This window comes from Oreochromis aureus, linkage group 23 (genome assembly GCF_013358895.1).
Source record: "Oreochromis aureus strain Israel breed Guangdong linkage group 23, ZZ_aureus, whole genome shotgun sequence".
NCBI lineage: Eukaryota > Metazoa > Chordata > Actinopteri > Cichliformes > Cichlidae > Oreochromis > Oreochromis aureus.
This window is the reverse complement of record NC_052963.1, coordinates 38,104,287-38,167,330: the sequence shown is the minus strand read 5'-3', so window position 1 is coordinate 38,167,330 and position 63,044 is coordinate 38,104,287. Positions and strand designations below refer to the sequence as shown.

Here is a 63,044-nt window from a genome sequence, read left to right as displayed (position 1 = left end):
CTTCTTGACTGTGGTCCCAACTGCTTTCAGATCATTAACAAGCTCCCGTAATGTACTTTTGGGCTGATCCACCACCTTCCTCATGATCATCCTCATCCCATGAGGCAAGATCTTGCATGGAGCTCCAGACTGATCTATAATTGGTTGATTAAGTGACCAATTGTAATGTAATGTATTTTTTTCTGGATTTTTGCATATATTCTGTCTCTTTTCATTAAAATTAATAGTTATTGTTAATGTAGTTATTATTGGGAAATGTGTTTGCATTCTTAAAAGTAGCACAACAGTGTGTTGGATAACTAGCACCAGCACTAAATAATCCATGCTACAATATCATATTACATTAGAGCTTACCACTGATTATTAGAGTGGGTCTCAAGCGTGAAATAACATTTTCCATCTCACAGGTGAGGTGATGTTTTGCTGATGACCACATAAAATGAAACCAGAACCAATTTCAAGCTTTAGGAACAAGGTGAAAAGTCATAAACAGTAACTGGGATATAGCTCTGCTTATGTGTTCCCAGTAAACCTATGGTCTACACCAACTCTCAGTCCTTTCAGCTTTTTGTTTTGATTTTTCCTGAGTGTCTTTAAAATCTCTCTTTTATAATTTACCATCTTTCTTGTTTTTTACTGGCACCTGTATTCAAACACATGATGAATAGCATAGCATAAAAATATGATTAAAAATAACTACAATCATGTGAAAAACAAAGTTTTCATACAACTGAATGGGGTACAGCCCATGTTTCGGTAGTTTATAGAACAATTTTTAACAGTTAAAATTTTTACCTAAAACATTGCTTCAGTTCATTGACCTCTCTTATGCACCTACCACATAGGTTGAGGTCTGGACACTGAGCGATGACATGCTTATTCTTGTATTTTTCAACCATTCTGTTGCAGATTTTCTGTTGTGCTTGGGATCATTGTCCTGTTGCATGATTCAATTTTAGCCAAGTATTGGCCACCTGGTGTTAGCTGTTTAACAATAGTTAGTTTAGAGGTTATAAACTGTGAGCTGAGTGCACAGGTCTGTGTCAAAATGGTTTTTAGAATTTTCCTTTAAGAACATTTTACTGGTGTAAGAAATAAAAATAAGTGTTTTGATGCACATTCATACATGCACTGCGGATATATAGATAACTAAAACAAAAACATGTTTGCTGTAAATATAAGGATTTTGTTTGCTGGGTTTGACCTTATTGGGTTTGATTTATTTTGGTTTCTTTGTGTTTTCTACTGCCTTCAGCCTCCCCTGCCTCCTTCATGGTGTTATGTTTAACTAATACTTTACTTTTTCATAACATAGCCTTTGCCATAAGGGGATGGGCACCTTACTATTAATGTAACTACACAATGTGGCGGCATAGACGTCAGCAACCTTGATAAGTCTGTTTGGTGGCAATATGTAGTGTAAACATCATATATTAAACAGCACAAAGACACTACCTCAGTGAAACAAAATGTAAAAGACTGCAGTTAACATGCTCATTATGCTAATAAAATAGATTGTGTTTTGCCAGTGTGAACATATGCAGTTTTTGTTGCTTGCGTAACTCTGCTCTGAAGTCAAATGATGACATTGCCCACTATGGATTCAACGCCCTTTAGTCTTTATGTGTAAGTGTTAATGTTGTGTGTTTCTTGTGCTTTAGGTGTATTGTATTGTTTCATTTATTTATTTATTTATTTATTGCCAAGGAAGGCTCAAATCTGTTGTTTACTTTAGCTGAACCTGAATCTTGTGCCCTCTCTCCAAGACCACACCTGAAAAAGTTTGCATAGCATCAGTGATTTTAAAACGCTAACCCTGCTAATATTAGATTTCTGAGAAAGTGTGCTCATCTAACGCAATAACAACAAGAGTGCAAATTGATTATAATTAATCTAAAGAGCGAATATTAACTTATTTGGGGAAAATAATTTATTAATGATATTAATGCCAAAAAATAAATAAATAAATAAAATCCACAACTAGTGGAGGAAATTTCTCAAGATGTTCAGGGTTACACGTTTAGTTGATAATAATATTGTAGTTTGTTATGATATAAATGCTTTACAATGTGTATACTTTACAATAATTAATGTGGGAATTTTTACAATTCTAAAAGAAGATAGGCACCGATCTGAATCTAGATATCGATTCAAATAGATGAGTAATGCTGTAGCCTACTTTATCATGTTCGTATTTTTCAGGTTCGAATTAAAGAAAAAAACATGTTCATCTTATTAATTAATAATTTTCTGATGGACGTGATACAACTTTACTCCTGCTTTACATCCATCCTCCATCAGCCTGCCTGAAGCACCTCGTTCCGCCAACCTGTTGCGGCAATCAAACAACTTTTACGCGCGCCGAGCTCCAGTGACGCAGTCAAGTGTCAGCACGAGAGGCGGGTGTTTGACACGAGCCTTCATATTTCTCTGACGTGAGATACGAGCTGTCAGAAGAGCAAGAAGTCAAAAGACAAAAGACACCAAAGGCCAGCCAAAGAGAGAGATGAGAACCTTTCAGAGCCAAAGTCAGCGCGGAGCCTTCAGCACCCTGCACAGCCTCAGCAGCAGCGCCATGAGTCCACTCAGCACGGCCAGCATCACCTTCGCAGCCCTCCTCATCCTCACCATACCAGTCTGCCAAAGTAAGTCAGCTTATTCCTAATTAAAGAAGCTAAAGAAAACGTCTAAATCTATCTATCTATCTATCTATCTATCTATCTATCTATCTATCTATCTATCTATCTATCTATCTATCTATCTATCTATCTATCTATCTATCTATCTATCTATCTATCTATCTATCATTTCTGTATTTCTGCAAGGATGAAGAAAATCATTAATCATAAATAATACTTTGCTAATCCACTAAGAACAACATAAAAATGATTTGTAATAAAGAAAGTTAAATATTAACATTAACATGAGCTTCTTATTTATGTTCTGTATTAATATTACCTGGATTTGGTTTATAAGATAAGATAAGATAAGATAAGATAACCTTTATTAGTCCCACACGTGGGAAATTTGTTATCTTATTATAAATGCTTTAATCCAATAAAGTGTTGGGGTAAATGTAAAGATAAAATAAATAGTTCAATATCTAAACTGCATTTTCAGTCAATCCCTTCATCAGTCTGTCCATCATTGTCATTTATAACTGATATGATATCAAACTGTACAAGACAGTTTGGTGAAAGGAAAAAAATCTTGTCGTTAAACCCCTGACTCTTTGCGTTTACTACCTTACAGAACGTAACAAATAACTGAAATGTACTTAGATGTAGATTGACAGTCAGTTCTCCAGCTGTCAGAGTGATCTGTGAGTTTGCTCGTAATCTTTTGGAGTGAGTGTCAGTGCTGGAAACTGTTGACTTATTGTCTTCTTCAAAAGTCATTCTCCAACGTGAGGGAGTTTACAAAAGATTTTATTTTGTAGAACATAAATAGACTTACATTTATATGTGTTGTGAGGAGTTTTTTTTTTTTTTTTTTTTTTTTTTTTATTGTAAGGGTAACATAAGAGGTAAAAATAAATACATAAATAATAAGCAAGAGCTGCTTCATACAAGCTCTGTAAATGTATTTTCCGCTACTCATGAATTACACCGCGGAGACTGTAAGATTATGTGAGCATGATTCTATGTGACCACTTAAGCAGTAAAATAATGCTGAGATAGTAATGAGAATAAAATTAGTCAAGTGAGAAAAAGTCAAATTGATTTTCATCATAAAAACATTTTCAATTAATTTATAATTTCTTCAGAATATAGAAAAGTGTCCTCAGTTATTTGCCTAATGTGGTAAAACATTTTAAATGTCAGTTTTTTAATTAAAATTTTATTATATGGGGATAATACAGTTTAACATACTTTAGACACTGACTTGCTATACAGAGAGTTTATTATTACTCCTAGCTGAACATTTATATACATGTATTTGATTACATTTAAATATTTTAGTCTCATAAATACAGTCTAAAGGACTAACACATACATAATACATATTATTATTATTATTGTTATTGTTATTGTTATGATGATGATGATGATGATGATGATGATGATTATTATTATTATAACAGTTCTTGTTCTTCTTTGGTTTTAGCTGACCCCTGAATCATAGAAATGACAAATTGGGCGAGGGAGAAAAACTGTAAATCGGTGGTGTCAGTTTCTGTATTAACTGTATATTGTATGTATTTCTGTATGAAACAAAAAGGTGCTCCAGCAGATCTTCAGCAGGCAACAGCAGATCAGGGGCAGCTACTCAGAGAGGTAAAGCACACTGAATTATTCTTTATAATCATTTCTGTTGCTGCACTCCTCCACCATTCTCTGTGTTGCTTTGCAGATTGATGCCATGTGCTCATCCTACCTCTCTGAAGACCTGAGGTTTTTGGTGAGTTTAATCCTAAACAAGTCAAACGATATAGTTTATTTAGACATATATATTTATTATTTTTGTTAGAATAACTTGAAACATTTAAACAACTCTCTGGTCTCTTTCCAGGCATCTGATGTCTTAGGAGAACTCTGTGTCTTGATGCTGGTTCAGAAATCAAAGGTACCTCGGAGTTGTTTACTTGAAAAGTAACATGAAACACTTTTGTTTTGCAGAATTTGGTACACAACATTAAAACATTAATTATGGCATTATCCCAGAATTCACAAAGAAAGACCAAACCACAACTTATAGAATTCACAGTATGAACACTTTGGACTAAGATACCCTCCTTTCCCTATCCAATGCAAAACCTTATGAAAACTAAACGTAGAACTATAAAGACACAAATACTGTGCAACAGTTATAATTTAAAGGGGACCTATTATGCTTAATTAATTCATAATTTAAAAGGCTCTTATACTGGGATTTGGTACTGCCTCACAAGCAGTTTCATATTCCTCTGCCTTCCTGTTAATCGAGATCTTTCTGATTGGCTGCTCCTTGTAAGCAACAGCTTTGAACAGCATGTGGGCGGAGCTTCTGTGCTCACAGCTACAAATGCATGAGATGACCATTTAAGGATATCCTCTCTCACTAACACCATACAATGTCAACGGTAAAAAAAGACAAGCAAAAGACCAAAGACTAATTTAGTTGTCAATATTTCATTGTGTGTTCAGGAGCTGAATGTGAGAGAAAATAGTAAAAGGGTAAGTAAATGTTTTCTTACACTTTAATGCTTTGCCTTATATGGCTATCATTATAGATTAAACATGGCGTGTGTTGTGTAGGTTTTTGAGTGGGTTTGGTTGTTATTGTTGTTGTTATTTTTTTTTATATATTCCTGCCCTCTATGTGCAGTTTTTGTTTCATTACTCTAGACCACAAGGTTCTGTCTTGTCAAAGGGAGGGGTAAGTTTAAAGATTGAACTGGATTGCTGCAGAATGCTGCTTGAGCTAAAAAAAAGCACCTCTTCTGTTTTACAACTGAATCTGCACTTCTTGTTGTGAAGCCTCTTAATTGACTGAATTCAGGCCTATCAGAGCTATTAACTCCAGCAATTAAAAGCACCTGCACGTCATTCCCCTAACCACAAATGCATGCCAGACCAACACTTGGAAATGTAAACATGCACGGTCCTAATATATCTAAATATATATATATGTGTATGATAAAATATTGCCCTGTGTTTGCTCTGCATGTGAAATACCTATAGGTCATAGATTAGTTGGAGGATCTACTTCATGATCGCACAAGAACCTGGATGTATTAGGGTTAGCGATCCTTCCTGTCTGCCCTTCATATCTGACACCTCACACAAATGTTGTATCAAAAGCAAAGGGGATTGTGTCTGAAGTTGCAGATGATATTTTAGGGCACAATTTTATACTTAACTATGAGGAAAATATGTCATTATTTATTTGTTTGTATGTTTGTTTTTGATGAAGATGAATCCTTGTTCATATTCTTTCTGTATGCAAAAGATTTTCTGGCCATTCACCACATAACAGTACTCAAGCTAGATGATGCAGGGAGCCTTTTTCTACAGCTAATATAAAATAGAATGACACATTTGCATTGTCAAATATTATACTCAGTGTGAAAAACAGATGTCATTATTTACAAACATCATATTTATTTCCCTTGGCGTGCATTTATGGTTACTGAAGCCAGCACGGACACGAAACATCCTTTAATGCACATGCAGCAACTTTTACTGAAATAACACAGCATTTTCCTTCGGTGACATATGATGTTGTTCACTTTCTCGCTCCACCATCTCTGTGATACAGAATGCGATCTGTTTGTACAGGCAACACACTTTGCTGCAGTGAGGAAGCATTTGTATTTCTGTGTAGCATGCATTTATGTGTTGAGGAGAAAAAAAACATGTTTTTCTCTTTGCCTTTGCACATTCCATAGTCTGTACTTTCTTTTTTGCTGTTATTCATGTGTGTGTATCTGCCTGTATCTATCTATGTGTCTGTATATGTGTATGTTTGTCAGTCCCCTCAGTTGCACCCTCTTCTGCGTCTAGTTTCCCAACTAAATACTAGAAGAGAGAGAGGACTCACAATGCACGTATGTACCACTCACATCTATTCTCCACAACCACTGACTGATAAAACAAAGAGAAATACTTTGTTTTTTGAATGCAAAATGCAATCAGTGGCTCAAACTGTCATTAAATCCTGTGTTGTTTAATATCCCCCTACACTATGTGACAGCAATTATGCAAAGTTACTTCTTAAATGTATATATTTGGATATCTCAAGAGCAACAGGATGGTATAGAAAGAGCTGATGAATAGACGATGATAATTGCAGCAGGCACGATGAAAGCACCTCCACTTTTGTGCGTTTGCTGCAAATGTTTATAGTGAAATGTGTGTGCTCCATTCTCTAATTGATTTCAGTGTGTTTATCCACATCCTGAGCGTCCATGTCAATCATGCTGTTGCATATCTGAGAGCTCTCCTCACTCTGTGCAAACTCACTCTACATTAGCTGTTCTTTCCCAAGCTGAGAGTTATTATGGTCTATAATTGGTGTGGCAGGCCAGGTGAATTCATCCCCCACTTACTATCAAGCACTGACAAACACAAAGTGGACGCCGATTAAACGTGAGCAAGAAACGTGGAGAGTGTTTGTTTCCAAATCCAGATGTGAGTCTTTGAGTGGGTGCATGTTGGTGGCTTTGCTGGTGAAGAGGCACTGTAGACAACACTAAGAGGAAAAACTCAGAAACTCTTTTTTGTAGGAGGCTAAATTGTGTTTTGTTTTTTGTTTTTTTATGTTTTTACAGGCCGACCTCCAGGGACCTGGAGGAATCCAGAGCAGAGGCTACTTTCTCTATCGGGTATGTTTACGTTTGTGCCACTAAAAATGGAATTAAAAAGACTACAAAATAGGCAGAATGTAAAATTAAATTAAAAATTAAAAATTGTGTTTACACTTACAGCCACGGAATGGGAGAAGATCCTTAGAGTATGAATGAACTAAAGGTAATAATTCGGTTATACTTTTTTTCCTGCCTTTATGTTATGTTTGAAAGATTAAGTAATTGTACATGAAATTTAGAGTAGAAGAAAAAGCTCTAGGAATTTATTAATGATTATGTGACTGTGCTAAAATAAGCAAAAATATCAAAAACCCAAAGGCACTTTCATGTACTGCGCGTTTTGGCATAAACGTCTTCAACAATTAAAAAACGATAATAGAGGCATTTTAATTTTACATGAAAAGAGAGTGCTTTGGAGTTTTTGTGATATTTATCCTCTTGACTTTTGTACTTTTAGGACCATGTTCATATGCAGTTTATATGGAAACTGTCAAATGCATGTGTCTGTATCTTCTAATCATACACATCCTGCATGTGTTTTAGAGTCTCCACCTCTGAAGCTTAGTGTACAGAGACAAAACAGACCCTGAGACCCGGGCTGCTGCACCGCCACTGAGTGATCCAGACATCAAACACATCCCTCTGCCTCTGCTTTATAGTGATGTTTGAATGTACACAATGGATATTAATTAAAACACTATTAATTTATCCATATTTTGTTTTGTGTTATTAAAACTGCTATCTGTGACTGGGTGTAGTTGTGTAATTTTGTTTCACTGTGATTAGTCCTATTTCAATACATTTGAAAACAGTGTAAAATAGAGTGAAGGATTGAATCAGTGAATTGAGCTTTTACATAAAATAGTAGGAGTAATTTAAACATGATAAAGGCTTTGTTTGATGTATGGTTGTATAATGTGTAATTTTAGTAATAATAAAGTTACAGATGGTAAAGTAGTTCCTCCTGCTGCAGAAGCCTCAGGTGTTGAGGCTCTGATACTAAACCAGCACTATATCTGCTTGGTTATCTGGGGGGTTGACTGGGATATTTTCTTTGGTGTTCTCCACCTTTTGTGGTGGTTTTTCATGTGTGTGACATCAGACAATTTATTAGGTACATCTTGAACTCCACCACCAGCCTGAACCACTGATAACAACGCAGATTGGAACCATGCTTTCATGTTATTTACACCAAATTCTGACTCTACTCTCTGGATGTTACAGCAGAAATCGAGACTCATCAGACCAGACGATGGCTTTCCAATTTTTATTGTCCAGTTTTTGGCCACCCTGTGTAATTGTAGATGACCGCAGTGACACCTGGTGTGGTCTTCTGCCGATATCATATGCTTCAATATTCAATGTGTGCATTAAGAGACCTTCTTCTGCATTCCTTGATTGGAATGAGTAGCCATTTGACTTAGTATTGCCTTCCTATCATCTGAAGGCGGCCTGGTCATTCTCCTCTAATCTCTGACATCAACAAGGCATTTCAACCCAGAGAGTTGCTGATCATTCGATATTTTCTCTTTTACAGACAATCCTTGGTTTACAGAGGAAGGTGTGGTTAAAATCCCAGTGGATCAGCTGTCCATTTCCATTTGGAAATAACAACCGTGCCACATTTAAAGTAACTTGAATTCCCCTTTATTGCCATTCTGATGCTCAACATAAACGAATAACACGACCATGTCTACGTTCCTAAATACATTGAGTTGCAATTGACTGATTAGATATTTGGATATAAGATATTAGATAATTATTGGCAGGATTTTATTTTATTACTTATTTGATCAGTTAAAAGTGCAAATTACCAACCAGGGAACATGAATGTGTAATTACTACTATCAACAGTAGATGTCGCTATCATCAGCCAGTTAAAGCCTCTTTCTTTGTATTCTGTTGTCGATGCTGTTGTGTCGCTTTAAAGAGGATGGAAATGTATATTTTCACGCACTGTATAGATCTGTAAATAAGTACATTCCGATTATTTCGCAGAGAGTTACTCACCTTTACCGGTGAGATAAATGAATGAATCTAAAGGTTTCTTTAGTTCATTGTGAAATATGACGTTATTGTTATGGCCTATCTTTATCCAGGCAAGTCTCACTGAGATTAAAAAAAAACAAAACTCTTTTTCATGAGTGACCTCACTATAATGCTCGAGGGCAAACACTGCAATCAGTCTTTTGGGTATAAACAGTGACAGCACCATAAACAAGAATGTTTTTCACCTTTAAGCCTTAATTAGTGTGAGAACCTAAAAAACAGAAGGAGCAGTTGTGTAAAATACCACAGGACCTCTGGCCAAGTCAATAAAATAAAATCCAACTGCAGCATTTCACACAGGACACCAATCAATAGCCTCCAGAAAGCCTATTTCTTCTGTGTACTCAGTGGCCAGACTGAAGACTATCATCTTATAATTGGAAAAACGAAAAACGTTTTTTGACCAAATTGCCCATCTGCCATCCTTCCTTAGAGATGAGTACATGTGAGTAAGAAATCATAAAATAGCCTTTTTAATTGTTTTTTGTAGCTTTTAAATTGTAAATAAAGCTCTGTGGTGCTGCCTCTGTATGTTTGCTTAAATTTAAGACACTTGCAGGGGAGACTTGAAGAAGACGCAGACTTTGATAAAGTGAGTGATTACAGTGGAGTTATGAAACACCTGAACTTAGGGGTTATAAATTACAGCATTATTCTTTGTCCCTGGCTTTTCATAATTCATCTTAAAACCGTTTTAAAGATGATTTACTATGTAAAATCTGTTTGTTTTATCCTGAATAGTTAAATTTCTAAACCATTAATACTTGTGGTCCACGCCAAACTGAACGCTCTGCTATAGATTGAGTTTTAAATTGTATAATTTGTTGGGGTTTGCAGTAGCTTAGGTATGACAAACTTAGGCGAAGTGTCAACTCTTTATATTAAGTTTTACAATTATTCTTTTTTTCCCCAATTTAAGTTAGAATCGTTTGGTGTCCTATTTCATGTTTATTGTGTACACTTTCGGAAAGATTGGTTGTAGTTTCTAATTCCTAAAGATCAGAAAAAAATGTAATATCTCCCTCAAAGTATCGGAAAAGCGCCACACATCCTTAACGTGGCCAAAAGTGGCATTGCAGGGTTTGCTACTTGCTGTTGCCATGGAGATGAGTACCCCGAAGTTGGCCGATAAACATAAGACACACGTCCAATGGGGAAGAAAGAGATCATTTATCGACAAATAATCCTGTCTTCAAACAAACTTGACACAAAGAACAACAAAAATAAATAAGATATAAAAGAATGAGATGTAAAATTACAACAATAGCTTTTATTTTGTCCCCTGGCTGTGAATTACCGTAAAAGTAACACGTGAGTCCGCTTGAGAAAACTTAGAAAGCGTAGGCCAAATGCAAGCGGAATTTATATTCTTTAAACAAACAAACAAAAAACACTCCTATGCATGCAGATCTTCTTTGGACATCAAACTAAAGAAGGAAAATTATTCAAATGACTAGTTTTGAAGTATGCACAATCTGAGTTATTACTTTTATTAGTTTAGTCACAGTTTCTTTCCAAGTGTGGTCATTTTAGTTTAGGTTTCATTGTTCCATAATGTGCTTTTTTGAGTTTCAGTTTCAATTTTAGGCTATAGTCTTACAATGAGGGGTATTTGTCAAGTGCAAGATGTAATAAATTCAGTACTAACATTTTAAGGCCTTTGACTCATAGTAATATAAAGACCTCAGTCTCAGTAAACACACACACACACTCACATATATATATAATACCTTCCTTTTACAACCTATTTAAACTGATTATGTTTGGTTAACTTGAACTGATTTGCATATTAAGTAAGCTTCACTTAAAAGTGTAGTTTCACAGTACTCATTTCTATTGTTTCAGGTTGAGTGTGAGGCCAGCATTGTGATGTGAGTGATGGGAATGCATCAGTGTGAGAAAAGCTGCTAGTTGTTAGCTGAATATTGTGCATTTCTTTCTGTTTCTGTTAAACTGTGTTCACAGGTTTTGTTTTAATACCATCAGCCACGTCATGAATGTTGGCTGGTTGGTGGCTATCACTGTGTTGGTGCAGAGAGGAGTGACAAGTTATTACATGCTTGATGTAAAAATAATGCCAGACAGACGTCAAGCTCTTGACAGTCAAATTTTGCAAGCAAACGTAATGCAGAGACCTGCTTTCGATTTTGTAATAGGGTCACTTCATCTCAGCTCATCAAAAAAAAAAGAAAAAAAGAAAATGTCCTACAAGTTTTCCTGAAAAATGACAAAAAGAATGCAGGGGAAAGATTTTAGGGATAGAGGAGGTGTTTTAGATGTCTTTCTAGCTCTGTGTAATATGGGCTTATGCTATGTGTAATAAAGGTATATGAATATTTCATAATGGGAAAATGAGAAGGATCATCAAATGGCAATTAACAGAAATTTGCTCTTCTTTCTAAAAAAGATGATTTGGAAGTGACAGGGTGTCATACCTGGGGAATAACACTGAAGACAGATGATTTTTTTTTCATCCTTAAGCTTGAATATCTGGGTAATATCATACTATTTTTATATTCAAGCTTCAATGTCTGTAAAACTAATCACCTGTTTTGGATTGGTTTAAAGAATACTACGCGTCTTCCATATGAGAAGCTGTAAATCAAATAACAATTGTCTACCTGCAGAATTACGATTGTCACAGACTTTCAAGTCTGCTGTCAGAGGCTGGACATCTTAGGGACTGTGTTAGCTACTCATAAAATCATAGTAACAGATATTTACCCTAAAGCAGTGGACCTATAACTTCATGTTTACTAGATAATGGAATTTAAAAGTGGCCCTACCTTGAAAACTTTGCAATATTCCAAAGAAGTGTCGCTTACTCCTGGAATTTCTTTCCGGTAAGTCTTAAAAGTTCAAGGTGGGAGGAATTTGATGGACTGACAGGGAATAATTGCATAATGATCTTATTTCTTTAATCACATTCCTATTTACATTCATATTTATTTATTTACTTACTTATTAGATGTCAAAAAATCCACTAAAACATTTTTTTCTTTATAAAGGTTTAACAAATCCAGTATTTTACCTATTTTATGGCCAGTCTATCAAATATGCCATAATCAAGTAGACTTATCAAAGTTAAAGACGCATTAAAATAGTATTGTCAATTCATTATTTATAAGTTATTTAAGTTTAAAGCTATTGGGGAATGGCGACTGGAAAATAAATCAAAGCAAAACATTTGACTTGTGCTCAAAGGCACTTTGAATACACAGTAATCAAAATACAGAGACGTTAATCAAAAATATTTAAAGCATGAAAAAAATTTCAATCAGCTGAGCTGGAGGATATGGTTTCATTTTTGGGACTTCTCTAGTAACTTTTTACGGGTAATGTAATGTAGGTAAATCTGGATTTGGATCAGGCTTCTCTAACCAGGTGTAATTTGTGTGTAAAGAGTGGATCTGTAGGGAGGTAGGCCCTCTTGGCTCCGGTTCCAGCTCCAGTGAGTCTGCCTGAGCGCTGCGCAGTCAACCGTCTGCAGCGCCACTGGCTGCAGGGATATCCCGATGAAAGAGGAGACTACTCGGGGTAAGTGTCACCTCGCAACCGTTTGGTTCCGCTCCGTATTTGTGTCGCTTTTATCCGCAGCTTCTGTGTATACTGTCGACAGACGTAAAGGTGTAAACGGAACAGTTTTGCTTCGGCTTCTTTGGTGACAGAGACTGGCCAAAGGCCCGGTGACCCACATTCTTATCTAATGCTGCACGTTAGCTAGCTAGCTTCAGCTGAAAGTGGGTTGACACACATACAGTACATTGTTGCCGACGAGTCAAACGCTCGCTACCTTCTATTATAAAGTCGCGAGTCAGCGACGTACGATACAGGTATGTTGTTTTATCGTCTTCGTCTTCTTCTTCTGTTTTTTTTTTTAAATCGGGTGTACATATATTCCCAGTGTGTGTCACACGTCTCGGGAAGTGTGTTAAAGTATATAGCTGTTGGTTTGTTGCTGTAATTGGCGTTAGCAAAGCAAGCTAGGTGGCGTTAGCCTCCCGGCAATCAGTGCCCGGTGTGCCGGCCGGCATCACAGGCAGGAGGAGACGGACGGATACATGAGCTGTACCTGTGTTTGTCGCGTCAAGGTTCAAGTTCAGCTGATTTTTACAAACGCTACCACCGTGACTACCTCATCGGCACATATTTCTACATTTACGCGTCTTTTTTTTTTTTTTAATTCAGGGGTATGTCTTTATTCCCCCCCTCGATGTTAATCTTTGTGACTGTGTCATTTCTCTCAGATTTCGAGCCCTATATCCGCCCCGGGTGCTCTTATTCACCTGTTCTAAAATCGATCGCGTCTCCTCTTCTGTCAGTCTTGTCCAGAAGTGTCTGGACACAGCTGGATCACAGCTGGATCATAGCTTGTAGTTGCTAATGAGAAACTGTGTAGTCTCATACGGGTGTCAGCAACGCTTTACTTGTGAACCTGCTGGCTGCAAACTGAACACAGTGGAGAGCTGTGGCAGCCCTATGATATAAAAATAAAGCAACATTTGTTTTTCTGTATTTAGAAATTGATTTTTACAGTAATTTATTCCGGGCAAGACACCAGTAACCACGCTGTATTTCTGAAATGGTCACTTCAAAGCTAAGGTGCTATCTCAGACTTTTTGTTTTTCTTCCTTTTTTGTTGTCCCAGGTTAAAGAGTATTTCTCCTTTTGACACTAATTGGATACACAGAAGACTTTCACTAATCAAAGTTATTTGATTCTGTTTAGTTAAGTTCAGATTTAATAAAACATGACAGATCTGTTTTGATACAGTACATAAACTGGTGACTAACATGGCGTCTTTATACAAAAGGTATTGAAATGGTTTATACGCTTCACTTTGTGCACTCTGTTCATTTAGAGAAACACAACTGCAAATCAGTATTTATTATTTGTCAATGTCATAGCTTTTTTAATTGTTGGCAAATAGCATAGACTTCCACTTAAGCCTGGAAGCTGAAAAATAACTTTAATTACAATGCTGTCTGTTGTGATTAAGAATAACTAGAACCACTCTTTGAGGTTGCGTTTTTTTCCATGCTTACCCTTTATTTTTTTGCCTGTGGTAATGGGCAGTAAGAACGCAATATTGAGGATTTGATTTCATTGTTACTCATTAAACTATCAAGTTGGTATCTTCCTTTTTATCGTCTTTCTATAGATATATACAAGTAACAGATATATCTATTTGGCATGATATTCATTGACCGAGGAGTAACCGTGACAGTAGAGAAGTACTAACCTGAAGTAATTTGGGAGCAGTTTCCCTCTTCCTTTGTTTCTCTTACAACGGAAAATGTTCTAATAATGGTCGGAAAAAAGATGATCAAAGGCATCTTTGTGTGTGCCTTTGACTTTAAATGTGTCTAAATGACTTGTTGTTTTTAGAATTTTTAAGTTAAAAAAGAGTCCAGTATTGGTCAAGCTGTATTAACTGATAAAGCTTTGCAGCTGTGTTTACAGACGGTACAGTCTCCGTGCTCCATTTTTATCCATAAATAGCTGTTGAAGCTGTTAGTGGAGCATGGAAAAATACTTTGACACCTTTTTAGTTGCTGGCACTACATTGTGCTGCAGGTAAAAGGAGGAAGCAGAAATGTTCTCTTTCTCCACTTTCTCTCTGCTTTGGTAGATTATTTTTTACTTGTGTTGTCTGTTTCTACTAGGTGTCTTAATTTAAGCATCATGTTTTTTCTACTTTATTCTAAAACCTCAATTGCACATTTACATTTACAGGGAATAAGTGTTTTGTGTGTTAGATGCTGTGGCCATTCAGAATAAAAAGCAGCAGTAGAGCATGGCAGATTTTCTTTAAACGGAGGAGGAGGGACTGGCAACACCGTGAGCTATGACGGAGGTAGAGGAACACATACAGATTATATTATTACGTGCTACGCCTAATAATGTAATTACTGAACGCCTGTCATATCAAGGTTTTCTGATAGAGAGGAGCCTGTGTTGATTCAGTGCAATGTTCTTTGGCAGCTTTCGGCTATTCAGAGGACAGATAAAAGGTAATGGCACTACTCGGGCTTTATATCTATAGTTGATACTGTTAGTCAGCAGATTGGAGTGCTGTGCTGAATTTTGGAAGTTGCATTAGTCAGTTCACATTACAGAGTTTGTGTTTTGCTTGAGTAATCATTGATACCATGGACTTGGTGCATTTGTTTTGAGTGTGAACTGCACACTGTGTCAAGGATGACTACTATAGCATCATGTCATCAGGGTCACTTTCCTGTCAAAATCTGTGCTACAGCATCCATTCTATAGAATTCCAGCACCAGATTTCCATTCAGAAGACTTTCATGGAACCCTGTCTTAGTAATATTATGTTTCTTAAGTTGAGGTTAACCATGTCTTTGCTGCATTTTGTCAGACAAACTAATTGCTTTGTTTTCAATCTCTGCCAGAGGATGACTTCTAAAGCCTTTTTGAGATGAATCTCTTGCTTGTTGCTTTATTTTTTTCAATGACTACAAATAATAATTGTATGAGAGTTTTGACTGTTGATGGGTTTTACATCTGAAGTTGTTACTGAAACAGGAGTTGATAAGTCAGCATTTAACTTGACCTAAAAACCTGAAAATCTTTGACAGTTATTTCCTCTTTTGATGTGAAATGCAATTTCACAATGACTCAGAGGTTTCAATTCTTTTGTAGTGAGTTAGATCAACTTATCATTACAGCCATTTATTATGCTAGATTTCACCTTACTGCTGTTTTAATTATTTTTGTTGTGTCATTTGGAGTGCATTGCCTGTTGAAGTTGTGTAAGATTTTGTTTCTGCTGAAATACAATATCCGTCCATTAATCTATCTATCCATTGAGCCATTTTTCTGCAGTTTATCTGCAGAGGTTTCCCTCTTCCCAGCCACCCCCTTCGGCTAATCTGGGGAAACACAAAGTGTTCCCAGGCCAGCCGAGAGATGTAATCTCTCCAACTTGTCCCGGGTCTACCCTTGGCCCTCCTTGCAGTATGACATGCCCGGAACACCTCACCCAGGCAGCAAAGTCAGATGCCCAAACCACCTAAACTGGTTTCTTTCGATGTGAGGGAATGGCAGCTCTACACTGAGTTCCTCTTGTAAGAACTCCTTACCCTATCTCCAAGCCACCTTTCAAAGAAGACTAATTTCTTCCACTTGTATGTGCAGTCTCATTCCTGTGGTCAGTACCCAAAGCTTCGATAGCTTCAGTTTTACGCTTAGCTCTCGCTAAGGAGACCCAACCACAGAAACCCCTTCCACTAACATAAGATGGTGATTTATCTAGGGGTGAAATACAGTGGTATTTGTTTAAAAACAACCATTTTAACTGCTAACATTTGATGTCTACACTTGATGAAACCAGTTATTCAAAAGCTCACTATCAGACATCAGCTACTAGATTGTTTATGTTGACTGTAATGAAGCGATATGTCATGCTGTTCCAAAGCAGGCTATGCTTTATTTTGTTTTTGATGGTAGTTTTAAAAAAGACTGGAGGTCAGTGGAATAATAACAGTCCGCCTTTAATAAGAAGACCACATTATAAGATCTAAATAAATTTATCACTGGTTTTTGTAGTAAATAATAATGTATTATAATAAATATGATGTAAATATTATTCTTAAAATAATTTTCAGACATCAAGATGGTACACTGTTAAACAGTATATTTTGCTATGGAGTTTTATTGAAAAGAACATATTAATTACCCAAATTAATGAATTATGTTGGCTCCTAATTTGTTTTTCACACAGAGCAGTGCCAAGTGAAATATTAACAAGCTCGTGAAGATTTCTCTTTGCTGTCCCCAAGCCTTTAGAGGACAATGATCTCTGACAGCAGCATTAGTTGCAGAGAAATCCTTTCGCCACACAGGATTGTTTGTGTCACACTGACCTTTCACTGAGAGCTGAGAGGATTTTTCCTCTTCATTCACAGACTTTGTCAGCAGTTGTTTCTTTGTGTGACCTAAACACTAGTTCCATTTCTTGGTAAACAATTTATCTCTTTGGCTCAGTATGCGCAGTGATATCGGAGTAATGGGAGCTGACGAGGTGCAGGAGGAGGCTTGTTTGATGTTGAACTTTTGAACTTGTAAAAATGTGTTGCTGAGATAACAACTGCATATCTGTGACAGATATAAGGACTGAACTATATACTTATATTTTTATTATACACATTGTTTGTGCTTTACCAGAATGGATAATTAGTGAGTAGTACAAATACTTACACAGTGCAGTCCTGCTTATGTTTCACCTTCTTTTTGCTGCTGGTAATCTGTTGGTTTTATTACGATATTATTGTAAGTTAAATATCATAAATTAAATTTAAATGCAGTAAAATCTTTAAATATACAATACAGAGCAAAGGTAACTTTTTTGACAGCAAGTAATTCCTGTAAAAATTAAGAAGCTGACCTACATGGAGATTAGGTGCAATTGAAAATTGTCTTAGAAAGATCCTACTATGATAAAGAAAAAAATAGGTCAAGTCTATTGGGTTTTCCCTTAAAAGTGAGCTTAGTGTACCAGCAACTTCACTAATGATTTTGTATTTCATAAAATGACTCATTATTTTTTTAGTAAAAGACAAAAGCACAGAGAAATGTGACAAAAACCAAATAGATGATTTGTACAAAGTTTTTTTTGTGTTGGAAAAGTTGATCAGTTGTGTCTTGTGCCAATGTTGCCTAAGCTGAACCCAAGTTTTTACATTGATGCTTGCAAGTCTGTACTTACACATATTTGTATGCTACTGTTTGTTTGAGGTTATGACTGTTTACACTCGGTAGGCTGTAAAAGCATCATGATGCTATTTAATGATAAGAAGTCGGTTAAATATAGACGGTAACTAGAACATTCATTCATTATTGCTGAAACAATATTATTACCTGTGGAGTCTTCCACGTGTAAAGTAAATTAAAATTTGTAATTACCAGCATTAGGTTGGGCGCCAAGTGAGATATTAAACAACTTTTGGCTGCAGCTTCACATTTTCTAGAATATTCTGTTTTGCTCAGTTTCTTTCTGTTTAATTAATGCATTTAATATTTTTAATAGTTTTTTACCAAGATATTGATTTAATTTCAGGCAAATGTGACAATTTTGTTTACGCTATTTTCTTTTTTTCTTAACTGATAAATTGGCAACTGAAAAATAAAAATAGTTAGTGGATACTTTTCTGTGGACAAGTCCGCACAGTTACAAGAAAAGAGACATTCAGGCATAATATGTGACAATAATTATTGTGGTGCTGAAACACACAAACGCACACTCGCACACTCCTTCAGCATCACTTTTTCTTATGATGACACAAACTAACATTCAGGTTAACATATTTTTATTTACGTTATCTGTAAAGAGACCCTTTTAAAGCTCATAAATGGAGTGTGTGTCATCTTATTTCTGCAGTGCTCTGGGAGGCTTGTGATGACCCAGATGTTTTAGCTCTGAATCAGTGATGAGACTCTTTTCTCAAAGCCACCAAGTTGTAATTTTAGCTTTTTTATTTCTGTTCAACAGGTGAATTCGGACAAGTTTTAACTACAAGTTTTAACTATATTGCAGTGGAGGAGCTAATTAAGCACCACTCAAAGACAAAAGGTAAGACCTTCTTGGAAATTAACCACTGAATTTAGCTCCGGGTTGCAGGAGCGGACTGTTTAGAGCTTGTGCATATTTGCCTGGGTTAATTAGGCTGTTTAAAGTCTAATTCAACAGAAGCTATTACAGAGCTATTATTCGTCCACGTTTCAGTAGTGCTCTATTTTTGATTTGCAGTCTGTCATGAAAATGATGAATATGGAAATGAGAATGGTGCCTGCTGAGTCACCAGAGAATTTCAAATGAATTTGTCATGCGAAGATGCAAAGTAGTTCAGTTCTTTGACTACATCTTGCTATAATCTTGATTAACTTCAGAAAAAAGCTCTATCACTACTGTTGCTATACACAGGTTGTGTCTCGTTAAGCTCTCTAAAGGTGTATTACAAGAGGCCTAGTCTGGATAAATGTAAATGTATAATCTATTGTATGTATTTATCTTTTCCTGCTTAATAGTTAAAACTAAACAGAATCTCTCTTTTTTTCATATTTTTTGTCTGGATTACTCGTTTTAATCTGTTAAATATTAATTAGATTAGGATTAAAGTATGGGTTTAAAGTGGCCTTAACCCATAATAAATGACGAGCTTTTGTTAAATACAGCTACATCTGTGGCCCTACAGACATAGCTGATTAGATGCCATACTGTGGGGTAAATCAGACCCAAGATGGGTTGTTTAAATAAAAATATAAAAATCCGTGGAGAAAAACTAATGGTGTGTGTGTGTGTGTGTGTGTGTGTATATATATATATATATATATATATTTATATATATATATATATGGCGGTTATATCCTTCAAGCTCGGGTCCTCTACCAGAGGCCTGGGAGCTTGAGGGTCCTGTGTGTATCTACATATATATATATGTGTGTGTGTGTGTGTGTGTGTGTGTGTGTGTATATTATTGCCAGCATTCTTCTTTTATGTCATAACATTATACATGATGTTCCTCAGCAGTTTGGTGTTATCTCAAAATCCTTCTAGAAAAATCTAGAAGTCTTTCTATTCTGTAGGCATCTTGAAAACGCCTCCAGGCAGTTATTTGAAGCTCTTGTGTGAATCAGTAGGAGAAAGCCTGAGTATAATTTTAAAGGTCTCTGTGATTTAAAAACTACATGTTCAGAATCGTCACTCATGGTTTTATTAGCAACTTGATTCAGAGCTCGGTGTCTATGGATCATCAGACTAGAGCACTTGAACAAATACTGTGTAGATTTTTTTTTAATCTCACCTTATCTACTTCTTTCCTATGAACATGTGGACTGAGATAATAATGAGTTGATATACCTGGAACCACACTGAAACTGTTATAAACCTTTACTTTTTACGTACTTCAGTGCACCAACAAGACTGGCTCATGTTTCCTGATTTGTTATTAAATAATAAAATAGCAAAAAAATTGTAGAATTGACTAATATATTTTTATTTTTTGGATTTTGGATTCACCATATCACCTTATGGCTCTGGTTATGCCAACGGTGACTGATATAACTTCAAGTACATATGGGCTGGTAGCCTCTTTCTTTTCTAACTCGCTGTTCCTTTTAGTGCTTGCTGTCATTGTTGCATAAGAATATGCATTATACACATTGAAAAAGACTTGATGTGGTGTAGTACATGAGGGAGAAATTTTTTATTTGCACACATCATTGACTTTGTCCAGTAACGGCAAGTAAAAAATAATGTTTTAGAATGATTTATTCAGTGGGGACAGGCTTTGGATTTGGGGATCTTTATAACAAGTGTTATTATTAGGGCTGAAATTCATAGAAATTGTATAGCTAACTCTATATGTGCTATCGCAAGTCATATTCAAGGGATTATTAACTATTATTGCAATTTCCATACATTGCATACAAGCATTTGCCTTTATTATGGAAGTTTTGCTCAAACAAAAGTGGACAGTAGATGTTTTATAGTTTAGAAGCTGAGGGGTTGTTTAGTTTTAATCAAAGTGACCATTTCCTGTTGTTTAAACATTACATTTTTATGCTAACACTGTTTAATGAAAAATGGTAAAACATGTAACATCTTCAGAGTGATTATTTTCTACCTGTAGTCAAAAGATAATATGGTTTAAAACTAAGACTGGATTTTTGTACATGCGTTGCAGAAATGTCCTGTTACATTCAAAGGCTGAGCTAAAAGCAGATATGGCTATCTTTGGCCGTCTCTGAAATCAAAAGATCTAAGTTCAGTCAATCAATCAATATATGTAGTCCAGCGTAGTTAATGCCAAAGAGCACTGTAGATAGACATGCCTACTGCAGCCGCTTTACTCTATTTCTTATGATTAAGCAATAGCTCTACTGACGTGTAAGGATGTTTGCTACATTGCATACCTACATAGGCCTTGTTAGACTTTTAGATCCCATGTCACTTGTTTGTGAGTTCTGCATGATGAATGATGTTTAATTTAAGCTTGTGTAGTGGCAGACAACGGAAGAGTGCACTCTTTATCTGAGATTAACTGCAGTCAATAAAGAGAGATTTTGGCCAGAGCAAAGTTGTTTGGGTGTGCCCCGATATATTAATCTGTGGAAAATAATGTTGCCAAGTCATCTGGAAAAGGACAAGCACATAATCTCAGACAGAGCAGTCAAGTAATATCATTACTTGTGCAGGTTTTCTACTTGTTCAGTTTGCTCAGAGGGCTACTGCTTGTATGGAGGGAATGCAATGTTGATTCTTATTTAAGTGCTTGTCTTCTTGTGGTCAAATGATGGTCATATAGGGCTGCAAGTCCACGTTTAATTTTGATTGCTTTCCCCATGCTGCCAGTCGTCCTCCTGAACTCCAGTGACCCACTTGGCGTCAGGATTAGGCCCCTGGCTCAGGACCTGCTCTTCTGGGAGAGGAGGGCAGCAGTAGTCAAGGGGCCCCTGCCAACCACTGCTGCTTGTGTCTCAAAGATTCCTGTCTGTGGATTAAAAATGCAAAACAAAGACTCCTTTTGTGCTGCTGGGCCTGAGGATGTGTGTGCAGTGAGTGGAAACACAGCTGGCTGCCCTGTGTTTAGTTTGGTTGGTATAACTGTGCATCAGACTGGTGGGCAATGTTGACAAGCTTGTGTTGTGGATTTTATTGCTTACAGGCCAAATGAGTATGACATTATTAAAACCATCGCATCTTCCACTAGCCACAGGAAAAATGGCTCTGCCTGTAAACTGAGAAAATCGCATCATTAATTGCTGTGTGAATGCCACTAGGATGTGCAGACCTTGAAGCTGCCTCTCACAGGATGTGTGACTGAGTAATTTATTCACCAAAGTGTTGTTGTTGATTTGTGTGACCTGCTTGGCAGTGAGGCTGTTGCTGTTGCTGCTTGTTAAAACTGCATAATATTATCCTACATATTTGCTATCACTTATGGCTTTCTAAACCGAGCATTGTGTCTGTTTTACTGAAAATTGTGTGAGAATAAAGGGTGAAGCTTATAAGCACCACAGGTTTTTAAGTGGTTGACAGAATTTCAAGAAATCTTGAAAGCTGTGGTCTGTGCTCCTATACCTGGGATCAATGAGAGTTCACCCATCCCCTGTTCTTGGGTATTGGGTTTTTGACAGATGATGGGGAAAACACAAAGGTTGCTAAGAAACCAGAGTTCATCTACTCATGTGAGATAAGACCTGCTGGACAGTGTTATCTGCAGTTTGGGTTCAAAGTTTCACACAATGTCCCTTTTAAACTGTTTTGATAACCTTAACATTATTTAGGGCACTGGACCATATTTTAGACTTGAGGAAAGCATCTAGAGAGCCATCAAATTAGGTTTCTAACAGGCTGGACGAATGTTCAAGTGACTTGGACTTAAAGTATGATCATTGTTTGCAAAACTGTCTGGTTTGGTTACAGACAACTTCCTGGTTGAGTTAAATATTTAGTTTTATACTGACTGGTATGCAGAATCTTTTGAGATGAGATGGGATTTTTTGATACTGTTTTTTTTTTTTCTGGTTTTGTTAGTTTGTCTGGGCAATACTCGACAACAGTCGTGCAAGGTTGGGAGCGCAAAGGGGTAGCATTTGTTGAAATGGAATAATTGTTACTTTTGAAAGCAAATTCTGATTTAGTCTTTTGACTAAATTGATTTGATTTTAATTTTAGTCATAATGAAGGCATCTGGTTTTTAGTCTAATTTTAGTCAACTAAATATCGTAAGATTATAGTTGAGTCAAGTATAATGTGTAAGTTTTGATTAAATAAAAGTGATTGATTATCAATCTCATAAAACCAGGAAGTCTTGGTTTTAATATTTGGTGTTAAAAGCATCATATTCACAGGTTAAGTCATTGAAAATAACTGATGGGTTTTCTGATATCTAAATTACTGATATATTTGGTTTTTATGAATGTAAAAGGCAAAAACGTTTCATTCGCATCTGCCAAGTTGCGCGTCTGCAAGCAAGCATAACCCCAGACTTCCTGACTTCTTTGAATGCTTTAAAGACAGAATACTGATGAATAACACCATAACAAAAAGTCTTGTTTTAATAACATTGTGAGGGAGAAAACATTTTCATCCTGACATTTTCATTTTAAATAACCATGACAGGAGGAGCTGTGTGGGGCTTTATTGTGCATCCGTATTAGTAGCTGCTGCTCCAGCCTGCATATGAACAAATGGTTCCTGCTCTCATTAGAGTGGAATATAATCATTATACAGTTATTTAATACTGTCCAGTGTAAACTAGGGATATTCCCTGTGACTAATTTACCAGTTGTTTATTGCTATTGTCACTTTAGGCATTCGGAAATTGCGGCATAACCAAAATTATTGCAAACAACCACAGAGATATGTCGCAGGCAATTTGTGCTCACCAGTGCAGGCTGACTATGACTGACTGCAACATTTTGGCAATGAATCGGATGAGAATTAATAATAAAACTTTCACCAGTCTGTCTGATAGTAATTGTAGTCATTCCATGTCAGACTGCAGTTGTTGTGATTGAGACGGGTTGCCCCCCACCAGGCGAACTTTGCAGTAGTTTTGTGATTGAAAGTGGTTGCCAAGAGGTTGCTGCACGCTCAAACTCTCCGTGTAGTTGGTGGAAAATATTCAAAGCAATCACCACTGATGTTTATTTTATTTATTCAATTAATTTTTTTCTTGTAGAAGGAGGTCGTTGGATAATTTTACTCTAGTTTGGTTGAGCCATAAATGAGAGAGAATTATAGAATTTAGGGCTAAAAGCCAAGAAACAAACAAAACAAAACAAAAAATATCCAAACCCAAGGACAGCCGAGTTTTTAAAATCAAACATCATCTGCACTGCAGTATATTTAAGGACCTTAAATACCATTCTTGAGTTATAAAATTGTGTCTTAAATATGAAATTAGTGTCACTATGGACCATCAGAGGTGTTTGGTGAGTTAGTAAATTTAAAGTTAAAATTTTCTCAGCTTTGAGGGGAAATGATTGATGTGACCACAAAAGGTAACAAAGCATACCACTGACTAACGCATAGGTAACCTTGTAAATACATTACAGGGTTACCTACACAGCTGAAGGCTCTATATGTGGGCAGGGCTTTAGAATAAAGGTTAAAGAGTATTTCTGGTCAGAAAAATTTTTTTGGGTTAATTTCTGAGCTTACTGAGTCATAGGTGAAAGCATCTTTTGCTGTATTCTATGTATTTTTGGACCTTTGGATCTTTTTCTCTGCTTTCCACGACCCCCTTAACTGAGAAGTAAAAGTGCTCTCCCTCAAAAGTAGAATCTGCTTTATTATAGCTTAGGGATTAGCCATGTTCACTGCATGAAGACAACAGTGCAGTAATGTTTACAGAACACATGTGTTACTGCACTGCTGCACAGGTGGAACCTGCAGAGTGTTTCACATCCACAGACTCCAGTTCATGACAAAAGGAGTTGCTCGCGGTAGTCTAATAATTCTTAGTGTATGATGGAGAGAGTATCAGCTGCGGAGGAATTCGGCTGAGCTATTTTTACACTGCACGGTGAGGCCGGTTGCTATGGTGTTGCCCATTGGCACAGTTGCTGTGTTGGCATCTCAGCGTCGGGGTGTGGCGGAGTGCGTGACGAGCGGCGCCATAGATCCACTTCAGAGTGACTCATATCCTCAGAGCTCTGGTGCCCTACATCTGAATGCACACACCCACATACAGGCATTCAACAATCCTGTGTGAGCCACATAAAAATGATGATAAATGACTGTCGTCAGTCTGCTTTTTGAGATGTTTCGGTGTGAAAAATGCATATGTGAGTGAGGCTGTTTGGATCTCTCCTGGAGGTCTACACGGTTGACGTTATTAAAGCCCGATGAAAATGCAGCACGTCTTCATTGTTTTCTTCCTTGACGTCGGTGCCTGCTGAGGCTTAGGAAACACCAGGAAGCCTTTCCAAATCATGTGATTAAATGAGGAAACGTGAGATGCAGGCAGTTTGACTCCCTCTTCGCACCTTTTGTGAAGTATACATGCTGTGGAATACTAAGGATTTGTGTTGACAGAGTGTAGTGTTATTAGTGAGAAGAGGAAGGTGTTGCTTGTGGAGCTGTGATTAAGTTAGATCGGAGGAGGAGGAAAGTAGGTCACTGGGCCAGCAGGTCAGTGAAGCACAGATGACATCACAGTTATACAACGCCTGTTCTCCCAGTTACACAACGTTCGCTCTGTGCCGAAAGCTACTGCTTCAACTACAATGTTTTCTTTCTGTCTTTCATTGTGCTCTAATATAGCCAATTTATTTATGAAATTGTCTTACATCCGATGGCCTCTGTTGCCTTTTCTTTTTTCTTTTTTTCCTTTTTTTTCCCCAATCTTGATTTGCAATCCAGTTTTCCTTTTTGTCTGCTTTTAAGATGATGTACAGCCAAAAAGGAAAAGCTCTTTGTGTCTGTTGGTACTAAATCTTTAGATAAAGCTCTTTACTACAACTCACCACTCCCTTTTATAGTGCTGTGACAATGTGTAGTTGGCCACTTGTGTTGACAAAGGTTTAATCTCAGATAAGACATCCACTCTCATGTATTTGTGTGAAAAGCGTCACATGTAGGGTGCAGTAAAATAACACTGCATAGCTGAAAGTCAGTGGGCCATGACAGAACCTACTCCTCCCTCTTACCTTCATTTTTTCCACTGTCCCAACATGAAGGTGTAAACACTTCCACTGCCAACTTCCTTCCTTATTTTGATTGACTTGACAGTAAGTTTATTCGAACCAATAGAAATCCTTTTTTTAAACCAGTATTGTAATTGCTGACTGAAGTTTCCATTACACACGTACTACACCTGCGAGTGTTGCTCGATAGTTCATATCTCAGTTATTTATGTACTTTAATCAGTTTTAAGTAGACAGTGTTGGCATCTGTTTAAAAATGTTTCAGGCTTCTGAAGTTCTGGCATCACCATATATTAGAGATGGCACGATACCACTTTTTTATGTCCGATACCGATACCGATATCATAAATTTGGATATCTGCCGATACCGATATGAATCCGATATTGTGTTTTTTAATCAATAAAACTGTTTTTTTTAATATCTTGCTGCATTTTGTATAAGTTCATAGTCAAGTTTAAATAAACAGCAACACTAAAGCTATTCTGTTATACCTGTGTGTAAAAAATACACTGCACCCAAAATATTTCATAGTTCAGCAACACTGATCAATCTAATAAACCTTACCTAACTTAAACCTACTCCATCCTCCCTATTCTGGTATTTTAAAGAGTACTTAGCAGAAATATTAAGCAACCTAACTAATAGGGTTGCAAACTCCCCAGCAAAAAAAAAAAAAAAATATAGGGAACCACCCCCACCCTCCACCTCATGATGCTAATCGATGTAATCAACTTTAATTTGATGCAGGGTGAAAAAAAAATGCACAGAAATAAATTATTTTTCAAGAAAAATTAAATAGATTCAACATCTTTCTTCAACAGAATTGCAGAATTCACAGGACGGTACCTTCCCAAAGGAAAAAAAGTACTATAGCTTACTAGGGTATATTAGACTTAGCAGTTACTATATACAGTAATGGACTTCTATACATTTTACATCAGATTAAAACTTTGGGTGTAAGATTCAGATAATTATTTATTAAAAGCTAGACATTTTAAGTGGGAATAAGAAAGAAAAGTATGTCTTTGTGCCCCCTTTTCCCTGTTCATGCCCTATCGGCCCCCCTGGCTAAACTTTGCTAGATCCGCCCCTGCACAGTTACCAGCCGTCAGCTGCGTAGAAAAGGATCCTGGTATAGAAAGTAATATTAAATACATTCTAACAACAGCTTATCAAGCTTAAACGTGCTGCTGTTGTTCAGCCGCTGGTTTCCTCTTTCTGGCGCGAAGTGGGCCAAAAACAAAGAAGAGAGACGGACTCGGACAGAAAAGCCGATCAGCTGATCGTTAAGCAGTTTCACGATTGAAGTAGCCGCAGGAAGGTGAGGGAGAGAGAGAGGCAGTCGCTCTATATATCGGTTGTTAAGCTTAACATGGGAATGCTTTACAAACATTCAGAGATGAACTTACACACTTGCTTTACTTCTCTCTGGGATAACTTCCTCGGAGATGAACTGCCGGATTGCTAGCGAGGCTACAAATACACACAGCCGCTCTATCACTTGAGCATACTACTGCAACGTGCTACGGTTATGAGCCGAGTTACGCCGTGTTGCAAGTTTCGTGAGATGCTTTTTTGATATTTAATGGATCGGATTACATTTTTTATTTTTCGCCGATATCCGATCCAGTAATTTAGGTCAGTATCGGACCGATACCGATACGTAATATCGGATCGGTCCATCTCTACCATATATGATGGTGAAAATAGTTTTTATGTCATTATTTGTAGTTTTTTCCCCCCCCCTTTTGACAAAAACCAAAAATCCTGTACATATAAATAAATAAGATCCATCCATCCATCTGCTTCTGCTTCTCCTTTTCAGGGTTGCGGGGGGTGCTGGAGCCTATCCCAGCTTTCATAGGGCGAGAGGCGCGGTACACCCTGGACAGGTTGCCAGTCTGTCGCAGGGCTAACACACAGAGACAGACAATCATTCGCACTCACATTAACTCCCGCACCTATGGGCAATTTAGACTAATCAATTAACCTATCCCCACAAACTGCATGTTTTTGGACGGTGGGAGGAAGCCGGAGTACCCGGAGGGAACCCATGCAAACATGGGGAGAACATGCAAACTCCACACAGAAAGACCCTGGCCTGATGGTGGAATTGAACTCAGGACCTTCTTGCTGTGCGGCAACAGTGCTAACCACCGTGCCGTTAAATAAGATAAAAACTTTAAATGAATGGAAAGAACAAATTATTGAATCAAAATGTGTACATTGAAGCTCAAGCTCACAGTACTCTTTTTACAAAGCATTTTCTGAATTGCAACACTTTGATGACTAGATTTCAATGGAATATGAAAAGTAAATAAGACAGAAATATTTTAAATCACATTAAAAAGAACTATATTTTAATTATGTGAGGTGGCTGATGTATACTTTTTGAAACGTACCATAAGATAAGATAAGATAAGATAAGATAATTCTTTATTGTCATTGCACAGTCATACATAGTACAGTAGTACAATGAAATTGGAAAAACTGTCCCACGTCGGTACTACATATAACACAACACGACACGATATGACACATCACAACGCATAACACAAACAACACAACACAGTATATTAACTTAGAAATAAAAAAAGAAGAATAAGTGTTATGTGTATTGCACACTGTTATTATTGCACATTAATTATTATTGCACCTTGTTATAAATATAAATATTATTATTGTTATTGTTTTAAACATTGTTACCTCCCCTAAAAAAGTCCAGGCAGGTAGCCAATCAGGTCAGCTATTTGCATTGATTAGGGCTATTGCCCTGTTGTAAAAGCTGTCCTTGAGTCTGTTTGTTCGGGACCTCAGCAGCCTGAACCTCCTGCCAGGCGGCAGCAGCTTAAACACCGGTGTCCTGGGTGTGTACAGTCTCGAGGATGCTGCGTGCCCTCTTGAGACAGCGAGTGCTGTACAGGTCCTTCAGGGAGGGAAGAGGATGTCCAATGATTTTTTGGGCCATATTGATGACCCTCTGAGTGCCTTTCTGTGTGCTGTGGTGCAGCTGGAGAACCATACACCGATGCAATATGTCAGCACACTTTCAATGGAGCAGCGGTAGAAGGCGGTCAGCAGCTCCTTCTTCAGGTCCATTTTCTGAGGATTCTCAGAAAGTGGAGGCGCTGTTGGGCCTTCTTTAAGACCGCAGAGGTGTTAGAGCTCCATTGGAGGTCTGTGTCTATGTGCACACCCAGAAACTTGAAACTGGAGACCCTTTCCACGCACTCCCCATTGATGCTGACAAGCTGCAGCTCGGACTTCCTCCTTCTGAAGTCAACTACCAGTTCTTTTGTCTTGGTGGTATTGAGGTCCAGGTTGTTATCTACACACCAATCTGACAGCCTCTGAACTTCAGCTCTGTACATCGCCGTCTCATCTCCCCTGAGATGAGCCCCACCACGGTGGTATCATCTGCAAACTTGATGACTGCGTTGTCTGGGTGGGTACTAACACAGTCATGTGTGTACAGAGTGTACAGTAGGGGACTCAGTACACAGCCTTGTGGAGAGCCGGTGTTGAGGCTGAGGGCTGAGGAAAGATGAGGCCCCACTCTAACTCTCTGTACACACGGTCTGACAGGAAGTCTCTGATCCAGCGGCAGGTGGTAGAAGGAAGTCCGATTTCCAGCAGTTTAACTATTAGTCTGTCCGGGAGTATCGTGTTGAAAGCAGAGCTAAAGTCAACAAAGAGCAGCCTGGCGTAACGGCCCTGCACTTCCAGGTGAGATATGGTGGTGTGGAGCGTTGTAGCAATGGCATCTTCAGTTGATCTGTTAGCTCTGTATGCGAACTGGAGTGGGTCGAGTGTGGGTGGCAGGCAGGACATGATGTGACGTCGGACCAGTTTCTCAAAGCACTTCATTATAACAGGTGTTAGAGCAACTGGTCGGTAGTCGTTGAGGCTGCTAATGTTAGTGCGCTTTGGCAGTGGGACAATTGTGGCTGACTTTAGGCACGGCGGGATGCAGGACTGGGACAGTGAAGTGTTGAAGATCTTAGTGAAGACCCCAGCCAGCTGGTCTGCACACTCTTTTAGGACCTTTGCGGTTACCCCATCTGGTCCGGCGGCCTTCCTGGGGTTCACTGCCCTCAGTGTGCGCCTCACCTCATATTCCTGCACTATGAGGCTTGGGCTGCTGCTGCTGTCCGATGTTTTGCTGCTGCTGCCTCTGGTCCCTTCACCTCAAAGCGTGCGAAGAAGTGGTTCAGCTCCTCCGCGAAGCTCCGCATTGCCCTCAGTCAACGTGGTATTGCAAGGTTTGTAGTTGGTTAAGTGCTGAACTCCTTGCCATACCTGTCGTGAGTTGTTGGTGCTGAAGTGGTCTTGATCCTTCTCTTGTGCGCTGCCTTGGCTTCTCTGATGCTTCTTTTCAACTCAGATCTGGCTGCACTGTACTGCACACCATCACCGGATCTAAAAGCGGCGTCACGTTGCTTCAGCAGGACCTGGACCTATTTAGTCATCCAGGGTTTCTGGTTGGAATACACCCGGAGACGTTTGTCCACAGTGACACTGTTGACACAGAAGTTAATATATGAGAGCACTGATGTTGTGTGCTCTTCGAGGTCCTGATGTTCAAACACGCTCCAGTCCGTGTTTTCAATATGCATATTGGATCCAGAGTTCTGTTTTTTACCTAATTTTTTTTTCTTGAGTTTTAATTTTCAATACACTTTAGTTTTAGTTGAATTCCTGGGTGGAATGGTTTGATTGCTTAAATCAGTTTAAATTTGCAATGCTACCTCTGTGGTGACTCCTTGTGAATAAGGCAACTGCTGAAAGTAGCTTTATTTTTAGTAGTTTTTTATTTCCAGTTCATTTAATTTTTGAATTGTAGTTTTTATTTTTTTATTTCAATCAACTGAAGAGTTTTTTTTACTGTAATAATACACCTACACTCACCCATTCTATCGGTGAGTGTAGTGTAATTCTTCTTTCTGGCTTTAACAAATGTTGCACAGAATAAGAGGCCTAATTTAAATTCTTTAAATTATGTCTACCAAGATTCATGGGGAAGAACACTGAAGGGATTTTCTCACCAACACAAATAGGCCGTTATGTTGAGAAAGCCTCCCACATAGGTTGTGACGGTAACTGGTTCATGAAGTAAATGGGTCAAATATTTAGGCTAGAAACCCAGCGGGCTTTCTCATTTTAATTCGAAATCTGGTGTACCTGAGCAAAGAGAATAGATAGCAGAGATGGGTGGTAGAAAGAGTATTTCAGTTATTGATGGTTGTATTTGTGGCTTATTTAAATCAAGACAGATTCTTGTATGTCTGACACAGCAGCACACAAGCAGGCAAATATTTGACACCCTACTTTTTTTTTTTAAATTTTGTTTTTATCAGTTTAAAAATTACTTCTGTCACCATTTACAGTTGTTGGGGTTTTTTTTGTTTTTTTTTTTATGTTGCACTCCAACCAAACCCTACTAGCCAAGGTTTTTACAATGGCCTAAAAAAGTATGTTTGTAGTTAAACCATAATGTGTTTGGTCAATTTATAAGTAATCAATTTGAAAATTGTGATACACAGGGTTTTCTTTTTTTTCTTCTTTTTTCTTCTTTTTTCTGTTTTTTTGTGCAACTGCAAATCTATTGATATTTTTTCTATTCCATCTATTTTTTATTTTATTTGTTTGTTTTTGTTGTTTGAGTTTATTCGTATTTAGAGTCCACTTTCGCCCCACTTACTTTAGATTGTTTGGGGGATTTGCAGTTAGCAATGGAGCATATAATCCAGTGTAATTTTATGTAATTGATAACAGCCTCACTGTTTACTGTTCACTCTCTGTGACAGAGCTGTTTGAGGTTACAGCTATTGCAAACCCAACACATTCTGCTGCTGCTTCATTGGCAAAACACTCAAGGGATTGCCAAAGAAACTACTCAATGACTATTTGATGTAATACTAAACTCCCCTTGGTTTTATTAAAGTAAAGGAATGTATTACCACATTATACTACACAAAAAGAACAGTCTCATTGATGCTGACCCACTGAAAACTCCAAAAAATAAATTGATGAGAACATCAGCACTCACAATTGTTTACTATATGTAATGGTTTCAATATTAAATGGCAGCAGAAAGAAACTGACTCATTTCAGCCTTTGGCTTTCCTCGGCGAATCTGTTGCACATGTAGGATGTGACCCCTATTAAAGCACCAGCTTAATATAAGCTGTGGTGGATGCAGGTGATTATAGTCATACATTCAACAGCAACAGCAAAATTCACTGTGCTGATGTGAGTGCTGATGTTGTGCTGCCACATTAAGAGTGAGTAACAATTGCAGGTCGACAGTTCTATTCTTGAATTCAGGTAAAGCAGTTTCGTAGGATTCACAGTTCAAACTTAACCTTATCTTATACTGGAACTTGGTGTTGCCCATCAGTTCATCTGGTTCTGAAATAAGCTGTTTTAGCTCCCTTCCCATTTGAAGCTGAGCTCTATCCTCTGTCACTGACATCATACAGAGCCAATAGTAATACAGTAGTATTAAAATAAACTGTAACCAATAACTCTTAATCTATATGTCACTTCCACACATAGTGTTAAGATTCAACTCTTAGAACCAGTGTTCTCACGCGAACACTCAGTGCTATTAGCTGCCTAACTGCTAGCTCTTTATTGAGTGGAGAGGAGGCAAGGAGGTTAAGGGGTAGCTGTCCAGTCTGTACACAGCAGTTTCTTCAAACCAGCCAATCAGCAGTGTCGCCTGGTCTCAGCAGCAAACACACTCACCCAGAGAGGAGAGAGAGCTCCACACAGCTGCATATCTAAACAAACATGGGACATGATTGATCATATTAGCATCCACCATTGTTATAATGTGTTTATATTTATGAAAGAATAAGGAGTAATTTCAACCCTCAGGCATAAATGTAGGCAGAATTCTTACAAATGCTTGTTTTTTTTAGTTTTACTTTTTTAAGTATAAATCAATCTCATATATCATGGTTCTATAATCTTTCAATGACGGCTTCGGTTGTTGTGTCTTTTTGTCTCATAGACTCAGATGTTGCTGCCATGTGCCAGACTTACACCCTAAGCAGACGAAAGACGCAGCACCCTGAGGAACTTTTAGCTATTTTCTGCCCCCTGGTAAGAGAGACTTTGAGAGAATATCCTCCAAGACTCATAAAAGCACACCCCTATCGCAGAGTGTCCACCTGTACTCTACCTTCACCCAGCAGCACCTTCCTCATCCTCTCACAGAACTGGCTGTACTGTCAGTAAGGTGAAATGTCTTTACCATCTGATTTGCTCGTGTCTGAAGTTTTTTGATTCTTTGACACTCTGTCATTTTTATGGGTGCTTTTTCTTCAAAGGTTTATTCACAAATGTCTACCTCACGATTAAAAGACCCCTCACCGACACTGCGACCCTGAACAGGATACAAAATGACCTCGAGCATTGACCAGTGAGTCAAACATTTGGCTTGTTTTTTATTGCTGATTTAAAAAAATAGTGGGACATGAAGAAAATCAAAAACACCTTCAGCCTACAGTTCTCATGCATCTAATTAACAGTGATTTCTTTTTTTTCTTCTTTTTGAAGATTAAGATCAGAGTAATTTAGGGATTTACAGTGCCTGCGTTTGATGTCTTCATTTTTGTTTGTCATTTGAGATTTTCTTATCAAAGAGCTCACTGTAAATATTAAAGGATCTGATATAACTGCTGGTTTGTTCATTCTGCAGGGATGACAGTAGTATTTTTGATGGGTTAATGGAAGAAGATGAAAAGGACAAAGCAAAACGGTAAGATCTCGGGTTTGTTTTCATATCAAATGCATTCAGTGAAGTTAAAATACATCCTCCATAAAACTGCTATTGTAATTGTTACAAGATTTGATTTTAGATATCGTTTTGAATTATTAGAGCTACTGTGAAGAAGATTTTGATAAGTGTTCCTATTTAAGATTTCATCTAACTTTTACTAATATTTGTTCTTCTAAATAACCAGCGTGTCCCGTAACAAGTCTGAGAAGAAGCGCAGAGACCAGTTCAATGTCCTTATCAAGGAGTTGGGTACAATGCTGCCGGGCAACACCCGGAAGATGGACAAGTCCACTATTTTGCAGAAAAGTATCGACTTTCTGCACAAACACAAAGGTGAGAAACACTAATAACCAACAGAATTAATTATAATGGTAGTGCATTCAGCCCTCAGTTCATCCTTTGTTTAAAATGAAATGTTTTAGCTCCTTCCCTTCAAGCCAACTTTCTTCTGATTGGCTGCCTCTTGCAAACAAATTCTGTGTGGACCCATATTAGGGTCACCATACAAAGCCAAAAGTAGAACAAAAATTAGCTGAAACCGACTGCTTCGGCATTCTGAAACACGAACATTTGGCTTACTGGGATTACTTGTACATATACTGACCACTTTAATGGTCCATAAGGTAAAGCATAATGGGTGCCTTTTTAAATTCACAGAGTGATAAGTTACATGCGTTATGTCTACTTTATCAGAAATCGCAGCTCAGTCAGAGTCAACTGAGATCAGACAAGACTGGAAACCTCCTTTTCTTAGTAATGAAGAGTTCACTCAGCTGATGTTGGAGGTAAGGCAGTTTCTTGTTCTTATTTTCCTGAAATAAGTACCAGTAATGTTATGAACCCTTTCAGCTATGCAATATTATCTAACCTTTGTTTCTATTAGGCGTTAGATGGATTTTTCCTTGCAATTATGGCTGATGGGAATATAATCTATGTCTCTGAGAGTGTGACTTCCCTACTAGAACATTTACCTGTGAGTGTAACTTTTAAATCATAGATAAAGTCAATAGTTCACTGATGAAACATCTGGTAATACAAATTTTCATTGGTTTTGTTTTTCCCCAGTCTGATCTTGTTGATCAGAACTTGTTAAATTTCTTGCCTGTGGGGGAGCATTCAGAGGTGTACAAGGCTCTGTCCTCTCATGTCATGGAAGGAGAAACATTGACACCTGAGTATCTTAAAAGTAGGTTGGATATGTTATCTGTATTAAAATGCTATTTTTGTTCTTCAATTCTTATGTTTAAACTATTACTACTATTATTATTATTATTATTATTATTGTTATTATTATTATTATTATAGCTAAAAATCAGCTAGAGTTCTGTTGCCACATGCTCCGAGGGACAATCGACCCCAAAGAGCCCCCCGTGTATGAATATGTAAAGTTTATTGGAAACTTCAAGTCCCTGAATAATGGTAAGTTACAGTACACAGAGTAAGAATGTAGAGCAGGGATTTTGTGTGAAAGGATTAACTTTGCTTTGTTCCCTTTCTTATTTACCAGTGCCTAACTGTACCCGAAATGGTTTCGATGGAGTGATCCAGCGATCACTTCACTCTGCCTTTGAAGACAGAGTGTGTCTCATAGCCACTGTGAGGCTAGCCAAACCACAGTTTATCAAGGTGAGGATCTTTAACTGCTTCTCCTTTTATCTAGTTGACACACATTCAGTTTCTTGCTTTAGGGCTCTTAAGGTAGCTTTAATTAGGACAGGGCTCAGCAGTAATGGTCACCTGAGGAAAAATGATTTGGGCCCTTGTCATTTATCATGTGTAGTTCCCTCTTGCCTCTGTTGGGAATAACTTTTTTACCTCATTTAAAAATGGGGGAGGGGGTTATGTTGACATATCACTGTCATAAAAACCTGGGCTGTTTTACTGGAGATGGCAGATGAATGGATAAAACAAGTTTAAAATAAACCAGCACTTTCACTGCTGGACAAACAGGGATGATAAATCATGTAATTTGTCATACTGCACAAGTTTAAAAGGCTCTTTTTAAAACAATATATACTGTATGTAGTTTAGAGTTGGACTCAGGTTCAGTCTAACTGTGGTTAAGAAATTTAGTTTTATATGTATATATTTATTTCTACTAATTTCTATGTTTTTACCCCTTGAACCAATAGGAGATGTGCACAGTAGAAGAGCCTAATGAGGAATTTACCTCCAGACATAGTTTAGAGTGGAAATTTCTCTTCCTGGACCACAGGTAATTCTTTTCCAATTTATCAGTGTAAATGCATAACTTAATTTTCAGTTTGTGCTACAATGGATCAGTATTAAGTGTTTAGTCAAACCTAACCTACTTAATTTGGTGTGAAAGTCGCTGACCTATATTTATAAAGAATGACCTTTTTTTTTTTTTTAAACCATGGTTACGGTATGTGACTGCGTGGCTTTCTTGTTAAATCAGAATTGTTGATTTTTGTGAGAGACCAAATTGAAAAGACTCGTGTTTTGTAACACTTCTGTCATTATTTATTATACAGCAGGCTTGCTTTTACGAAGGCTTGTGGTCAGGAAACATAATTATAATTATAAAAGAAGAGTGAGGTCAACCTGACCCGCTATCGGTCACCAGCATTTTTGCTTTATTTCCCACGTGGCTTCCACATGGTGCTGATGACTCAGGGTGACTAACACTATCCCAAAACCTGTCAGTCACTCTGACTTCAGGATTGATACTTGTTTGTGTTGAATATGTACACAACTATATATTGTACAACATATTGTTTGTAAGCTCATGGATCTGGAATATTTATATATATGTATTTTTTTACACAAATAGATGTTTGGGGAGGGTAAGAGGGCTGAAAATAAGCAAACATTCACATTTGTATGCCTCTGAAACCATGCACGTTTCATTTGATATCCTAGGTTATGTTTCAGTGTAGCTGATTTTTTTTACCTTTATAAAAATAAAATGGAGTAACTTAATAATTTTATTATTACAAAGATGTTTTTCATAATTAGTGCAGACATTCTTGAGTTTTGGCTGAAATCTCGTTTTGGTAGATCAGAGTGACCTTTGTCCAAAAAAATGGGTAAATTGTAATGAGTTCATCCTTAATTCAAAGTTAATATTTATCCCAGATGTGATGACATTCCCTCCAGGCATTCCTGATATATTACGTGATGGGATAGACAACCCAAAAGATCCGTTCTGGCCACAACTGTATCCAGCATGGAATAATAATAATAAAAATCCTAATCAGTGTCGAAATAATGCCTGCATAATGATGCAATAAACAGTGTGACGTGCAAATGTCATTCAGTTAAGGTTGAATGATAGAAGTCCAAGGTTAAGGTGTGTAAGATAAGAATGGTAGGTAGTACAGAAGTCAGATAGCCTGAGGGCTGAAGCTCCTCCTTCATGCTTACGCCACTTAATATGTTTTTAAAAAAAAGTGTGAACATGAACTCAGAACAACGGTGTCGCAATGTGTTTTCCTTGGGACAGACCAAATGAAATGAACTACAGGTATAACTGTGACCATAAGCTAATTTAGACACAGATGTAGTTGGCTCTTTATCAGTCTCATCAAACATTACAACAGCATGCTCTTCTGGGCTAGTAGAAAGGTAAACTGTACACCTTAATACAGACATTTCATCCTGGTGAATGGTGAGAGCTGGGAGTAGCAAATTATCCCAACTCTCATTACTGAAAATGTTTAGGCATGCTACCCTGAGCCATTTAGAAAGACACTTATTTTCCTTATGCTGTGAAAGCATCAGGTGAAGCTACATGCATACATACTCCCTTATTGCTTCATGTTGTCATTTAGGGGTAAATATTGCTCGATGTATGACTTAACATAAGAACAAGACATTTCCTGATTGACTTCCAGTTAATCATTTCAATAACGTTTACTGTGTTTGTCCAGAGCTCCGCCCATCATAGGTTACCTCCCATTTGAGGTCCTGGGTACATCAGGATATGACTACTATCATGTAGATGACCTTGAGACACTAGCCAAGTGTCACGAACACTGTGAGTACACTTCTGCCAGCGATCACTGAAGCATGGTCATCTGCAGTTATCAACTTCCTCTCGAGCTTCCAAAACAGAGCATTGAAATCTTCTCTTTGCTTCTGTGTAGTAATGCAATATGGGAAAGGAAAGTCCTGCTACTACAGATTCCTCACCAAAGGGCAGCAATGGATTTGGCTTCAGACTCATTACTACATTACTTATCACCAGTGGAACTCCAGGCCAGAGTTTATTGTCTGCACACACACGGTCGTAAGGTGCATGAAGATTTCCCTCTTGACCCTTTGATATGACATTGCTCACGAGCTAAATCATACAGTCCTCTGTAAAACCCTAGAGGTAGTATAATGACGTGCTTTGCTTTCAGTGATGTGGCGTTTTTATTACTATGGAGTAGACACAAGCTACTGGAAATATTTTTGCATATTGAAATTTATAAGAGTCAGCCAAATGCAGCAAAATATATATATTAGTAATAGTAGTAGTGTGTGTCGTTAATTGTCTTTGCTCTGCAGTTATGCTGAAGTAAGAGCAGAACAGCGCAGAGAGCTGGGAATTGAAGAATCACCACCTCAAATCACTGCTGAGAAGGTCAGACCAACATGAGGTATGATTTGTAAAAATTAAAGAGGTGGACAGCATAGTGATCTTGTGACAATGCATTGTTTACAGCAATCCCAGGATTCAGGCTCGGAGTCCCAGCTCAACACTTTTAGCTTGAAAGAAGCCTTAGAGCGATTTGACCACAGTCGGACCCCATCGGCCTCGTCTCGCAGCTCGCGTAAATCCTCCCACACGGCTGTGTCTGACCCAGCCTGTAAGTACAAGCATCTGTTCACTACTGAGCAAAGCTCGATGTATAGTAACTATTTCTTTTTTATTATTATCTGAGCATCATGTTTATATTTGCCTGTCAGCATCACAAATGAAGCTTCAGGGAGATAGGAGTACACCAGGTCGCCAGTCGGTCTCTGCCGTGGAGATGACATCACAACGGAGATCATCTATCAGCAGTCAGGTCAGTGGATGGACAAGCGCACACGCTCTGGTGTTAAATTTCAGGATACCTGTGTTCTGGGTCATGAGGGATTTCATTAGGACTTAGGACTTTTGTTTGGTGTCTTTATTTCCATCAGCAGTCGATGAGTTCCCAAAATACAGGACAGAACGTGGCGTCATCCATGGTTTCACAACAACAGCAGCAGCAACAGCAACAACAGCAGCAGCAGCAACAGCAACAACAGCAGCAGCAGCAGCAACAAGTTCAGACCAACAATCAAGTAAAATATTCACGGCATTTGTTTTATTGTCTAATATTGCTGATTCTTAATTATGATTAGATATTATTAATTTTAGATAAAGATGGTACAACTAGCAGACAATGACTGCAGTTCTTTGTTTTTTAAATTGTTTTTCAATGGTTAGTTTCACTTCACTATAAAGAACTTCTTTATCCTTCATGTCTTATGTCTTCTGTGTGGCACTTGATAAACTGAAGGACCAATAGCACAGTTATGAACAAGAGCAGCACATGTGTTTGTTTGACACTACCTTATGACATGGGACGGCCAGTAAACATAGATCTGCAAGAAGCTCTGTATAGCTCTCACGCACTGATATGATGGGGCTGTTAACCCAGGAATGTTTATATTTATATATAAAATGTAGACGTAGTCCCTATGATGCCACCTATTGGTTTGTGGACTACTGTGTTGAAGCCTATAGTCTTACCATCAGCATGTTGGATTTTTTATTTACTTACTGGGAAAACTTCTTAAACTGTCTTTTGGCAGGACAACCCTGTATTGCTTAAAGCAGCCACGTGGCTTAAATGTGTAACTGCAAGTCTTTAAAATAAAAATATAGCCCCTGCACACAGTTGTCATGAACCGTCAGTTGGCTGTAGAGAACAAAGAAAAGTTTGCAGGTTGTAAATATGTTTATTTCTGCTGTAAGGCTGAGAATTTTATGGGTGTTCAGGAATTCAGTTGCTTTTATTGCCAGCGTAAACCAGATATTCTTGGAGCTCCAGTTTGATTTGGTTAAATTTTTAAGCCAATGGTCACTGTTTGGTTAATGTGTGCTCTGTGTTCCGTATGCAAGAATTTTTTTGTACTCAGGGAATGTGACCTGAGCCTTAACAATTTACAAATTTGCAAAATATACATATTGAACATTTAAAATATACAGCCATATTGCTATTCTTTATTCTTTAACAGTCAATGGTGCAGTTCTCCAGCCAGTTAGAAGCCATGCAGCACCTGAAAGAGCAGCTGGAGCAGAGGACCAGGATGATCGAGGCCAACATTCAGCGGCAGCAGGATGAGCTGCGGCAGATCCAGGACGAGCTACAGAGGGTGCAGGGACAGAGTCTGCAGGTAGGACTGAAGAGCTGCTCACAAGTGTTGGAAATGAATGATTACATAGCCCAGTAAATATATGAACGGTTTTCTTTTTAATTGTTTTATATTTGGCTTACATGGATGTGTTGCTGTTATAATCGGAGCTGGAGTTTGAATCTGTGATGTGTATGTCAGATGTTCCTGCAGAAAGGGGCTGGAGGACTAAATGTGAGCTCTGCACAGATGGCCCAGGGGAATGGTGGGCAGCAGGGGGGTACACTCAGCATGCAGGGCCAGGTGGTTTCTGCAGGGTCTCTGCAAAACAGTATACAGCAACAACATGCTGTCCAGCCCCCATCCCAGCAGCAAACACTCCTACGGGAACAGAGCACAGCACTCTCGCAGGTCAGACAGGCTAAACGGTTCCCATTTTGCCTCTCACTGACACGCTGAATTCATAGCTTAACTGTGTGTGTTATAGATTTTTCCATCCAGCATGCTCATGTCATAGACTCCGGTTCTGTTTATTTTAGCCTCAGAGGTCGTCGCACACGCTGCAGCCTCAACAGAATCCACTGCCTGCATCTCTCTACAACACGATGATGATCCCTCAGCAAAGTCCTGCTAATGTGGTTCAGATTGCCACAAGCCTGGCACAGAATACTGGACCCAACACTCCTGCCGTGGCAACATTTGCACAGGACCGTTCGGCTCAGATTAGGTGTGAATCTTCACCTAAATCTATTTGTTATATTTCTTCCCACATAATGAAAATGTTATTAAGTAGTGCTCAAGTTCATTGATGGCACTCTGTGGTGCATAATACTTCAATTTGATGTAGTACTAATTTCTGTACAGTGCACTTTCATAGTGAAAAAAGTCACATATATTGACCTTATGTCAGTTTGGGCTAATTAGACTTATCAGACCTGACTAACTTCCTGACCCTTACAGGTTTCCTGCAGGCCCCCAGCTGCTCACCAAGCTAGTGACAGGGCAGATGACATGTGGGGCAGTCATGGTCCCCACAACCATGTTTATGGGTCAAGTGGTGACGGCCTTTGCACCCCAGCAGGGCCAGACGCAGACAATTAGCATTTCTCAACAGGCGCCGCAACAGCAACAGCAGCAACAGCAGGAGCAACAGATTCAGCCACAGTCTCAGGTCACAACCATGCAGCAAGGGCAGGCTCCACTGACCCAGCAGCAAACGCAGTTCCTACAGGTAACACTGACACAGTAACCACTTGTCAGGTGAAGTTTTACTGTATAAAGTTGGCTCACATGCAGGGAGCTTGCTGTTTAGGTGATTTAAAATGTCCTTAAGAATTTAATTTTATATAAATTGAAAATTCTTTGTGTGCTAAAAGAACTTGAGCCTGGAGTTGGATATAAATGTGATATTTTTTTCAGATCTGTTGACAGACGAGGACATTTTCAAAATGCGTTTTGATTAAAATACAATGTTGAAAAATCCAGCTTAGTTTAGATGAATTCCTGTTGCCAACAAAGATGTTTCATCTGCCTCTCACCACTGACTGTTCAGTTGGACTCTAACCACAACAAGAGGATGGAGGATGACAAATTAGATTTAAAAATTAAAGTTTAATTTTATGCAACATGTTACTAATTTTTTTATGTAATTAGTATATGAGGAGGAACTGATCTGCTTTGACTGATGGCCTCCAAAAGCCTGTCTAACAAATGTCGCACTAAAATCATAAGGCTAAGTATGGTGAGACATAGCAGTCCAGATCTTTGCTTGTTGTGGTCTTTTAAATTTCAGCAATCTGTAATCTGTAAATAATGGTCTGCTTCAGATACTTTTAAATTGTTAGAAATCCTCTGGTGTAGCCAAGGGACCACCCTGAATAGAGCATGAAGGAAGCAGCATGCGCACTCGTGTCTCAGTGTCTGTGTATTGTTCAGCCAATACACAGACACTGATGTGTTTGTAAAAAGTTGATATTAGCTGTTTTACTGGTCTAACTCTAATGGCTGCTTCAGTGCCAACATATTTGGCTGCCTTTCTTGCTTTACAGTGAATCAGCACAGTCCTAGTTACTGCAGCTTTAAGTTACATCTTGGCTCATTAGGCTGTGCCAATTAAGCTAATGTAAATTTTTCACTTAAGGCTCCTCGACTCCTTCATGGAAACCAGTCCACCCAGCTGATCCTGCAGGCAGCGTTCCCTTTGCAGCAGCAGGGTACCTTCACTGCACCAGCCCAACAGCAGCAGCAACCGCATCAAACACAGCAGAAGCAGTTACAACAGAAGCAGCAACAGCAGCTGGCTCCTCACAGAGCAGATAGTTTGTCTGACCGCTCAGCGACACAGCCGCAGTAACTAGCCGAAGCCTATCAGAAGTGCAGTTAGCCAAACTCAGGTGTGGTTGATGGGAGTGTGAAGTGCAGTTCTGCTGAAAGTGCACCGCTGAAACCTCAGAGGATGAGAAGTGGGCCCTCTGTTGCTCTGCTTCTCTCACACGAATCTTGTGCTGTTTGCACTTCACTCCTGAGCCCAGAGTACAGCAGAGAGCCCGGGACGGGGCTCTCTGTGGCAGCAGGTTTGGCTGTGGAATGAAGCCTTCCCTCCAAGAAAACAGGGCCATAAAAGGCCTGCAAAAGACTCCCCCTTACGCCTCCCCTTGTGTCGTGTGTGTCTGTGTTTGGGTGTGTGTGTGTGTGTGTGTGCAGGCGCGCATGTGTGCTCTAGTCACCCTCACAGGATTATTTCAGAGTTCTCCCGTCAGTGCAGTGGAGATCTTCACTTCGAGGACGTCCTACAAAACAACCAATTGTTTGTTTTGTATGTTTTTCTTGTAAAACTAATTATGGGTGAGAAAATATTTTTAAGAATGTGGTGTAGATTGAACTTTGACTGTACAGAATATCATGTGTAATATATACTGTAAATATACTGAAGAATAACTAATATTTTATATGATGCATGAAATGAAATGCATAGTCTGTTATTTGCAGCTTTGAATATGCTTTTTTTCTAATACTCAGAAAAAAAGACCTGAAAATGCTTAGTGGCTGATATTTTCACAGACTTCCTTTCTCCTAGGGGATGTTTGTTTGTGTGTCTGCATCAGACAGTGCCGATGCTGTTTGTTGTGTCACAGTTTGTTTAATCCTTGACCCCTATTTTCACACAACTTCAGAAAATTATCGACAGAATGATAGAAAAATACTTTAGTTTTTTTAAAGATGTGCTCAAGCACTAAAGACTTGAAATCAAGATGTGAGATTTGATGAATAGAATGGAGGCAACATTAAGCTAAACGTATGCAACAGTAAGATCTGCTAACATTATCCTTCATATCACCATTTCTTAAGTTTTAGAACTTTTGTTGAGATCCCTCCATTTCACAGCCATCCATATCGCCTGTGTTGGCACCCAAGGATGCTTTATTTCACCTGTATACATTTATACTTTTAGATGTATGTAAATATAAAATACTGACCCGTTAAATATGTTAGTGAGAAACATGATCTAGTTTTAAGCCATCTAACTGTTTTAGCTGGGCACGCAGAACAAAAAGCATCCACCCTCTAGAACTTTCTGGGAGACACCAGTCTTCCTGTCAGCCCGATACAAAGATCCCATCATACCCTTCTCTGAGCTCTGTGGATTATCGGGAGAAGCCATTTGCTCTGCAGAGAACTACTTTAGAGTCCTTAAATATGCAAATAAAATTTGTAGCTGTGCTGAGTGGTCTGAGATTGTCTTGTGAGAACTGCAGTAACTTTGTTTTGGCCCCTTGATGGCAGTGACATGGATATATTATGGCTTTTTACATTCAGAAAACAAACATATGAGTTACATTTAGGATTTCATTTGGAATCTCTCTTCTGCAGACGAGGTGCTGAGCCAGTTCTACCTTTGTGCCTTTTGAGAACCAGCACACATTTTGGCAGATTTAAGAATCGAATATCATGAAGTGTTACCGGCAGAAGTAGGTGTTGTTTCTGTGGGAGGAAAATTGAGGCTGTATCTGACAGTGTCTTGGTGTAGACACTGATGTCAGTTGTTCCAACTTTGGGTCCCATTTTATGGTGCCTTTTTTTTTTTTTTTTTAAACGGTGGAAAAACATGTTAACCCAGCTCTAGATCGTGCACTGGCACCATATTGGTGTATTTGTCTTGCCTGTACACCAAACTTGATGGTATTCAGCAGCTGGATGCTAACATCGTCTGCTGACTGATGCTATGCAAGTAATATTGCAGGTAATATTTATTTTTCTAAACTGCAGTTATGCATCGTAGAACATTCAGAGTGAGGACAGTAATACTCTTTAGGTTCAGAACTGTAAGCACTTAAATATAAGCACTCATGTGAGCAACTGTCATTGTAATAACACTGACTAAAGCTGCCTGAAGTTTAAAAAAAAAAAAAAACATTTTTCAGGACACACTTATATAATATTGGCCAAATCCAGCAGTACCCTGGGGAAGACGTTTTAATTACCCATTAAATATTTGCCAAAAGCTAAAAAGAACCTTGGAGTTCTTCAGTCACAATGGAAAGTTCGGGTAAGCCAGACTTTTAGTACGCTCACCATAATTTTTATCACCGAGCTAAAGATGGCATTGAGGGGATCAGTGTTACTGTAGACGGAGACCATCACCAGGATCCCCAGCAGACTCAACCCTACGTGTTCTGGCTTGGTAGGCTTGCCTTGCAGCCTCCTCACCATCTGATCTAATGCACTGCCAGATGGTATGAAGCTGACAGTCCAACCTCCTCTTCATCTGTGTGAAATGATGGGCTGAGCTCAACACATGGCCACAAAGTCAGCCTTTGACATCTGCTCCAAGATATCTTGTAAAACCATGCACTCATCCATCCTCATCCGCTTTATCCGAAGTCGGGTCGCGGGGGCAGCAGCCTAAGCAGAGAAGCCCAGACCTCCCTCTCCCCAGCCACCTCCTCCAGCTCATCCGGGGGAACACCAAGGCGTTCCCAGGCCAGCCGAGAGATATAATCTCTCCAGCGCGTCCTGGGTCTGCCCTGGGCCTCCTCCGGTGGGACATGCCCGAACACCTCACCCAGGAGGCGCCCAGGGGCATCCTTGTCAGATGCCCGAACCACCTCAACTGGCTCCTTTCGATGTGGAGGAGCAGCGGCTCTACTCTGAGCCCCTCCCGGATGGCCGAACTTCCCACCCTATCTCTAAGGGAGAGGCCAGCCACCCTTCGGAGGAAGCTCATTTCTGCCGCTTGTACCCGCGATCTCGTTCTTTCGGTCACTACCCACAGCTCGTGGCCATAGGTGAGGTCGGGACGTAGATCGACCGGTAAATTGAGAGCTTCGCTTTTACACTCAGCTCCCTCTTCACCACGACGGACGGTGCAGCGTCCGCATCACTGCAGCCGCAGCACCAATCCGTCTGTCGATCTCCGGCTCCCTTCTCCCATCACTCGCGAACAAGACCCCGAGATACTTGAACTCCTCCACTTGGGGCAGGAACTCATCCCGACCGGAGTGGGCACTCCACCCTTTTCCGGCTGAGAACCATGGCCTCAGATTTGGAGGTGCTGATCCTCATTCCCGCTGCTTCACACTCGGCTGCGAACCGTTCCAGTGCGAGCTGGAGGCCCCCACCCGATGAAGCCATCAGAACCACATCATCCGCAAAAAGCAGAGATGAGATTCTGAGGCCACCGAAGTGAAAGCCCTCCGCCACTTGGCTGCGCCTAGAAATCCTGTCCATAAAAATTATGAACAGAATCGGTGACAAAGGGCAGCCCTGGCGGAGCCCATCACCCACCGGAAACAAGTCCGACTTATTGCCGGCAATGCGAACCAAACTCTTGCAACGGTTGTATAGGGATCGAATGGCCCGTAACAGTGGGCCAGACACCCCATACTCCCGCAACACCTCCCACAGGACACCCCGAGGGACACGGTCGAATGCCTTCTCCAAGTCCACAAAACACATGTAGACTGGTTGGGCAAACTCCCATGCACCCTCAAGTATCCTCGAGAGGATAAAGAGCTGGTCCAGTGTTCCGCGACCAGGACGAAAACCGCATTGTTCCTCCTGTATCCGAGGTTCGACTAATGCACTCATATCTCCCCAATATTAGAGTGTAGTGTTCACAAAGGGGAAACCCTACCCAATAGCATAAGTTTATTTAGAAAGTCAGTTTTGTTCTAGGACACCTTAAATCCAGCCATTTTCAGAAGACAGAGTCAGTTGCATAGTTTTGTTCCACTGTTCCCAGTTTGTGCAGTAGAGCATTGAAAAGCCAAGCAAGCATCGAGTGTCAATGAAAAGCCCCTCTACTCTTATTTGCCGTTTATTGCTTATGGATAGAGGAGCCTATCATGATTTGGCACAAGCAGCAGCTTTTCTTAAAGGTTGATGCTGCTCAGGTTGGATTAGGCAGGGAGGAAAATCAACTGTCACATGCAACAGCTACAGTTTCTACCACGATAATACCATCTGGGAACTTATGATGCTTCAGTCTAACTCCAGCTGTTAATGTCTGAAAGTTCATTATTCAAAACTTCAAATACATTTGGCCTTTTTTCTTTAAATTATTTCTGTGACTTATCGTTTATCATTGGCCACATGTAACTACCATTTTCTTTAACCTTCATACTGCAGATAAGGCAGCTACTGTATGGGACCAGATGAAGAATATAGATTTGTATATTTGTCTTGACTTGGAGAAACAATGCTTCAAAGTATCTTCCTAATCTCTCAAATCACCTTTTTTTTTAAAACTTAAAATGATAACGAACAATAATTTTACAAGATTTATCTGTATCTGATTTGTAAGTTCCCTAAATTACTGTCAAGTACAGAATAGAGTGAAAGCGAACATACAGAATGCACCTTTATGATCCCAGATCCCACAAATGATGACAGAACCATTCTGAGTTAATTATTCAATCTGTTTCTTCAGGACACACATATATGTATGTACATATACATATATATACATATATATATATATATATATATATACACACACACACACACACACACACACACACACACACACACACACACACACACACACACACACACACACACACACACACACACACATAATAAAATGCAAATCCGGGACATTAAACTATTGGACATTCTTGCTTGCTATCTCACCAGCCTCCTGTCAGTGCAAAAAAACAAACAAAAAAAAAAGCGTGCATAAACTGACTCCTTTTTAAAAAAAAAAAAAAAAAATCCACAAATTACATTTTCATTGAATCTCTAATACCTGCTTGCTCCACTGTGATGATTGTGTGCTGCATAAATTAGATTATAAATGGACCTCGTAGTCCTAATTTTCCACATGGCATTTCTCTCCCTCGTCCTTTAAAATCAGTGATCATACTACAACAGATCAGTGTTTAGGTAAGACAACCATTATCTCCTGTTACGAATTTCTGTAGAGTGGACCTCGTCCTGTGCTGCATGCAAGCAGCACGTGCCTACAAGAATGTATTCAGTGTCATTAACGTGGGGACTTCTTTTTGCATGAGGAGGCGTATGCCTGTGGGAGACCTTGCACATTGTAAGATAGGAAATACAGTAAATAAGAGAACTTAATTATTTTTCTATGTCTGGTATAAACTTTATGGAACTATCATATATATATAAGAAGTCAAATAATATAACTTTTAATGTGAAAAAAAGTTTCGAATAGAGGTTCGATAAACATTTGAAGGATTTAAACTAACTGTGACATACACACAAAGACCCCAGAAAGTGCTGGTTATGACTTGGAATCAAATTAAAAGGTTATATATATATTTTTTTGTTCTTTTCACTCTTTATTCAGTGTTTATACTGAGTCTTTCCCTGCCAATCAAGCAATAGTGATTTAAAGAAAACCCACAATGTCCAATTTTGTTATATATATATATATTTAAAAAAGGGCAACTTTAGCTTTTAAAGTTATCTGTGGGTCACTGGCAAGTCTCAAAAACAAGTGGGGGAAATGTTGTCCGGGGAAACTTGAGGATGCAAACCCTACATGAAAGGACACAGTGAATTATGTTCAGTGTTGTGTAGTTCTGATGTACACACTAGAAACTCGGTGTTCTCTCCCTCTGCTTTCAGTTCATATTTTTGTGGCTTTTTTTTTTTGTTTGGCTCAAGAAATTTACTGCTGCAGTGCGCTCGACAGCAAAAAACAACATTCTTTCAATCTTTCATGGCTACATCCCACACAATGTGGTCACACCCTGATTAATGACGGGAGCAGGACTTTTGAACTCCTGTTATGACGTCAGTAGTTCAGGTTTGACCAGAAGATCCAACTTCTGATTTAACTTTGGTAACACATCTGAGTATGAATTGAAATCTTTGGTTACATTTGAGATAAAAAGACACCCTTTGTAAAGAGTTTTAAGTCATGTCTTTTTGAGTTGTTAATAAACCTCTCTCACTACATTATAGGCAAGTCTGATCATGTGGTTCTAGAAAACGTGCAGATATAAATTAATATATTTAATCATTGTTATGTGAAGCTTAAAAACATATGCATGGATTATTCACTTCAAGCTGAATATTTGAGTTACATATTGGCAAAACTAATATCTAACTGTAAAACAATCAACTCAATTCAGAGCAATTAATCTCTTGATGATCAATAAATGCATCTATTACAACTTTATAACCACATAATAGAACCTATTCCAGTTTTCTTTCTAATAAGCTTTAAGAGTTTGTAGTGAATGTTAAGGCCTAGAGTTTGTTCTTCTATGAAGCACAACTGGGAATGTTGCACTAAGCATCCACTACTGACACCTGCTGTTTGTTTTTAGGTTAAACACCTCAGCTCAACTTTACTCACTGATTATATCCAACATTTAGAAATTGTACACAGTAGCATTTTATTGCACTCCAGTGTTATAAAGACACTTAAAGAGGACCTATTGTGCTGATTTCCATCTTCATTGTTTTTTGGTAAATTCTTTAACTCTATTACCGTAGCTTTGCATGACTCAAAGATTTCATACTGGATCTTGGTGGAACCCCTCAGTACATCCACTGTCTGAAATCACTCATTGTAGTGCTCATCCCTCTGCTTTTCTGATTTGCTTCCCTTAGCAAACAAAGTTTGAACAGCCTGAGATATGACGTGTTAAGAATGATTAATACTTATTCTCACTGACGACATAAAGGCATGAAAACTTGTTTCAACCACTGAAAATTTTTTTTTTTTTTTGCCATCCATAAATCATTAAGTTGGTATATGTACGTTTATTTAAAACAGACAATGGATATTAACATGAGCACTAAAATTAATCTTGTAAATAGCCAGATGGACTAATTTTGATCTGTAGTCCCTGCCAAGTTGATGGCATATTGAATGAATCAACAAAACCAAACTCTAAAGTTGGCTCATGGCTGTCATTTCCCCCCCCCCATGCAGTGTCTGAAATAAGCTTCCATATACAGAGCGAAGTGGGAAAAAATACTCTAAAATTAGTCACTGTATCAGTACATAGATGACAGTAACGTGATGAAAAGTGTAATAGGTACCCTTTAAGGTGACTTGCATTAATTTCTTGAGCCAAACTATTCATGGCCCTCAATGTAACCCTTATGAGGCAAATATGTCAATCGTTTGCTCCCCTCGAATTCAAAAATAAATCTGTGTGAATCATCTCTGGTGCTGCTTCTATAATTTACTCTGTGTTCCTCCTCACCACTCAACTCAAACACGGCACTAAATGTTGTTTTAGAAATCAGACAACACATTAAACTTCTTTTATTGATCATTTTTTAAAGATTTACAGGCATTTCAAAGAACCTGTATGACAAACAGAAGTAGTTCACAGCCTGTCAAATATTGACAACACAGCTTTAGCCTGTTCACTTAAAAAAATATTTCCATTGCTTGTACAGTAATCTCATCCACCCTTTGTCAATACATATGCCTAGAAAGGAAAAAGAAAAGGAAGCTAAATAAATACATACCGTTTAAAATAAAGGGTGAAATTTAGGTCTAAATTAAGTTAGGTCAAGCTGTCACGGCAGATCCAACACAGCTATGAGAAGTGGCTTCTACTGCAAGTCTTGTGTAGGATAAATAATTTTTGTACCTGATGTAGTCCTCTTTACAATCTGTCAGTAATTGTGAGGTTCATGCTGGAAATGGCTTTAATCGCAGAGGAAGACTCAACCTGTCAGGGTGACTACTGGCCTTTTCTTCAACCTAATCCCACGTCTTGTTTGCCGTTAGCGTCCGACACCAATATGAGTAAATATGATAATCATTTCTGAAGAGGTTCACGTGAACTGTAGATAAGCCCAGGACGCTGACATTCAAATACAGGTAAGTAGAGGTATTCTAGTGGTTCAGGTCTCTGTAAAGGACTGCTCTTATGTGAAACTAGGGGAAAAAATCTTGTTTTAAAAAAAAAAAAAAAAAAAAAAAAAAAAATCTCAGTGTAAGTCAGATCACAGAAACTGTTGCTATAAATGTGCAGCTGGTTCTGGTTTTAGTTTTTTTCCTCTGATGTAAACAAGCTCTTTGACAATCTGCAGAACACCAGGCGGGGATGTGCTCTACAGCTGTCCCACATCTGACATGTAGCAGCAGTAAATAGTACTCTTGAGACATGTTCACACCATTGGAAATAATCTGTGTGGTAACGGCAAGGGAGCTATCTGGATAGTGTGTGATGTTAGCTGTACCATTTGCACACTGGTCCAATCTGACAGAGGATCTGACTGCATTCTCACATGCACCTCTGTAAGGTGTGCATTAAAAAAAAAGAAAAAAGAAGCTAATAACAGATGGAAACGACAGTAATACCAGCCTCAACTGCTGTACTTGCGAGGAACCTGGCGGCTCATATTCTGCCAACAGTCACCTGACTGCACAGGGGCTCATGCTTAACATTTAAAATAAACATTAAAAACATAAGAAAAGAAAAAGATTTTTAAAATGGACTAAGTGCCTTGCTGAGATGTTACTATGACGAAAAATTGGCTTCAGTTTCTGAGCCACCTGTAGAACGTTATAGGACAGCAATCGGCAACAATCTAGTTTTCTCTCACACACCGTGTGAAAAGAATACAAGTTTTAAAGAGTGTGAGGAAGTCCTCCCTCCTTTCTAAGCTCGCACCTGTTAATCAGGCCTCTGTGATTCAGTCTTTCCTTCATCAGACTAGATGAAGATGCAACACACCTTTTAAGCAGTCAACAAACACATTTCCCATGAGGTTTGGATGCCATCTAAAGGTTGTTAATTAACCTCTGTGAGAAATCCAACTGATTCACAGATCACAAAGGAACAGAGATGTTCGAGGAAAGGAAGACAGGACTTCAGCTCTCTTTTGAGTCCTTCAGACTTAGAGGGTCGAAACTAAAGTTTATCTACAGCAACTTGACTAAATGTTACAAGTATTTACAGAGTGAACCTGAAAGTCTTTCCCCAATTTAAAGTCCAGCTTCTGGTGTGATGAACAGGGCAGACAAGGCAAATGCCAGAAAAACAATTCCCCCAATGATTGTAACTATGGAAACAAAACAAGAAAACAAATGTCAGTTAAACAAACAGTCTCCCTTAAATATGAATTTTCAGATTAAACAAGGCACAGGTTTATCTGACACTAGATGGGTTTCATTTTTAATCTCTTAAATCTGATGCAGACATATGAACAAACTACTGAATCTTTCTCTGAATCACCATCACGACTCATGTTGAGGTTTTTGTAGCAAATGTGAATTCACCAGTAATTTTCATGATAGAAAAACCAAATGATTACAGCATTGCATCACTAGGGAGGGCTCCCAGGAGTCTCAGCATTCCTGCAAGGGAAGTTGGGGGGAGGACAAATGGTCCAATTTCTTCACCGACCATGTTAAGAAAATTTTAAATGAATCATATTAGGTGCAGCAGACTGAAGTCTTAGAAACAGGAGTGTCCACCTTTAGACTCCCCCTGCTTGCTTCAGGTATCACTATGATAGAAAGTGGGACAGCTTTCGTCAGGCTTCAGCCAGCTGCCTAATTTTAAACATGGTATCAGACCAAGTTAACAGTTCATCAGATTTTCACTGTATAAAACAAAAGGTCGGAGTTTGTTGATCAGAGGGTTTGATGAAGACTACCACTAGCTTTTTCCCAGTAAAAGGTTTTAATGGTGATCACAGGAAGGAGGAGGTCACCATCTCAATAACGGCTCCCCCTCTTTGCTCTTCACCGAGCGTGTAGACAGGCTCCATGTTAAATAACACCATTATTATACTCTTGTTGAAAAACGTGGGCTTAATGCTGATATACTTTACTCTCATGCGTTTCTATTGCAAATGTTGGTGAAACGCTCATGTTTACATGGAGATGACTGAGCACCACAGAGCCGTGTGTTAAACGAAGCAAAAAAATTTGTATCGAAGATTTTTTTTTTTTTTTTAATATCGTCAGGTTATTCGAATTACTCAATGAGTCGTTACAGCTCTACTTTGAAACTTTTTGTTTTACTGTTTATTTTAAGATTATACTCTACAAATACCTATTTGATTTTTTTAAAATAAAAATGTATTTCAATCACTGTAAAATGTGGGCTGTAAATTGTGTGCGTACCATTTCAGGGAAAAATAATAATTAGTTTAACAGTAGACTGCTTTTTTTCCCTCTCTCTCTTTGCTTGTTTTTAAATCTAATCCACCTAATCCATCAAACCTCTACAGGATTGTCTACAAATATTTTGATAATTATTGTGTGTAAACAGAGCTGCCTCCAGAGGAATTCTCCCAAGAGAACAAGAACCCACTTCTCCTACCTTTTTTTTTTTTTTTTTTAAATTTATAAAAAAAAATAATAAAATAATATATATATATATATATATATATATATATATATATATATATATATATGTGTGTAAAAGCACAATTTTGCTTTTACATTGTGAATAATCTAAAGGGAGGCTACCAGACCTTCAAAAGTTAGTGTTATAACGGAAGACATTCAGAAGGAATTAAGACCAATGCATTTTTGGTATGTCTGCAGACAAATTTCCTAACCTTCCCTGACCCTTAGAACTAGTGTGCAAAAGCAAATCACTGACCCAAGGCTCTTTTTTATTTTTTTTAAACTCTTGAAGATTTTACTCTACCCTGATGTAACTAGATGCTTCATCAAATATTAAAAAAAAAAAAAAAAAAAAAAAAAGATTAACAAAGGCCATCTTACCTGTTCTAACAGATATTTTCTGGGCAATCATTCTCCCTCCTATCACAGCCAGTCCTGTGCACAGACAGTGTCCAATGGTACCGCCCACTGCAACTCCAAATGGATCCTAAGATAAAAAACAAAACAGTTTATATGCCAATTTTTTGTACTCTTTTCTTAAATATTACCAGTGTATTAATACAGCAGCGACTCAAAGAGACAAACAGCCAATTAAAGTGAAAATGTATGGCCTCTATTTATTGTAAAATATATTACAAAGCATTAAACACAAGGTGTCTAACAGTGAAAGTCACAAACCTCCCGGGCAGCTAGAATAATTGTAGTTAGCTGCGATCGGTCCCCCCACTCTGCGAGGAAAGTGAGGGTGAGGGATTGGATGAAGATGGGTGAGATGAAGCTGTGCCACTTTCCCTGAGGAACAGCAGTCCCTGTTCCAGCCTCCACATCTGCAGTCCCATTAGCGAGTTTAGTCCGCTGGAGCTACACAGACAACAAGGCAAGAGGTTTGAAAGACAACACAATAGAGTACTTGCATAGCTCAGTACCTGCAAGAGGCAGGGTTCACTTACAAGTGTGCTATACTTTGATCAAAATTTTGTCCTGAGGTGCTCTGTGGATGGTCCAACTATCTTCCTTATAACTTATTTGTTTTGATCAAGAGGACGTATGGCAACAACCAGCCACCAGTGGTGTCTGCAGCTGTCTATGCATCTGCACAGGAATATAATTAAGCTTGACTTTATATGACACACTGTCACTATTGCTAAGAGGTTCAATCAGCCATCTGTTTTTTTTGGATTTAGTCTACAGTACAGCACTTCGATTACAGTTCATAATGGTGCCATTCAATAAGACAGCCTCAGGCAACTTTACTTTATCAGCTGTACTTTAAAGTGCCCATATGCTCATATAGCCTGATGATAAGATCAGAACTTCAACACAACAAAAACTCACATCAGCAGCAGCAAAATGTAACGAGGTCTTCTGTGTGATTAAGGCTACGTCCACACTAGCCTGGGTAGATTTGAAAACGGCGTAAGTAATAGGAGCCATTTGTGAATCACTAATTACTAAGCGAAATGGTGTCAGCAGTTAGTAACTGGACCCACTCAGGAGGGGTTTCTATTGCTGAATATGTAAATTATGTATGTGGACTGGAGTTGTACTACTGGGCATTAAAAAATGATGGTGTCTTTCTAGATAGTTTAGTATCAAGTTAACTTACCTCTTCGTCCTTCTTCTTGATCTCCGCCTGCACCTCCTCCAGCTCCTCCTGACCTTCATCTGCACTCATTTTTAGCCCCTCTCTAAGCATGCGAATGCCAAAGATGGCAAACAGAGCAGTGGATACATAGTATGTGTAGATTCTTGGGATGATGGTAGTGGCGTAGCCAAACAGTACTGTGATGTGAGAAAGAAAAACAAAAAACACAACAAGCATTTTTTATTTCTCAGGATCTGATTGAAGGGTAATGCCAAAAAAAAAAAAAAAAAAAAACAGTCAATGCCAAATCCAAAGTTTTACAAACCAGAAAGACAAGTCATGAACCCTAAGGCCAGCATAGCTCCGGCCAGCACGGTGAGGCGGTTGTAGCGCATGGCCATGATGGCAGCAATGAAAAAGGTCTTGTCTCCCAACTCAGAGACAATGATGACAGATAAAGAGGCGGCAAAGGCATGAATGAAGCCCAGGTTCCCTTTGGTGGAGACATCTTCAGAAACCACTGGGCCCGGTGGCTGGGCACTGGAGGCTTTCTGCAAAGGAAATGCACACAGTGACTGTCAGCTGAGTTACACACAGTTTATGATTAAAGTCCGTATGAGGTATTCAAGTTTGCCCTTGTTGGCTGTAACACTTCGGCCACAATGTTTAAAAAGGTAAAGAAAACTGGCGGGGCCATGACGACCTTCTCGTCGTGACACCCAAATGACTGTCACCTTAACTTTAAAGCAATTTCTTCACGATTAAAAAATTCAAGTGTAACTTTGTCCACTTCTGCTAACGTTACACCCGGAACTCAGCGAGACGTATCAGTTAGCACGAGCCCGGCTAGCCCGGGGCGCGAGGAAGAAGCGCGTCAAAGACCGCTTCCTACACATGACGACAAAACACTCAATTAGTGACAATGAAGCAAAACCTTTCACCTCTTGTGGGGGCTGTTCCGGAACAGATTTTTGCTCCTCTTGAATAGCAGTAACACCGACCGACAAAAACAAAAACACGGCGGTGAGCGGAAACAAGACACACATCACATTTCTGTTAGCCCCACCATCTCTTCTGCCAACCGCGCGAGGCATTATTATTTCTTCTGAAACACCGATACGACTCGATTTGCGCGCTGATTTCTCTCCCGCGTATCACTGCATATTATCTGCAACAAAACCGGATAACTTCATATTTAGTAACCTGTATAATTCGAGGTAACACACGTCACGATCAGACAGACAGACCGGGCCAATTCATGGGGAAGTAGAACCGTGCTGCCGCAAAGAGGAGCAACGCATACAGATGATTGGACGTTCAAATGAATGACGTGGCTTGTAAGTTGACGTACACAGCGAAGTGCTCAGTGAATGGACAATCTCATTGTCGGTCATAATGCAATTTAAATATAGTTTTATTGTTTGCTTTCCATAGTTTTGCATTGAAAAAAAAACTTGAAAAGGTCTTTCTGTTTATTAGTTACAAATTTTCTCTTTAGATATTTTTATGTAAATTACTATTCTAATCCTAACAATAATGAGTGTTTGCCCCTCTAAATATCAGCCCATTTACTTTAAAAAATATTATTAGTATTAGTAATATTTACTTTGAGCAGAAAATTTGCTTGGCACATAAGAAATTTGGGATAAGCAGAATAAACATTAAATTAAATTAAAAAGAAAAGAAAAAATACTGGCAGCCTTCAGTGCTGCCCCTCAGCCTTCTAGTATCCTCCTCAGTTTTAAAATCCTAGATGACTTCTTGAGTTGTGGCATTACAAAGACTTTTAGAAAACTTGACCTCTGACCTTGACTTTGAGGTCGCTGAGATTCGAACTCATCCAAGATTTTAGTAGTATTTGGCAGGTGGAAGAACTGGGAGAATCCATCACAGCACAGCAAACTAGCCTGTTTATACAACATTAACGTGCAGGTTATTTTCATACAACCGTTAGATAACAGTTATTCTACCTCAGCTTGTTTTCCAGCAGGTTTGACAATATGAAAAAACAGAATGTCAAATGTACAGTACCCAATATCTGATTTAGAAACACAAGAACTTACATTTCCAGTTCATAAATATCCCACTAAGCAGTCCTTGCCTTTACATATAACCTTTCTTTGTCCTCTCCTGTCCTGTTCTTATGTTTCTCCATCTCTGAGTGAAGTTAGCTCTCTTACTTTTCTCTCCCAGTGAAATACAGCAGCACACAAACTGTTTGTGAGTTTGCTGATGTTTGTTAAGCTGATAGAAATGTTGCACTTGAAATTACCTGCCACAATATTACTCCCTTCATGCTCCTCGCTACTCTTTAGTAGAGCAAGCAATATGCTGAAGTAATGCAACTTCATCCCCTGACTTTGGCACACAGTTTTGCCTCTTTCATCTCTTTTTACCTGGTGATTAATACACGAGTATGAATGTTTGAAGGTCAAAATAATAACTCTCTGCAGTGTAAGTAGTAGAAAATAGGGATATTTGTTTAAAAATGTAGGAAGTAAAAGTAAAAAGTTGTCAGAAAAACAATTATTCAACTGAAGTACAAAAACCTAAAAAATTCTACTTAAGTACAGTAACTTCGTATTTGTACTTTGTTACTTCCCACCTCTGAATGTGGCAATAAACACTTAGCATTGTAGCTGGAAATTAACTCAATAAAAAAATAAAATCCTTATAAGTTGTTCTTTTTAACAAGTCATAAAACAGTTTAATATGGTATATGTATTTTTTTTAGGTAGTTAAAAACAGATCATCACTTCTAAAAGCCTAAATAAGCAGTAGTGATTTATGTTGAATCAATATTTAAACATCAGCACTCTTATCATATGCAGTTTTACAAGGCATGTCATTTTAGTTTTCTGAGCAAAGATTGACAATTACAAACATCGCCATCTAGTGGAATCTAAGTGGAGTTTTTTAATATGCGTGAACCATTTGGCTAATATATTTCTGATTGCATCAGGGGCAATTTGTGGTTCAGTATCTAAAGGATAACAGATACTTCATCATGCAAACTAGTGTACCACCAAACCCCTGATTGATTGATGACTTGATTTCCCTCCTGAAAGTAACGTTGCCGTGTTTGTGCCTCTTTAAAGAACAATAATACTTATTCTTGAATAAAGTTTCTTTATTCATTACAACATGTCCATGTCATGTTACTTTTTGTTTTAAAGTAAAACTCCTTGTTGTTCAGGTATTAAAACAATACATTCTGTTTTGCTATAAAAAGAAAAATATTCAAGTCCACGGTGTTTTGAAGGTTTCTTTTTCACATAAACATTTAGAGATTACATTACCAGTTATAACTCGAGAGGCTGACATACTGTAAAAGGAAACAAAACATTTCTAGGTACTTCATGGTAAGAAAAACAAGTTCTTAATGTAATGAACAAATAAATTCCAGCAATGTTCCTCACAGTGTCTTCACATCAGTCGGAGAAAGTTCTCACCTGTAGAGTCTTCTGCCAGAACTCAAACCCAGTGTTGGCCTCTTAGCTGTCAAGCAGCTCAGTTAAATTTGGAGGTTTAAAAGAACGTTCAGAAAGAGATGCTCTTAAGGTTTCTGCTCCTCAGACATCACTGACAGTTTTTTTTTTTTACAGTTCCCATTTATTACCACAAAAAGACGAATATAGTGTCTGAGTATTCATAGCACAAATGGTATAAATGCTCTTCTATGCCTTGGGTATGACTTGTATTTGCTAACGTAGAGGTCATGACAAAGCTGTCCTGCCAGTGCTTGGTTGAAGAGCACATACAGTACCACAAGCCACCAGGTGAAAGAGAGGCCTCTGAAAACAAAGCTCAACGAGATGTAGATCAACAGCTCAGCAAAGTAATGGGGGCAAGAAACCAGCTCAAACCAACCTCCCTCTGGCACTCTGTGAGTCAGTGTTTCCACTGTTCCTGCATGACATGACAAAAAACAAGAAAAAGTGACATCAACAACTTTCAACGTTTACATAGACCGGTTTACAATTTCCAGTGTGTATCAAGTTAAAGCTGTGCTAATTAACAACGGATCAAATTACTGTCCGTCGTGAAAAATCTCACTCACGGCGCCAAAACCACAGAGAATTATATCCCAGCTCTGCAGTTCCTCTCAGCATTTTAGCCTCCTTTAGCTAATGGTTTTTGAAATATTCATGCTTAAACATGGCCTTGGTTTTCAAAGTGTAAAAAAACAAAAACCAGAAAAAACATGCTGAAAGTGACCATTTAAAAAAAAAATGTTTTGAAAAGTATTTGATACCTAAAGCTAAAATTTAACAGCAATCATTACAAGTGTCCTAACTTTGGAACACAAGTTCCTTAGGCAAATATGAGCTAGTTGAGCTAAAGGCGATTTGGAGATGGAATGGCCCATGTGCTTTATGGCCAACACATAAACAGAAAACAGATTGCAGAGGAAGTTAACTTCAAGCTGTCAATTCCTTGATCATTAATATTCAAATTAAGATAAGATAAAACTTTATTAATCCCTCGGGTGGGTTCCTCTGGGAAATTCGGTGAAATTCTCAGTGATAGCAATAATGTCGGAGGCAGCAAAGAAAAACAAAAACAAAAACAAACAAAAAAACAGAGCGAGAGAGAGTACCATAGGTTTACCTGACTTTCCAGTGCGAAGCCTGGCCAGCAGGACCATGGACTGATGCTGCAGCCATGAGGCCCAAATGAAGAGCACAAACCCAGCAACCTGCAACCAGTCCAGCTGAGAGAGGAGGGTGCTTCTCTCTAAAAGAAATGGTGGAAGCATCAATACCGCAAAGCAGATGAAGCAGGGAATTATGCACATAGAAAGCACCAACTCAAACCTTTTTCCATACGATCACAGCAGAGGATCGTCAACCCTAACATGATGTAATACCCCAGGCCGAACATGTATTGTACCAAGTGCATTGCCCCATCAGAGAAAACACTGACAAACAGGCACTCCAGCAGCCTCCTGAGGGAGTGGACCCACAGCAACAGCTGCACCAGGACAGTGGACAGCTTTGGGACTGCAGACAACACTAAAATCAGACACAAAAATGAATTAAACAGAAAAACAACCATTTTTTCTTTAGCCTACCTTGACTGTCACTGCCGGGTGCACCTGTCAAAATGTCTAAAAAGTCGCTCAACCACAAAGGATACTGATGCTGAAATATAAAGCTGAGGTACAAGACCAGAAGAAGACCATTCCAGCCAACAGAGACTGCATAGAAGTGCCAGAACCACCTGGAAGGGGAAAAGCATCCCACGTTTAAATCTTTAAAAAGTAAACAATGATTCAAAACCACCTAAATGTTCGGTTAGATATAGTAGGATATAAAATACATTACAGTAAAGTTCTCTCATTCACTGTCACCTTTTTGGGACGTCAAAAACCCGCAGCCAGTCGTCTCGCTTTAAGCTCTGTTTAGTTTTTCCGTAACGAATTAGGTCCTGAAATAAAACGTAAGCGCGACACGTGTCAAATCTTCTCGGCAACAGTCGCGACACTTTGTGGGCACAAAAAGCAACGAGGAAGCACAAAGCCAGAGAAGACCACACAACGTTAATAACACTCAACCCCACTGAGCTCCACATCGTTTTGAAGGTGTGCTGGTCTGCAGTTATTGTTTTGTGCAACACGGAAAAGAGGCCGCCGGTAAAACGTACCGCTAAGGTTCCGGATGAGATGCAATAACAGGGAATAGCAACCGGTTATTTCTTTATAGCACAGTAAATATATGTATTGATTTAATTAATGAATTTAATTATTTAAACATCTATATATTTATTTAATTGCAAAGTATTTTTGCATTTATTTTATTCGGCACGCACTGTTTTGAAGTGAGCATTACGACCCATTTAACGTTCGCGCAGCAGAGGGCAGCATTTGAATATTTCCTCACACACCACCAGAAAATAGAGCTCTATGTAAACGTCCAAAAATGTTTATGTTTGTGTAAGGGGAAGTTTTATTTTGAACAGGAAATGTTTAGTAATGTGCTAAGGAGGTATTTGGATTGGGGCAAAGATTTCATCATTTTATTTGCCCATGTTTTTTGATTGACTGACTGATAAATAAACATCAACGCTAATAAAGAAGTTGTATATATAAAAATAAAGAACAAACTCAATTTGAAAAAAAAACAACAACCCTGTAAAATGTGAATAAAAACAGAAAACAATGATTTTCAAATCTTACAAACCCATATTTTATTTACAATAGAACACAGAAAAGATCAAATGTTTAAACTGAGAAAATTTACAATTTTAACAAATATGTTTGCTTATTCTGAATTTGCAGCTGCACATCTCAAGTAACATTTGAACAACTAAAGACTGGAAAAGTAGGTTGTCCTACAAAGAAGCATCACAAAGAACATTTTGCAATTGATTTTGTTAACTTGCAATATCTTAGTAACAGACTGAGTATAAAAAGAGCACCTTAGAAAAGATGGGCAGTGGTTTGCCTTTCTGCAAAAAGCTGAATCTGAAAATTGTGGAATATTTTGAGAATAATCTTTTTCAATGTAAAATTGTGAAAACTGTGAATATCTCATCACCTACAGTACATAATATCAAACAATTCCCAGAATATGAAGAAATGTTTTTGCATAAAAGACAAGGCTAAAAATCAATATTCAATGCCTATGATTTTCAGGCCCACAGAAAAATTGAAATTTTCAATTGTTTCAGGCAAACAAATAACACCACGCCCTCCAGACTAAAGAGGAGATGGACAATCTGGCTTGTTATTAGTGCTCAGTTGAAAAGCCTGCATCTCAGATAATATGGTACATCCAAAAGGGCATAAAAGCTGAAAGGTATATACAGGTTTCAGAAAAACAAATGCTCCCACCTGAATGTTGTTTTTGTTGCATATTTCAGCAAAACAATACTAAAGAGCTTACTGCATCTATTACAGCAACATAGGTTTGTTGTAAAAAATTCTGGGTGTTGAACTGGCCTGACTGCAATTCTGATTTTTCACCAACCGAGAACATTTGAAATATCATGAAACTCTAGGTGTTCTAGGTGTTGAGCAGCTAGAATCCTGTATCAAGGTATATATAGCAACAGGCCTCCTCAGTTCCCAGACATTTGCAGACTGTTGTTAAGTCCCAAGTTTTTGAGACATGTCGCTACTCTGAAATTCCAAATGAGCTAAAAATTTCTTAAAATGGTACATTTTCTCCAGTTTAAACACTTGATCTACTTTTCCGTGTTCTATAGCGAATAATATATGCATTGAAGAGATGTGCATTACGTTCTGCCTTTACATTTTACACAGCATCCAACATTTTGGAACTGGATTTGTATAAAATAGATTAAAGCTACAAATCTGGCCAAAATCAGTATAGATTGGTTTTGCTGTTTATCTACCATATTGTACCAGGGAAACAAATACATTGGTATTCTAAATGAAAATAAACTGTTTCAAAGATCTTTATTGCACAATTTCTAAACAATCCAAAATTAATTTGACAAAACACATGCACAACAGCCCCTGCTGATGAATATCAGTATATTTGATCTTATTTGTATATGAATATCAGTTAGGGAATAGTCTGAATGTCATATTGGCAAACTAAGTTAGTTTTGTGAACCTGTTGCTATTTGAGAAATCATGAAGCACTTTGTAACTAGTTCTGTGAATACTCAGTAAACCATTTAGTGGATAAGAAGTAATGCATAAAATCTAATGTGTATAAAGTGTTACATTTTATGCTTTATGTGGTAGGAGTTCTCACCCAAAGAAGCTGTTTTCCATAAACTGCACAGTTTCATAACACATGATTTTAAGGGCATGACTGAAGACGTTTAACTGACCTTGCAGCTTCAGTTCTTGATGCAGAGCAGGAAAAGTAAGTGTTTGTATGAAAGACTTGCCGAGGTCTTTGAGGCATTAGATTCCAGGATGCCTCTTAGAGGAGCACAGTATCCTGCCCGAGGAAGTGTGGACAGTTTCCTGCCTCCCTCCCTTCTCTGTCCTCAGTGTCCTTGTCTTTTTTTTTTTCCTGTGCCAAGAGCTGGACCTCCATTAGGCCCCAAAAGATTGCATAAATATCTCACCAAGCTGGCGTTGCTTTCATAAATACCCTGTGAGCACATTTTGAAAGCATTACAGGAGGAAGAAAAACTGAAATTTTCCAGTACAAAGAGACAAAAGTCAGAAGTCTTGTAATGACAAAGTTTTTGATGTTGTTTTCAAAATTTTTATTGTTGCTTTCATGTCAGTTGATTTTCACAAATAATTTAGTAATTTTAGTCTCTTGTTACAAATAAAAATCAAATAAGAATAAGAAAATGGTTGGATTCATTTCATATAAAATAATAGACTAATTTTCTTTACTGTATGTGGACTGATCAAGTTTACTGTTGTGTCACCCCACTCTGAGCCAGGAAAAAAGCTCTCAAAGAAATCCAAAATATCAGAGAAATATCAGACATTGTACAAATGAGGGCGACACAGAAACACATGTAACTGACTATGCTCTTCTTCTTCGTTTATTCCACTCCAGGATATAAAAGCCTACATCTACG

At 38.4% G+C, this 63,044-nt stretch overlaps 4 protein-coding genes across 5 annotated transcripts; 2 read left to right on the top strand and 2 right to left on the bottom strand.

Annotated features, from left to right (window-relative positions):
* Nucleotides 1-2,564: 2,564 nt before the first annotated feature.
* On the top strand, nt 2,565-8,045 carry nmu (neuromedin U). The gene is made up of 9 exons (XM_031753772.2): nt 2,565-2,645; nt 4,222-4,277; nt 4,354-4,401; nt 4,513-4,566; nt 5,127-5,156; nt 6,455-6,529; nt 7,253-7,306; nt 7,409-7,451; nt 7,832-8,045. Exons 1-8 carry the CDS (start codon nt 2,576-2,578, stop codon nt 7,442-7,444), a joined length of 423 nt encoding a protein of 140 aa, XP_031609632.2. The 5' UTR covers nt 2,565-2,575; the 3' UTR covers nt 7,445-7,451; nt 7,832-8,045.
* A 4,692-nt stretch (nt 8,046-12,737) lies between these two features.
* Nucleotides 12,738-45,096, top strand: clocka (clock circadian regulator a). Of its 2 annotated transcripts, none has more exons than XM_039607386.1 (23): nt 12,738-12,874; nt 18,849-18,929; nt 33,034-33,261; nt 33,353-33,444; nt 33,724-33,783; nt 33,989-34,137; nt 34,498-34,589; nt 34,688-34,777; nt 34,870-34,990; nt 35,110-35,223; nt 35,312-35,430; nt 35,937-36,019; nt 37,698-37,804; nt 37,914-38,061; nt 38,320-38,395; nt 38,477-38,621; nt 38,722-38,822; nt 38,944-39,084; nt 40,024-40,182; nt 40,342-40,551; nt 40,680-40,867; nt 41,101-41,371; nt 42,281-45,096. In XM_039607386.1, the coding sequence occupies exons 4-23, from the start codon at nt 33,425-33,427 to the stop codon at nt 42,491-42,493; spliced, it is 2,607 nt and encodes an 868-aa protein (XP_039463320.1). In that variant the 5' UTR covers nt 12,738-12,874; nt 18,849-18,929; nt 33,034-33,261; nt 33,353-33,424; the 3' UTR covers nt 42,494-45,096. The 2 variants fall into 2 exon arrangements, with proteins under 2 accessions (XP_039463320.1, XP_031609630.1); XM_031753770.2 differs by having other exon boundaries at nt 12,739-12,874; nt 38,941-39,084.
* A 4,757-nt stretch (nt 45,097-49,853) lies between these two features.
* tmem165 (transmembrane protein 165) lies at nt 49,854-55,809 on the bottom strand. The gene is made up of 6 exons (XM_031753690.2): nt 55,466-55,809; nt 54,850-55,075; nt 54,546-54,721; nt 53,618-53,800; nt 53,321-53,426; nt 49,854-51,642 (listed from the first exon to the last, which is right to left on the bottom strand). Exons 1-6 carry the CDS (start codon nt 55,616-55,618, stop codon nt 51,566-51,568), a joined length of 921 nt encoding a protein of 306 aa, XP_031609550.1. The 5' UTR covers nt 55,619-55,809; the 3' UTR covers nt 49,854-51,565.
* Nucleotides 55,810-57,633: 1,824 nt separating this feature from the next.
* Nucleotides 57,634-60,129, bottom strand: srd5a3 (steroid 5 alpha-reductase 3). The gene is made up of 5 exons (XM_031753751.2): nt 59,878-60,129; nt 59,599-59,747; nt 59,342-59,527; nt 59,136-59,261; nt 57,634-58,433 (listed from the first exon to the last, which is right to left on the bottom strand). Exons 1-5 carry the CDS (start codon nt 60,096-60,098, stop codon nt 58,174-58,176), a joined length of 942 nt encoding a protein of 313 aa, XP_031609611.1. The 5' UTR covers nt 60,099-60,129; the 3' UTR covers nt 57,634-58,173.
* Between the last annotated feature and the right edge of the window lie 2,915 nt (nt 60,130-63,044).

Excerpts from the sequence above, each read along its gene's own strand:
- nmu (XM_031753772.2), top strand. The coding sequence starts at position 2,576 with ATGAGTCCACTCAGCACGGCCAGCATCACCTTCGCAGCCCTCCTCATC. Across the intron at positions 4,278-4,353 it reads AGGGGCAGCTACTCAGAGAG|ATTGATGCCATGTGCTCATC; the intron begins GTAAAGCACACT and ends GTTGCTTTGCAG. Across the intron at positions 4,402-4,512 it reads CTGAAGACCTGAGGTTTTTG|GCATCTGATGTCTTAGGAGA; the intron begins GTGAGTTTAATC and ends GTCTCTTTCCAG.
- srd5a3 (XM_031753751.2), bottom strand. The coding sequence starts at position 60,098 with ATGTGGAGCTCAGTGGGGTTGAGTGTTATTAACGTTGTGTGGTCTTCT. Across the intron at positions 59,262-59,341 it reads CTGTGATCGTATGGAAAAAG|AGAGAAGCACCCTCCTCTCT; the intron begins GTTTGAGTTGGT and ends CATTTCTTTTAG. Across the intron at positions 58,434-59,135 it reads GCTTCGCACTGGAAAGTCAG|GAACAGTGGAAACACTGACT; the intron begins GTAAACCTATGG and ends CATGTCATGCAG.
- tmem165 (XM_031753690.2), bottom strand. The coding sequence starts at position 55,618 with ATGCCTCGCGCGGTTGGCAGAAGAGATGGTGGGGCTAACAGAAATGTG. Across the intron at positions 54,722-54,849 it reads GTTCATGACTTGTCTTTCTG|TACTGTTTGGCTACGCCACT; the intron begins GTTTGTAAAACT and ends CTCACATCACAG. Across the intron at positions 53,801-54,545 it reads TCAAGAAGAAGGACGAAGAG|CTCCAGCGGACTAAACTCGC; the intron begins GTAAGTTAACTT and ends TTGTCTGTGTAG.
- clocka (XM_031753770.2), top strand. The coding sequence starts at position 33,425 with ATGACCTCGAGCATTGACCA. Across the intron at positions 33,784-33,988 it reads GAAAAGGACAAAGCAAAACG|CGTGTCCCGTAACAAGTCTG; the intron begins GTAAGATCTCGG and ends CTAAATAACCAG. Across the intron at positions 35,224-35,311 it reads CTTCAAGTCCCTGAATAATG|TGCCTAACTGTACCCGAAAT; the intron begins GTAAGTTACAGT and ends CTTATTTACCAG.